Source organism: Falco peregrinus, chromosome 19 (genome assembly GCF_023634155.1).
Source record: "Falco peregrinus isolate bFalPer1 chromosome 19, bFalPer1.pri, whole genome shotgun sequence".
Classification (NCBI taxonomy): domain Eukaryota; kingdom Metazoa; phylum Chordata; class Aves; order Falconiformes; family Falconidae; genus Falco; species Falco peregrinus.
Window position 1 is genome coordinate 4,433,211 of NC_073740.1, and position 67,345 is coordinate 4,500,555.

The 67,345-nt window shown below is 44.2% G+C and overlaps 5 protein-coding genes across 5 annotated transcripts; 3 read left to right on the top strand and 2 right to left on the bottom strand.

Moving 5' to 3' along the window:
* The first annotated feature begins 2,337 nt into the window (after positions 1-2,337).
* On the top strand, positions 2,338-6,298 carry LOC106112213 (claw keratin-like). Its single transcript, XM_027780654.2, has 2 exons — positions 2,338-2,757; positions 5,303-6,298. The coding sequence occupies exon 2, from the start codon at positions 5,324-5,326 to the stop codon at positions 5,876-5,878; it is 555 nt and encodes a 184-aa protein (XP_027636455.1). The 5' UTR covers positions 2,338-2,757; positions 5,303-5,323; the 3' UTR covers positions 5,879-6,298.
* Positions 6,299-36,585: 30,287 nt separating this feature from the next.
* On the bottom strand, positions 36,586-36,948 carry LOC101910856 (scale keratin-like). Its single transcript, XM_005233175.2, has one exon. The coding sequence runs from the start codon at positions 36,946-36,948 to the stop codon at positions 36,586-36,588; it is 363 nt and encodes a 120-aa protein (XP_005233232.2).
* Positions 36,949-53,446: 16,498 nt separating this feature from the next.
* On the top strand, positions 53,447-53,776 carry LOC129782903 (feather keratin 4-like). Its single transcript, XM_055792414.1, has one exon. The coding sequence runs from the start codon at positions 53,447-53,449 to the stop codon at positions 53,774-53,776; it is 330 nt and encodes a 109-aa protein (XP_055648389.1).
* A 5,293-nt stretch (positions 53,777-59,069) lies between these two features.
* On the top strand, positions 59,070-59,707 carry LOC106112220 (feather keratin 4-like). The gene has a single exon (XM_013295718.2). It carries the CDS (start codon positions 59,083-59,085, stop codon positions 59,437-59,439), a length of 357 nt encoding a protein of 118 aa, XP_013151172.1. The 5' UTR covers positions 59,070-59,082; the 3' UTR covers positions 59,440-59,707.
* Positions 59,708-64,445: 4,738 nt separating this feature from the next.
* Positions 64,446-64,841, bottom strand: LOC101910687 (scale keratin-like). Its single transcript, XM_005233174.3, has one exon. It carries the CDS (start codon positions 64,839-64,841, stop codon positions 64,446-64,448), a length of 396 nt encoding a protein of 131 aa, XP_005233231.1.
* Between the last annotated feature and the right edge of the window lie 2,504 nt (positions 64,842-67,345).

Sequence of the window (67,345 nt, forward strand, 5' to 3'; positions counted from 1 at the left end):
TGAAAATTAGCTGCCAGCTTTTCTTGCTGAGATTAGCATGCTTAATTAGGTAATGAACCAGAATGAAGATTTAATTAACAGCTTTAGAATTAATATATTATTAAATTGGATATTAGCACCACACCTCTGTGAGCCATGAGGTGATACAGGAATACAAATCCACTTTGGCAGCATCAGCACATACTATGAGCACCAACAAAGTATTAAAAATGGATTATTTGCAAGGGTGGGACTTCCAGGGTGCTCCACTCCAAAACCCCAAAACTTGGACTCATGAGCACCCACTTTACTAAGAAACACACCTATCCACATCTCCACCACATATGCATTTTAAGAAGGCCCAGCTAACCCCACACCCCTTCATCCCCCTTGGTCAGGGGACAAAAGTGTTATTCTAGGCTGTCTTTGTCAAAATACACCATTACTACTCCAGCGAGCACACTAAGACCTTCTCACCTCTACAAACCTCTTGGGTCTTACTGAGGTCCTTCACCTCTTTGAAGCATCCCAGGCACAGAGAAGAAGGTTCAAGTCTCCTCCTCAGAGTCTGGGTCTGGTGGAGGGGTGTGAGGCAGGGCTGGGCTGATTGATGGAGCAACCCAGCAGCCTTATCAATGCTGCTGCATCAGCTCTTCCCACACCTGGGGACTGCAGGTGACCCAGTAGCCCTCAGAGTGCTACAGCTCTGTTGCTGGTCAAGTAAGGTGGCTCTGACCTGGAAAACAGGCTTGGGTGATGGGTACGTTGTGTACAGCTGGAGAGGTGTACATCGGTCAGCTCTTATACAAAACTAAAGCATACACAGACGCATAAGCTGTAGTTACACCTTGGGCTGCAATTTCACATCCCCTCGGGTTTTATTGAGGAAAGCAGCGCTCATATATTAAAGAGCATTAGTTCTGTTTTGTTTCTAAGATGAAAGATACCCGGTAAGATCGCAGTAGTATAATTATTCCTGAGCTCCAAACAAATCTCATTTAGTGGTGGGGAAGAATTCTTCAGCTTCAGAATTATTTGTATGTATAATTATTTAATCACTACCTTTTGTTGCACCTAGCTAGAAAATGTGATCCAACCTAGCCATACAAGAGGAAATCCACATAACAAGAGAGCTGCATTTTGCCATTAATACTTAAAGATGAGGTATTCATCTTTGCTAGAGCCTAGGTATTCAGGATGCAAATGGGAGATGAGTAGACTGAGGTCACTGACTCCAAATTCCCCCTGGGACCAGGGTGAATTTTGCTTCTGAAAGGGGATGAAGTATGGAAAAGACAAAAAACAGAAGGAAGTCATCGTAGTGCCAGTGGAAACTGGAACACACAATGGTGGCGGAATACGGGGTCTCCATATCTGTGGGGCTTCTACACTTCCAGGTCCCTCAAAGGACACAAAGGTGGTGCTTTGAAGAGGTGGCAGAACTGCTCAGTTGAAACACAAGCTCTTAGGGAAAGGGGAATGCATGGGTAGATCTCCAGGGTCCACCAAACATGTCTGCTGACTGTAAGAGAAACTCAGATATTTATTTTCAGACACCCAAGTGTAGCTGTCTCAGTCTGGAACTGGCTCTAACCCCTACGTCCTCCTTTCTCCTGTGGCAACCACGCAGTTACATAGCCAAGTCCAGCTTTCAGGCACAATGGCACCTTGTGCTTTACTGAGTGACTGACAGGGCAAGCAAGCAGTGGATCTCGGTTCTAAGAAATGGAGAAAATTGTTGTAAATAAAGCCTGAGATACGGAAGGCGGCTATGGGTGCAATTTTAAGAAGAAATGAAGTTCCTTTCGTTTTGGGAACCGGGGGAAGCATTAGTTTTTCTGGAAAACTATAAATTCCATCATCAATCTAAACTTTTTTCCTTATTGTTATCTGTTTTCTTGTGCTCTGCTCAGACCACGGGCATGAGGTTTCCTATACTTACAACAGTATAGTCTAAGTCATCTCCAACAGCTCTAAACACAGGGAAAGGAGTAGGTAGCCGACAAAAAAAGATTTATTTTTTTTTAAATAGGGATGAACAAAGGGAATCAAGTAAATGTAATGCACAACTTTAAATGAACATCAAAATACAAAACTGAGATACTGCTCTGGTCTGAGCAATATAATAGCATCAAATATGCAGATAATGAAAAAGCAGACAGTGGTGATCAAGTCCCTTAGTTCCTTATTTCATCTTCAGTCTTCCAATTAGGCAACGAAAAAGCACTCATTAATATTGACCCTTCACTTTGAGCAGTTTTGGAAATCGTTTTCCAGGTGACAGCTCTTAGACCACCCTGGAAACCTACGCCAAAATATGGACGTCCAGGATGCAAAGCAGCCTTACCTTTGGCCTCTTGCACAATGATTCCCAGTTTTAGCCTATTTACTTTGCTGCATGGTGTTGTTTGTTATTCCCTTAGGAGCGCTGGAATTGCTATGATAAAATCTGTGGAAAAATGAAGGTTAAGGATAATGTTTTGCTACAACCTGCGATAATAATATAGGCTCTTTCCTTTAAGACAAGCGAGTGTTCAGACCAATTTAGAAAATTATAGCATGGCACAGGTGAGAGCAATAGCAATTAAACCAGCTTCCTCTTTCAGATTTAATCTTCATATGCAAAGCAGCTGGGTAAGAATCAGAGCACAGTACTGGCATTTCTAAAACCAGAAAATCAAAAAAGTCTGCCGACAACAACAACAACAACAACAACATGCTAGGAAAAAACAAGATGAGGAATCTTTCAGATAATGCTTCAAAATTGCTTTATGTGGGGTGAGTTTATACCTAAAGCTGTAAGTCTGGGGTTCCTCAGGCTGCTGCTTTACGTGAGTTTGTTGCTCTGTATACGAAGCAACAAATTCTTCGTAGAGAAAAATACAGAATCCCTGATGGTTTTTTCCTTCATCTTTTCAGAAGCATTTAGCTTTCTAACCTGGTGAGGGAGGATATCTCTTTATCTTTAAAAGAATTCTTTGATGTAAGGCAGCTGGGGTTCAGGCATTGTGAAAGGGGATGTTGGCTTATTGCCAATTAACTTTTTTGCATGCTATATTTTTAAAAGGGTATCTGGAGAATATGAGGGCCGACTACAGTTTGAGCTTGAAAGTCTGATATCTGCTCTTCTGGCTTTCTAACTTCTGTAAAACAAGATTTCCCCTTACTTAAAGCTGCCAAGGGAAAAGCATCGGTTGTGGAAAGCAAACTGCATGGATGGTGAAGCCAGTGTGATTTTCTGTGGGGTGTGTTAAGAAGCTGTGTTTTGAACAAATTTTCTATACATTGGAAAAACCTCAAAAACAATGAGAACCTTATTAACTTTTATAAAATATTTGGTTTGGCAACTCCTTTGATTGCTTCAGCTGTCAATCGCTCTAATTATTAGTTGCTTCTCATTCCCACAAATTACGTGACTCATTATTCTGTGCAGCTTGCTGTCACATCTCTATTGGCTGCATACATGTACATTCCTCTGGTCATTATATTGATTTAATGGTCATGAAATGTAAATAAAATTATTTGGTTTGGGGTTTTAGTTTTTGTGGGGTTTTTTTAGCTTTAATTTTAATAATTTACCATAAAAATGTACTTAAGAGGGTTTTTTTGGTTTTTTTTTTTAGTTTGCGGTTGGTTTGGTTTTTTTTAATGTATAGGTGATTATGTGAATCACAGAATTGGCGTTTGTGAATATGTTCTGTGTTACACACCTGTACTTTAGGTAATGTTTCCTCTGGATCCTCTAGTCCCACAGGTAACATATTATTCCTCTCCTCATATTGGCCTTCAACAAGCATACACAGAAAGGAAAATTCAATTTATTCATAGTTATTAGTATTTTTTTGTTTTTATTCTGAAGGCACCTTGGAAGGGGATGATTCCTTGAGATGAGGAACTGATGATAAACCGTAAAAGCTTGGGCAGGTGCTGTCTTTGGCTGAACTGATAACTGGATTATTGTGCCTGACCCTAGTGCTCACAGGAGAATGCATGAACTGCTTTGGTATCTCTTACTTTCTACTTACCTGGGATGTGGCATAGTCATGTAGGAGAACATCTCTCCAAAGGACAGTCCCAAGCCATAAACTTCCTTCCCAAAGCCCCTGGAGCAAGTACACAAGGGCCATGGACGCTAGTGGCTATTTAATTTAAAAAACTTCCTAGCTTTAAAGAGGAAAAATCCAGAAGACCACTGATTATTATTGTCTGAGATGACAAATGATAAACTGGAATCCTGTGCTTACTAGCAGCATGTAGTTTATCCATCTCCGAGCTACCTTCAAGAGTATTAGCAAGTATTTAAGAGAAACCCAAACTCAATTTATTGTGATATTTTCAACAAAAAGACAAGGTGGGTGAAATGGACGCAGCATGTTGTGTGGGACTGTAAATCATCTAATAATCATGATCTAATATCATAAGCTGTTATCAAAACAGTTGCAACAAAGGAAGGCATCACCAGGGGAAAACATTTGTTTCACAAGATGCAGAGAACGGTTGCGTAAAGGTATCTCCCAATTTCTATAATCTATGACAGCATATAAAAGTGCTCGTAACTCAGGTCTCTGTAGCTGCCTCTGCTGACTTACTCTTCTTGGTGACTGGGTAAGTCCGATTTAACTGAATCAGTTTATAATTATAGACATGGATTTATAGGTAGTGTTAATACGAGGTTATATATCCTACCCTATTTTAGGGTAGGACCTTATTATCTATAAACATTGAGATATATGTATATATCTTGAAAACTGTAACTTGCAAATAGGGTGGATATAGGCATTGCCACATGTCGGCAAAAGAAAACAGATTGGGAGTTTCAAAAACGTGGATGGTAGCAATGCCTAGGAATTGAACATCTATCTGTGGAGACAGGACACTCCAAAAACATTATTGGGATGGGACTGACTCCCAGACAAAAAGACCAGCACAGGCAATGATGTGAGAAAAGGCCAGAGAGGCATTTTTCCAGAGGTCATTTTAGGAGTAGGCTACGGGGCAATGGAGCACTAGAGAGGAGTGGGAGTAGACTTCGAAGCCTCTACTCAGCAATTCATCTCACTTGGTTGGTGAGATCTGTAATGCACAACTCTATTTCAGAGTAGAAGGGATTGTTCCCTTAGAAATGGTGATTATTTTTATTTTTTTTTTTCTTTTAAATCACAAACTCTTAAGTTTAGTGTAGACAACTGGGACATGTGTATCTGCATCTGTTCAGGGGAATGCCACTCAACACACCTGCACAACCCACGTTCTGATAACACAGTTTGTTCTTTCACTCCTCTGGCTGTAATTTTACCGGGCTAGTGTACTCTCTGCCTTGCAGGTTGGCTTGCCTTCTGGAAAGATGTCTTCCTATGGACAGATGCTTAGCTCCCGCTGTGGTGCGCCGTGTGAACCGACATGCCCACAACCCTACGTCAACTGTTGGAATGAACCGTGTATCAGCTCATGCGGCGATTCAAGAGCAATCGTGTATGCGCCACCCGTTGTCGTGACATTCCCTGGACCCATTATCAGCTCTTGCCCTCAGGAAAGTTTTGTAGGAACTGCCATGCCTGAAATTGAGGGTGGGATGGGCTCTGGAGGTGGAGGAATGGGCTCTGGAGGTGGAGGAATGGGCTCCGGAGGTGGAGGAATGGGCTCCGGAGGTGGAGGAATGGGCTCTGGTGGTTCCTGTGGTGGAGGCAGCTCCTATGGGATGGGCTCCCATGGTTCAGGCGGTTCTTGTGGTGGCATGGGAGGGGGTTCAAGTGGTGGGGAGGGCTCATGTGGTGGTGGAATCTCCCGTTTGGGAAGCTTTTACCGAAACTCATTTTATTCAGGATATGGTAGAAATTATTTCCCCCTTTTTTCCAGAGGGTATTATAGGTATCGCTATGGAAACTATGGGCCATTTTAAATCTTTAGGAGAGAGTAATGACTGAAAGAACAATAAAATAAAAACTAGCAGTTGATATATAGACCTGAAAATCAGACTTGCCAAGCAGCCTCTGCTCCAGCCAATGTCGATAGGAGCTGGGGTTGCTTGGGATCTCTGCGCTTTATCTAAGGCTTACAACACCAATGTTGTCTCACTTTGTCGTTTGCTCATGTTATGTTTTGTTCTTCCTGAACCTGATGAGGCTAAAATAAGTAATGGGACTTGACTGTGAAAGTGTCCAGCTGAAAGAAGAACCTCTTGTGAGCCCTGTGCTCCCCTGAATGACTGATTGATTGTAGTCCTTGTTGAAATGGAAATTACATTCTTTGTTTCTGCATTGCCTCATTCTGCAAGAATGTATTCCACTTTTTGTTTGTATTAAAGCCCTGTTGCATCATAGCACCGTCTTCTGGCTTTCATTTCACTGCAGTTTCTAGTCTGAAAGAAGTTAACTTTGGGCATCAAGTCTTACACGTTAATTGAGGACTTTCATTAGAGAATTAATTCCTCTGTGTGGCCAACGTAATTTGTTAGAAATTTTTCAATAAAGTATTTTTTCCCTTTCTGATATTTACCACGGTATACATACTAATAAATAGAGCAGAAAAAGTTGTCTGGTACAACTCCAACTCAAACCCAAGATAACTCTGAAGTTAGGTCAGTTACTCAGGGTCATTACCACTCATTCTGTGACTATCCCTAAGGAAATTGTTCTAACGCTCAGCAGGGGCTGAAATGACTGCATGCTTCCTGACTCCATCAGAAGGCGGTGCCGTGCTCTGATTTATCTAGGCTTGATGCTAAAATAGTTTATCTGATTACAGACTGCAAAGGGAAGCAGGTTAGCCTGGATCGGGGTATTGTGGGGAGGCAGGGCCGAAGGGAATGGGCAGGAGTTGTTTGTATGCAGCTGAGAATCAGACCACAAGTCTTGTGCTTTGCCTTGAAGTAAGCCGAGGAATTCACCCCAGCAGCTGTATCAATATTTTTTCTTTAGGAACCATTTCCATTGTGCTGCTCTATGTGACAAGAGAGGGCTCCTGCGTAGGCTGAGCGAGCGCTGCTGTGCCAAGCATAACATTCATTTCCTTCCTTTGATTGTCTTAATCCTTGTGGTTTGTTAACTTAATTGAAGCATTTATGCAGTAAATGATCTGAGCTTGTTAAGCATCACCATGGGATCCCTCAGGCAACAGCTACATGGATGCCCTTGTGCTCTCTCAGAATTCAGGATCACAAAGTGCCTCATGTGCAAACATTGCCAGAACTGCCCAAGAAACAAATTCTTCCACCACAACTTTAATTTTTTTCCCCCCATTGATATCTATTACACAGCTCTCAAAGACAATATGCCTGCAAGCTTTTTGAGGGAAGAGGAATTTCAATCAGAAAATCTTAAGAGAAATATTCCAATAGCTCTGCTCATATTGTGGGCTGATGCATGCCATGTGTTGCACCATAACATTAACAGAATATTGCTTGAATTATATCACCCAGTGGTAATGGCATTCCTTTATGAGAAGCCTATCAAGCAAAGTAATGATGTTCTGCTAGCTGGCTCATAATCCACAGCCTTAAGTAATAATACATATTTCGATTGTTGAAAAAGCAGGATTGCTTTTATTTGGGTATAAAACCTTCCTCCTAGTGCAAATTTGGTATTCTCAGCTGCTTGAAGACAGGTGCAGAGATGTGTGTGTACACACTGGGGTCCCATGGTAATGAAGGAGGTACTCAGCTGTTGTAACTCCAGTTTTACTCTCAGCTCAGGAACATCTGACCTTGCTCTAATGTACGACAGATAAGGTTGTGGCAGCAATGCTCCAGAAATTTTCACTCTTGTTACTCAATGTTTCATTCCTCAGCCCTACTGAGTAAGAACTGTGTGGGGGTGTAATTCTCTTTTGTAAATTGTGAGGCATCACCTTCACTGAAGTCACGTGTACAGCAGTTTATACAGGCATTCCTGGCTCAGCCTCAAAATCGCTGACTCTGATCCTCTTAGTTCTGTGCAAGTGCAACTGCGTGAAGCTGAAAGTCGGTGCAATTACCACTCCTCCTCTGCAAAGCCCATTAGCAAATTACTCAAATTGAAATGAGTATTCGGGAATGATTCCTTCCAGGCTCAGCCACTAAAATGTGTAGAAATACTTCCCTACACAGAAAGAACAGCAAGATTGGTGCTTCTATGCACCCACTCATCAGGGTATTGAGTTCTATTTTCCTTTGCCTATGTGGAGCTCCACCTCTTATTTTGACTCTGTCTGAGTTCAGTTTCACTAAATTACTTTGTAAAGCAGAATGGAAGAAAAGAAACACCAGGAAGCAAGTAATATAATTCAACAAGACTTTTAATAGCACATGAAATAATTGTGACAGAATAGAATGGTGCAGTTCATGAATGGTCCGTTCTGTGGTCAAAAGGCAGCCAGACCAACTGTGCCAATGATGAAAGGCACTGCATGTTACAAGGTAAAACTAAAATCTTTGTAGCAGAGTCCCGTTTGCAAATTCTGAAGCATTTCCACTCCACCAGAAAGGACGTAGTAAAAAACTAATAAGAATTTAAGGAGAGAATCAATCATATGAAACTGCTATTGCTAGAAGATGAGGCATAACATGGAAGAAAGAGGTGTGGGCCCAGTTTTCAGAGGTGCTGAGCAAGGGTGTCTCCCGTTGATGCAATGGGTTTCACCATCTCTGAAAGCCAGCCCCAGCTGCGCGTCAGGATCTTGCCTCTTCACCTCCAAAGCTGTTGTGTGGCTCTTCGGGCTGCCTTAGAATGAGCCACAGTTTCCAAGGCGGGAGCCACGGCTGCTGCTGTAGGACCGCCTGCTGTAACAGCCCCCCATCCCTGAGGAGCCACCATACCCAAAGGAACCTCCAGATCCAAAGGAGCCCCCCATCCCTGACATGCCCCCAGATCCAAAGGAACCCCCAGATCCAAAGGAGCCTCCCGTCCCTGACATGCCCCCAGATCCAAAGGAACCCCCAGATCCAAAGGAGCCCTCCATCCTCGACATGCCCCCAGATCCAAAGGAGCCCCCCATCCCGTAAGAGTTCCCAGAGCTGTATGAGGTCAAGGCACCATACGGCTGGGCAAATGATGTTCCCACGATGCTCTCCTGAGAGCAGCTGCTAAGAGTTGGGCCTGGGAAAGTGAGGACAACTGGTGGGGCGTACACCACAGCTCTGGAGTCCCCACACGATACCACACAGGGCTCAAGGCTTCTGCTGTAGGCACATGGCTGTGTGCATGTCACCTCACCGGCAGGCAAGCAGTCAGAGCTAATGTCATTCAACATCACTCTTGGGGAGCGGAGATGAAGCTGGGAAAGACAATGTGCAGTCAGGAACCAAGAGGTTCCCAGTATGATCCAGGTGCTCCTCGTCCTTTTCCTCCAGCTGCTCATCAACCCCCAGTTCAACCCTCCCTCACACTCTCCATTTTCCCTGCTATTTCACTCCTGATTGACCCCTTTTAAGGCTTCTCAGTTCTTCTTTTGTGTACCATCCACATCTCTTATTCTTCTGAATCTCTCAAAAAATATTGCTCTTTTCTCTGGGACTAAATTACTTGTTCCTTATACAATTACTTGCTCAGAAAAGTCTCATTCATTCTCTTTTCAAAGTAGACCTCCAGGAAGATTTGCCTGTAACTTCAGATAGTTTCCAGAGGAAAGGAATAGAATCTTCTTACTCTATTCTTCCCTTTTCCCCAGCTTTTCTAAGAATTGTTGCTAAATATACTCTTCTCTGTACCTCAGCTTCTCTAAAATCGCTAGCATTTTGTAAGATAAAAAATAAAAAAGTTTTAAGTATTCTATAGCTGCAAAGAAGTGCAATGAAGTTAGACTTACCCTGTTGTCCTGGAGGAATAAGTCAGTGGAGCTGGAAGAATAGAAGATTTCTTGGATCTCTACCCTTTTATACGCTTTCTTAGACAATAGGAAGATCATGAGGTCATCCATTGTTCACTAATTTTTTGTCACTTACTAAGAAGAAGATACTCTTCTAAGCCTTGTAATTGTTCTCATTTCAAGTCATAATTAGCGATCCATTTACAGACTTACTTTGACTGATGTGTGCCCCAAACCCAGCAGTTTCCTTGTGTCTCAAACTTAATGGAAAAAATCCTTTTGGCATCATTCAGGTCCTAGCTGAAACAGGAGTTGATCTCTCCATTTGCTTCTCTTTAATGGCTTTAAGGAAGGTGGCTTACTGATGTGTCAGTCTCACAATTCATTTGTAGGCCTTAGATTTAGGTATAATGCCTCCCAAATGGAATTGTCCAACCCCACCTTGGATGTGGGGTCAGCATTCTTTGCAACCCCACCTGCATCTATTGACCAAATGGATGATACAGCATGATGACAGCTCACAAGCTCTTGAGCCCTGGGCAGGACAAGGCCCTGCAAAAAGTCTTTCAAAACACAGATAAATGGGGTTGAAGTCACACATGACATCCTCTTTAAGCTCTGAGCCTTCTGAGTAATTTTACCCAAGTACGTATCAAAATTCATTTTGCTATGTTATGCTTAGAGCCTTGTGCTGAGGATGCTGGTGGAGCCACTGAAAGGACATACCCAAAGATCACCAGGTCTTTTTGCTGCAAGGTGGATCTCAAACTTAAGAAGTGAGGTTGAACTTCAAAATTATGTCGCTCAGCAGCAGGGTCAGGCCATTCCTGAAAGCAGACTTGCAGACCTGATCTTTCTGGGGGCCCTTTCTTGGTAAATCATTAACAGCAGTCAATTGATTGCCATTGTAAAACCAGTGGAGTCACCAGAATGTTATTGCGTCGGCTGTGCAATTTCAACACAATAGAAAGCCCAAATTTATTTTATGAGAGTCATATTGTGTAGGTCTCTGGATAGTTTACTAATTGGAAACTATGAAAATAATTACAGGTATTAAAGGAGTCACCCAGAAAAGAAACCCAATAGTTTGGTGAGTGCTAGATATTTTATGGGATGTGAAGCATCCCTAGAGTTGCCTGCAAAAAGGTATAAAAGCAGGAACATCTTGGGAGTCTCCTGAAAACTTCTCCTGACTTACCTTTCGTGGTGCTCTAGGTGAGTTTGACTTAAGCTAATAATTTTATATCTGTCATGTCTCTGTAGTGATAGTTTAAAATGAGGAATCTTTCCTAGGTCTCTTCTGTGATATTAGCAAGGTAAGATGTCACAGTGAAATTGTATTTTTGACAGGAGACTCACTACAGTAACCTGTAGACAGTGGTAAGAATCATTTTTATGTTTAAAGACAGAATTTTAAGAATTACTTTATTTTTTCTTATGCCTTTCAAAACTTGAGATGTGACTATAAAGCTAAACCCTACTGAATAAACAAAGTCCTAGGCATCTCCACAGGGGCAAGAAGGGAGGAAGAAAAGGGATCACAGGAGAGAAAGGGTTGAGGGAGGACTAGAAAGCATGAACAAGGATCTAATTTGCCTACCTAACCCCATTGCTGTCATGTGTGTGATGGGCACCCATCAACACCGGCTGTGATGGTGTCCTGACTGCACGTTGTCTTTTCCAGCCTCAGCCCAAGCCCTGACAACAATGTACTGCAACGTCAGCTCCCGGTGCTTGCCCCCCAGTGAGGTGACAGCCCCGCAGCCATACGTCTACACCAGCAGCCTTGAGCCCTGTGTGGTATCGTGTGGGGACTCCAGAGCTGTGGTGTATGCCCCACCAGTTGTCCTCACATTACCGGGACCAAATCTCAACAGCTTCCCTCAGGAGAGCATCGTGGGAACATCATTTCCCCAGCCGTATGGTGCCTTGACCTCATACAGCTCTGGGAACTCCTACGGGATGGGGGGCTCCTTTGGATCTGGGGGTTCCTTTGGATCTGGGGGCATGTCAGGGACGGGAGGCTCCTTTGGATCTGGGGGTTCCTTTGGATCTGGGGGCATGTCAGGGATGGGGGGCTCCTTTGGATCTGGGGGTTCCTTTGGGTATGGTGGCTCCTCAGGGGTGGGGGGCTGTTACAGCAGGCGGTCCTACAGCAGCAGCCGTGGCTCCCGCCTTGGAAACTGTGGCTCATTCTAAGGCAGCCCGAAGAGCCACACAACAGCTTTGGAGGTGAAGAGGCAAGATCCTGACGCGTAGCTGGGGCTGGCTTTCAGAGATGGTGAAACCCATTGCATCAACGGGAGCCACCCTTGCTCAGCACCTCTGAAAACCGGGCCCACACCTCTCACATGTCTCTCTTTGTCTGTATTATTAGCGACAGCTTCTGTTAATCATCTCACAATGCTAGATCCCTATTTTCACTGTGCCAATGAAAGAAAAAAAAAGTAATTTGCAGGGCCTGACACCAAGATTGTCAACAAAGCTGTGGAGAAGAACAACTAGTGGGAAATGGACTCTTCACAGGCATTGAATGCTGTGCCCTTTTCTGGCACTGAGGAAGTGTCCTCTTTGTGTGTGCCACCTCATTCTGCAGTGTATCCTGTCTCCCATTTGTATTAAAATCCTCCTGCATCATCAAATTTTGTTCAGCTTTTCTTTCTCCACAAGATAGTTTTGGTCCTATCCTTTCCACTAGCTCATTAGGCTCCTTAGAGCTGGTTACACAGCCTGTGAGCGCCAGTGTGTTTTTAAGGTCATATAATAATAATTGCTTAAGTAATAAAGCTGCTGTGAGAAGGATGGTTGAATGAAACATTCAAAATTTAAGCACACAAGGTTCAGCATTGCTTCTCCATAGGGCACAGAGGTTTCCGAAGCTGATGACCCAGTACTTTGTGCTGGTGTATGAACAGGTAACAAACAGAAGTCACCTACCACAAACAATGCTCAGATCAGTCATTTTTCATCCGTGCAGCTGTTAGGTGTCAAATGAGGGTTGAGGTTTAAAATGTCATATATACAAGGCCTTTTCAGAAGAGGTCAGACTGAATATTATCTCTCCCTGCCTGATGGGGAAAAGTGTAGGAAAACCCCCAAAGTGTAAGGGATGAGGCATGGTCAGTTGAAGATTGGAAATTTATAAGGTTTATGAGGAATTATCATTGTTCCCTGGAGATGTCTGAGGTTTAGACAACTTAAATATGTTGGTGAGAGTGCCTGAAGAATGCAAACCAGCATAAAAATACAGTTCTCTGGGGACTGTGAATGGTAACCAAAGAAAATCATCCAAATAATCCCTACTTGATTCCTGAGATTTGTCACCTTGAACTTGCAGCATTAAATACCTGAAGATATTTAGAAAATGCTTTTGACTATGGCCCCATCAAAGGGCTGTGTTTATATGACAGCATAATGCGCTTTCCTATCGCAAGGGTGTGCAAGAGAGACTTTCATAACTTGTGAGTGACACCACACCAGAAATAACGTTTTGTGTTGCTGTTTTCCATAGTCAGTGCTGGGAGTAGGAATGCAGAGACTGATGGATGAGTCTCCAGAAGTCTCTTGAACGCTAAAGATGTATTAAAACCTGGCTTTGCTCCATTCGGTGTTGGAAAACATACGAGGGAGACCAGGAACCAAAGAAAGATTTGTAATTTTTTTTTTATATTTCATGTTGAACTACAGAATTGTTCATGTTTGGAAAGTCAATAAGGATGAACTGAACCACAGGGACTATTAGAAGAGCCAGCATACAGAATGTCCCTGTCATAGATTCCTGGTCCCATTTTGAAAAATCTAACTTTTATCTCTTTGCTAAAACTGAAGTGAAAATGGTAATAAGAAAAATTTTAATGGACAGCTTTTCTGGAGATAGACAAAAAATGCATTTAGAGGGTACTCACACAATCAAGTAATTACTTAAGTTTCCCATGTTTAAAGAAATTTGTCTTTAATGATTGCAGGCAAGAAACTCATCAGCTCCAAGCAAAATGTTAATATGACTGAAGAAACAGGCTCAATTTGAAAACAGTTAGCTAATTTGTTTGCAATTATTACATCGCTTCGCAGTTAGGAGCTAAGGTAATCATCACACATCATCAGGGAGCAGAATTCCAGTTCAGTAGCATGAATCCTGGAATATGTCACAGGGTAAAAAGTTTTGCACTGCCCAAATTCCTGCTCTTAGCTAAAGGAGCCTTTTAAAGGCTTAAGATGGAAGGTTTTCATCTGTCATCTGGCTTTATGGATGTGTTTCATAATCAAAGTGGTTTGCAGGTGAAAGGGTGAAGGAGAAAACATTGGGCAAACGTAATGATGCAGCGTAGCTTTAATGACAGGGAAGCACAGGGTACATTTGTTGAAGACAGTCCCGCAGAACACGGAGGATGTTTCCCAGGGCTTTGGGAAGCAATGCAGCTCCATGTGTGCCAGCAAAGTCAATCGCTTGGCCATCACCAGGTTGCAGCTTCCCCCGCGAGCTCAGCACACACCAGGGATGCTGGAACCGGACACGTTGCCCCTTCAGAAATAACCGGAGCTACAGCTTCCTCCACCAAACCTCCTGGAAGAAGAGTAGCTCCCACCGCTCAGGCAGCTCCCCCCACCAAAGGAACGGCCTCCTCCATAGGAGCCCCCACCATACGAGCTGCCTCCTCCACAGGAACCCCCAAAGCCACCGCCGTAGGAGCCGGAGCCAAAGGACCTTCCGCCTCTGTACGAGCTCCCAAATGACCTGCCTCCAGAGCCCCCAGAGCCAAACGAACTACCCCCTCCATACGAGCCCCCCATCCCCATGGAACTGCTGCCCCCATATGAGCCCCCCATCCCCATGGAACTGCTTCCTCCATAGGAACCCCCTGCACCAAACGAGCCCCCTGATTCAATAGAGCCCATTGGCCCTGAAGACCCCCCAATGGGTGATGGGAACGAGGTGCCCACGAAGCTCTCCTGCGGGCAGGAGGTGAGGATGGGGCCTGGGAAGGTGATGACCACAGGTGGTGCGTAGACCACGGCACGGGAGTCCCCGCAGGAGGTGACGCAGGGCTGGCTCCAGGCGTTGGCGCACGGCTCTGGGCAGGTCACCTCGCAGGGCGAGTAGCATCCACTGCTCATGAGCTGTCCTCCTGAAGACATCCTCTGTGGTGTAGGTAAACCTGCAGCAGGAGATAAAGTGAAGTACCATGCTCAAATCCAGGATGGAAAAAAGCTTGCTCTGCTATCTTTTGCAAGCATGAAAAAGGGCAGAAAAAGTGTTTAGGAAGATTCAGGTTTCTCTCTCTTAGGCATTTGTCTGAACGCATGTGTGCTAACACCTAGTACTTCCCAAAGCACTTTCTGCTGCTCTAGAAATACTGGTAATCACCAAGAGCAAAGCCAGACTCCATGTGTCTTTGGAATTAGTTCATTTTCAGGATTTTGTTGGATTATAACATACATATATATATATATAGTATAACATATATATAACAGCTTTGGAGCTAACTGACATTATTGAATTCTTCCAAGTGCCTGAGAAAATCCAGTCTCATAACTCATCAACCGTGTCTACAATGGCATACGTTTAAATGACTATAAAAATTAATGTAAGACAAAAGGCAAACAGCATTGCTTAACACCACACTTTCTGCAGAAGACTAAGTCCACAGTTAAATACTGAAAATATTTTCCTAATGGTTTGTATAGAGAATGAAGGAGATCCAACTCACCAGGTCTGGAGAAGTGCAGATGCAGAGCTGCCGCTGATGAAACTGAAGCGTTCAGAGCGCTTTTATATACCTCTTCAGACCACCAGTGGAATGTGAGCCGCGCTTTGTGCAAGAGCTTCCTACGTGTTGCCAAACTATGTTTTGCTGTATGGATTATTTCTTTAATTGTTCTAATTGTTCCCTTAAGTGATGTGATCACAACTTTATTCTTCATTCCAAATCACGTTACAAGCATTACACACCTTACATTTTATTTTATACTCCGACCCTGACAAAGTCACCTAACAGCTGATATTGTCCTTGGCCCTCTCTGGAGTTAAAACTGGAATGAGTATAGATGCATGTGAGGGTCATATTGAACTGATAAATGGATTTAGTACACAATATTCCACTTTTCTCCTTCAAAATCTGGATTGCAAATGACTGGGTGGTTAATAGAAGTACTATTGCTTGCCAGTCACGCTGAAATAGGAGAAACAGCAGCAGTGCCCAGGGTTCTTCATTTAAATTGATATTCCCCAACCCAACCGTAGGAAACCAAAAAGATTCACGTTACCTGAGGAGTTAACGAAGAATTGCTGACTAGCAAAATCGTCACATCAAAGGCTGCCCACTGATGCCTGACAGGACTCGTTCGCATTCTGATGCAAGATCTTAACCATCTAAGCTCCCTGTGCTCTGTTCTCTAATTGGGCTTGAAAACACCAGAAATCTGCTGATAGAAATGACATAAACATTAAGCATAAATGTTATAATGATATAAACATTAAGCATAAACGTTATAATGATACAAACTTTAAACGTAGAATGGTAAGCGGAACAGGATGAAACCCCAACCATTTAGATACAGATAGGCTGCAGCTGCTTTCCTCCCACAGCTATGACTGGGGGTCAAAATCTACAATTACTTTAGTTTACTTTGGTTCAAAACATTTAAGTTGGGTGTTTGATATTGCTGGCACTAATGCACATGATGTTTCTCTGTTATAACCCCACAAAAATACTGATCCCATCTAATGTTCTCACTGTATTTCTGGTTATTGATAAAGGAAATTTTACTTGCAAATATCTCTTCCTATTTATGCACTTGTATTTCTGTCTCCTAATGTATGAGATTTCTAAGCACTAGTCCAGGAATGCTGCTGTGGCTTTCTTGAAAAAAATAGTCTTTGCCATTCTTAAGATGCTTGTATTTTGGCTTATCACATGTTATCGCGCGGTACTTCCTTGTACTTGGACGACAGTGGCCATGTGATTAAGCACTTCTGTAAGCAGTTACTTGGGTGGATGTTAAACAGGCAGAAAAAATTACCCCTCCCACCTGAGGAGCTCTAAAGATTAAATTTGCAGTTTTCCCAACTCTGTGCAATTCTGAATTTAAATGGAGTCTTCTGCAGAACAGAAAATATTTCTCCCGACACAGCCAAACTGCTGTTTTTATCTTGCTTAAGGAAAAGACTGATGCCTTTACCTTGCTAAGCAAAAAGAGCTCAGTTCACCACCATTGCAATTCAAATGAGGTCAGGAGATGGCACTAGTCATAAAATGGATATAAAAACTATTTAAGGATTAAAATAAGATCAAGGGTGTGTTGCGGATATTGTATGATGTGCAGCTGATTTACTAATCATTATCAGTGATCAAAACAATTATTACAATTAGAAGTAGCTTATACAGCAGAATGTTTTGCTGGGTAACTATTATGCTCCGTGTACAAAAGTGCACTGCATGTTGTGGCAGCGGTCTGAAGGGGAATATAAAAGCCCTGCGTTCCTGCGGCTTCACCAACAACTTCTCTTCAGTCTAGTGTTCTCTGTGAGCCTGGTGAGTACCCTTTCTTTAAGTTCCTTTGCATTAACTGGGGTGTTGCCATCCATGTTAAATTCGGGAATGAATTCGATGCCAGTCCACCGCAATGGTCATCAATAAGAGTTTTGGTTTATTTCTTAGGCAGAGAAGATTTTTGTAGCATTCAGTGGTAACCATTGGTAGATGCAGGTCTTAGCATATGAGGCTGCGTTCTTCCAAACCACAAAGGGAAAGTGTCAATTAAATCCTGTTAATTTGATAAGGAGGTTACAACTTAATAACTTACAGCTAGGTATTTATTATTATTATTATTATTATTATTATTATTATACGCACAGAGAAACATGTATGCATATGGCAAGAACCACTGATGATTTCCATTTACAAATACAGGGTCTGTCAAACCTGTTGCCCAAAGAACCCAATATCTGAGAGAAATAAATTAGTGATTTGTCCTTGGTAGAACTAGAGGTTGTTGGTGGAAGACAATAAGATACACGCTCAGAAGGAAGGCAGGATAAAGATGCTTTAGAAAGGGATATGCCTTACTGGCAGCTACACTGGTCTGCAAGAGAAGCTGCATTTTTTTCTGAATTATTTAGCTTTAACCATGATATTTCAGTCTGGAGTAAAGCAAGATATCTCCACAAGATGACTACTCACATTTATAAGAAAATAATCCCTTCTGTCAGGAAAGAAACAGCTTGTATTGTTATGGTGATTGCGTAAAGGATCGGAGCTGCATGTATATTTTATTTTTACTCCTTAACCTGTGATGCAGGTTTACCTACACCACAGAGGATGTCTTCAGGAGGACAGCTCATGAGCAGTGGATGCTCCTCACCCTGCGAGGTGACCTGCCCAGAGCCGTGCGCCAACGCCTGGAGCCAGCCCTGCGTCACCTCCTGCGGGGACTCCCGTGCCGTGGTCTACCCGCCGCCCGTGGTCATCACCTTCCCAGGCCCCATCCTCACCTCCTGCCCGCAGGAGAGCTTCGTGGGCACCTCGTTCCCATCACCCATTGGGGGGTCTTCAGGGCCAATGGGCTCTATTGAATCAGGGGGCTCGTTTGGTGCAGGGGGTTCCTATGGAGGAAGCAGTTCCATGGGGATGGGGGGCTCATATGGGGGCAGCAGTTCCATGGGGATGGGGGGCTCGTATGGAGGGGGTAGTTCGTTTGGCTCTGGGGGCTCTGGAGGCAGGTCATTTGGGAGCTCGTACAGAGGTGGAAGGTCCTTTGGCTCCGGCTCCTACGGCGGTGGCTTTGGGGGTTCCTGTGGAGGAGGCAGCTCGTATGGTGGGGGCTCCTATGGAGGAGGCCGTTCCTTTGGTGGGGGGAGCTGCCTGAGCGGTGGGAGCTACTCTTCTTCCAGGAGGTTTGGTGGAGGAAGCTGTAGCTCCGGTTATTTCTGAAGGGGCAACGTGTCCGGTTCCAGCATCCCTGGTGTGTGCTGAGCTCGCGGGGGAAGCTGCAACCTGGTGATGGCCAAGCGATTGACTTTGCTGGCACACATGGAGCTGCATTGCTTCCCAAAGCCCTGGGAAACATCCTCCGTGTTCTGCGGGACTGTCTTCAACAAATGTACCCTGTGCTTCCCTGTCATTAAAGCTATGCTGCATTCATACTTAACCTATGTTTTGGTTTTTTTTTTTTTTTCATTTTAACTCACGTTTTCAAGTGATCTTTTGGGTAATTCTGCAATAACCTTGAGAAACCTGTGAGTGTCCTGGGGAAGAATCAGGCCCCTTTACTGCACTGTAACATTGTGTGTAATGGGGGGGACATAAATTTTTCCCCACGTCCTTTAGCTTTTGTTTGTGCTGTCACGTAGCATAGCACCAAACTAGTAAATCCGCTGATGCCTTCCTAGAAATACAACCTAGTGGCGGACATGCTCCTCTTGAAAGCAGGAGCATACATTATCAGTTTTAAGTAATTGTAATGTAATAAATCTTTCACGTGAAGGGCTCTGGTTTTTAGATTTTTCTTTAAAGAAACACTGAGTATTTAGATCTGCGTGTACACACGTCCTTTAGCTCTCTCTTGACTTAGTGCTCCCCGCTCCTTTTAATTTTTATGAAGATACTATGCTGTAAGGAAATGACTCATCCTTAAGAATCTGGTTGGACGGCTCTGCTGACTAACGTGAAGGACACAGATATGTGTGCCTATGAGACCCAAATGTGAATAATAGAAAAGACAAAACCAGAGATACAGAAATAATAAATATGATTTGCTGCTGTCTCATCCATGTCTCCAAAGGTCTGGAAAAGCAACGGAGAGGAAGGCAAAAGCACTGAGTCCCACAGGCTTCACTTGCCCAGTGAAAGCAACAGTGGAAAATGAATCACAGGTCTCTACCCAGATTTTATGATCATGGGAAGAAACTCTTTTGTTGCCAGAAGTAGCTACACTAGCTAAGTTGAAGCTAGGTCTACTGCATTTATATGAACTGTAGGCAGCTTTAATGTCAATACAGACATAACTGTACAATTTATTATGTAATTGTATAGCTCTATTATTTTTTTTAAAATCTAACCAGAAATCTTGCAAAACCTTATTTTCTTCTGGCATGTGTCCGTATGGGTTTTCCTTCTCCGCTATTTGTGCTGTTCTATCAATTGGAAGAAAAACAGGGAAGCGACAGGTTTTGAGGCTAGGTGCTGGTTCTGTACCATACCTTAAGGCACAACAGATATTTTGTATTCTTGTGCCTACAGATTTTTTGGCCAGGAGGGATATTCTGGACAATACAAACCAGAAAATATTACTCAGTTCTTTTTCTCTATTCAATAATTTCTCTTTAAACTCTCGTACGCCTTTTGACTGAACGCCGACTTGATTTAAAGTCAGTACGGAATCACTCATCTCAGCCAAATTATTCCAATGCTTAATTATACTTATAATTAAATGCTTGCATGTTCTTCCTTCTCTAATTACTGTCTTTCCTAATTAGAGAAATCTCCCCCTCCCTTGCAGTTACTTGCATTTGTTTAATTCTCTTCTTGGTCTTATTTCACAGAACCTCTCCAGCACATTTGATTTATTTATTTTAGAGAGGCTCATAAGAAGGGATGTAAAATAGTAAAGCATTACTTCAAGAAGAAAAGCAATAAAATCCTCATTATTCAGTGGAAAACAGGAGATGAAGTCATTTTATATTACAACAAAGAAGACAGATTACTTTTAGGGGAAAAAACCCCCAAACACTCCACTTTCCAGCTGCTGGAGCAGCTAGGTGTTGACAGATTTACAAGTGAGGTGATGGAATCCCGGTACTGAAAATTTTTAGCAGCTTAGACAAAGCTTTTCCAGCAATAATTCAGGAGGGCTTTGGGCAACCTCACCAGTTCTCTTCCACAATGATTTCCCATAATTCTGTTTTTACTCAAATGATTTTTAAATTGCATTTTTAAATGCAAAAATGCCTTGGCATTGCTCAGCACTATTTTAGAAGAATGCTCACCTCCTCAAGCAATTCTTATTCATTTAATTTACCTGTTCACAACAGTATTTGCTGCTTCAGCAGTTTGGAGTCTGAAATCCTTTTACCAACAGTGATTGTACAATTACTTCCTTATCACTGATTTTATACGTGTGAATAAATAGATGTATGTAAGAGAATAAATGCATGTATGCATGGGAAAGTTGGGCTCCCTCAAAAGCTCCCTCTGGAGCTGCTTTGGGTGAGTGAACTCCTGCCAGAAAGGTGAGCGTAGATATTCCTGCAGCCCTGCTCTTGCTATGGGGCTTGGTGGGAAACGCCTGCATCAGAAACATAGCGAAGGATGAACCTCTGAGGCTGGAAATGCCAAATACAAGGCAAAAGCTACGGGAGGCTGCTGCCACGTGAGCTGAGCGTTAGCCAGAGTGCAGGAGGAGTCGCAGCAAAAATTGCCTGGCAGGGTCAGCATTGATCAGTGGAGCTGGGGATGAATGCCAGTCACTCCATGATTTTCCAAAGCTCCCAGAAGCTGATGCGTTAGGGTTGCATCTGGAAGAACAGCTCCTGAGAGATGCTATTCAAATCCCCTGCGTACCTCCAGAGCAGTGGGTAAAAGTTAGTTGTGTCACGCCAGCCAGGGAGCGGTTCGCTTGTCACCATGATCCTGGGACCTGCCAGCCCAGGCAAAGTGTACATACACACATTGAACAGTTTCTGGGTTCTTTCCCCCTCCCTCATTTCTGTGCATATACAACATTTTTGCTTATTATTGTCGCAACATCCATGCTATCAATTATCTCTTGGAAGCAGAGTGATTTTGGAGGATCCTCTAGGCAAGAACATTTACTGGAAATGTTCCGAGGAAATGCTTTCAGATAGTTTTGCAAACAGCCACTAATGTTTTATATATGCAAAGTACTGTGGTGCTATGATGTTAATAACAGGCTGCCAGTATTAAACTCCACAGTATTGAATCATAGCGTCACTTTAAAATATATATGTCAGGGCCACCCACGTGATTCTCTGAATCAGGCAATGAGGAATTTGGAGCCCTTTGTTTTTTGGTTTTTTTTTTTGATTAAAAGCCAGCTATGCATTTGTTATCCTAATCATACTATTTAAAATAAGTTGGCCAAATATTCACCTTTCCAAATCAGGGTATATTTGCTGATTTAAATAGTATTATATTTGTATCACCTGAGGGGGCTGGGTCTGTGTTTCAAACATGGCATGAATTGCTGCTTCATCACAGCAGGTCAAGTTGGGCACAAAGCGATGCTGTAACTCATGGTCCTCTGTATCACTGAACCCCTCCAGAGCAATCTTATGGAAATCAGTTGCTCCTCTTTTCCTTGGCCCACCTGCATGGGGAATGTTGAGCTTCATTTGTTCTGCCAGACGTTGCTCACTTACCTGGAGTTCCCTGCAGCACCTTCTTCACACTCAAAAGCATTTTTTGGATGCAGCTGTGACCATAACCACTGGGAAAGGAACTGGGGGTAGAGTGATTTATTCCAAACCAGACTGAGCAATGCCTACATCCCTCTCACCATCCCACTTTAACCAAAATGAGCTTTCTCTTCTTTTGTTTCTTCCTGGGCTTGGCTAGGAAACGTATTCCAGAGGAGGAGACCTCTCATGCTAAACTGGAGCTACGACTGCTGCATATATGTTTGCTCTGTTCTAAGTTCTTGCCATGGAAAAGGCTCAAACATCAAATGAGGAGCCACCATGGGCAATGCTGCACTCTGCTAGGAGTGTCTCTCCGAGACAGTTCTGACACTACAGTCATGCCATGACTACAGTTTCTGTAAACACGTCCTAACAAGCTTTAAACTAGCAAGCACATTTACTACTAATACTAGGTTAGGCTCTTATGTGTTCTTGGAGGTTATGATGTTAGGCAAGGAAAACAAAGCCCTGTTTTCTAAGGACCTGCGAGGATATGTCCTGCAGAGCCTCTGGCCAGCTGCAGCAGTGTCAGGGCTCTGGTGGCCAGAGCTCCATCCTGCCAGCTGCTTTCACACCGTCACAGCTGCAAGAACAAGTTTGGTGCTTAAAATCATGAAATGAAAGGAATCCGGGAATGGGACTGTGCAAGTCACGTGCTGGTGAGAATAGGATAATCAACACAAACAGTAAGCAAAACAATTACTGTAATTACACGTCAAATTTTGTTTGGGGAGTAATGGAACCTAATGCACAAATATGACGTTATTTTCTTGCATCAGCCTGGTGGTCCAGGAAGGTATATAAAACCATTCATGATTCAGAAACCTTTCAGCAGGTTCGCTTGGCTTCTCCTCGGTGAACTGAGTAAGTTGGATTCTGATATAACTTCTTCCTAGGAAAAAAAAAAAAAAGTATCACTTTTGAAATTTTGCATTTACTTCAGGGATGAGTTTTGGATTAATATTCTGCAATTCCGTACAATGTTCAGGAGTTTATTTTCATGAAAGACTCATTTGCTAACTATTCATTCAGAGGCACTAATGGATTGAGGTTTAAAAATACATTTGAAATCTAGATGGTATTAAAGATGTCTACTTCCATTACATTATGGAATTTAGCACATATAGGCTTTAAGTAGCCTTGAAATATCTTAGCTGGGAGTATACATCTGGCACTGTTGTTCTGACCTTGTGGCTTCCAATTTTTATCTAATTTTGGGACATCTTGGGCACTCATTCTCAGTCTGAACGGCCAGGGCTTTGCTAAATCATCTGTCCGTACAGCTATGCAGAAGAAATGGGAACCCAGAAAATGTCTACTTAAGGTGCATATTCCTTGGGAAGTTGCTTTGGGTGTTTTCATTCTGTTTATGCAAAGCAGTAATCTTAGGCCAGCATTCAACAGGCTGTGTAAGAATATATTATCCACTATAAAAGTTTTGTATTATGTGTTTGGGTCTGTTTTACAGCTATTTTCTCTGGCTTGCTTTCTGCTGAGGGATTTGCAGGTCAAGTCAAGAACACAGAGTTAATAGATGTAGTAGAATGAAGGGGTGGGAACCTGAAGAGAGTGTCTGGATTAGGGTTTAAGGTCAGGAGAAGTTTAGGTGAGTAATGGGTATTTTGTCATTGTGTCTAAAACAACAAAAGAAAAAAAAAAACTGGAAAAAAATTGCTTGAGTCAAACTGTGGCCCCACCCAGGCTTTTCTAATATGCCGCTCAGACAGAAAATAAGTAATTGCCTTGGCTGAAACCAAAATATTCCATTTAATCTGAAACAACAGATTAACTAGTTCCTTCATTTGGTGCTTTGGTTTGGAATGTGGATAAGTTTGAAATGACATCCCGAAATGGAGTTTTGTTTTTTCAAATTACCTCCCCGCCCTTCACTTTTTTTCAAAAGAAAGAAAGAAAGAAGGTGTAGAATTCAGTCCAGGTTTGTGAACAGTTTTATTCTCTCTGAAATTTAAATTCAGGAGACCTGGTTTCAGCTTTTTCCTTGCAACCTTGCAAAAGGCTCTTTGATTTTCCAAGCAAGTTTGGTACTAAATATGCTGTATCAAAGCCACCTGTTACAAATTCACTGCACTAAAAACATTGTACTTGGTGCCCTTGTGGGATTGCCTCATCACGTATAATATAGGGATTATATACCTCTCTCTGCTTTTTGTCTGCTTAGCCCAGAGAATATGTAAATTTGCTACAGTAGAACCTCTCACGTATTTTCCATTTCTGCAATGCTTGGTGATGTGTTACCCTAATTTTACTGAACTCCACCTCTGGAGCCCAAATTACATAGAAGAAAGCAGTTGTTATTGAATCAGCAGCCCCAAAGAGGTTGTTTGCTGTCTGCAGGAAGGAACTGGGCTCTGAAAGGCCACGGAGAAGATCAGAGCAATGGGTACCAACCTATCTGCCAACTTGTGTCTCTTCAGGGCTCATCTTAGTTTAGCTCAAGCGTTGACCCTGTTCTTCTGGGTCCTTTGGGTTTATATTTGCTCCTTCCCATACCTTGCAGGTCTACAGCACAGCTAAAAGATGTCCTGCGAGAAAACTCTGTGCACCGAGCCATGCTCTGTCCCATGCGATGCAAAATGCCCTGAGCCCCGTGCCGCTGCCTGCAACGAGCCCTGCGTCATCGCCTGCCCGGACTCCCGCGTGATTATATTCCCACCTCCTGTGGTCGTGACCCTCCCAGGACCCATCCTCACCACCTACCCACAGGAAACTATCGTGGGCTCCACGGAGTCAGCTGAGCTGGCCGGCACTTTGGAGTCGGCTGTGGGGATCGCTTCAGGGCAGAAGGGCATCGAGTGCTTGGAGCCTTGCATCGATCGGTGTGCCCCACAGTTAGCTACGAAGTGTGAGCCCCAGTGCATTACTCAGTGTGCTCCTCCATGTGCTCCTCCATGCGCTGCCCCGTGCGCTCCCACATGCGCCCCCACATGCGCTCCCCAGTGCGTTGCTCAGTGTGCTCCTCCATGCGCTCCTCCATGCGCTCCCCCGTGCGCTCCCCAGTGCACTCCCCAGTGCGTGCCCGAGCGCTCCTACACCTATTCCACCCGCTGGAAGCATCCTTGCCAGAGGGGCTTTTGCAAGAAGGTCTAATCAGCTTAAAACAAAGAACAGGCACGGAAAAAGAACAAGCAAAGAAGTGAAAGAATATGGCACGTGATTTACAGGCATGGCTACTGGAAAGGGAACCACCCCTGAAACCCAGGACCCTTATGTTTAATTCCTATAGAGTGCTTTAGCTTGGATTAATGCTTTCTTTATTCTTGTGGCTTTGCATCTTATGTCTGCGCTTTTAACTTTCTCTACCCAATTTGACATTGACCACGGTTATAAAACAAAGCACACATAGGGATTTGAATGTCAGACTCAGCAAGAATAAGGAAAGTGAACACCTTGATGAAGTGCATCACACTGGAGTGGGTGATTGGTTTTAGCTTTTCTTGTCTCTAGAAATATACTCTTTCTAGTCTGCATTATTCTTTCTGCAAATGTTTACTCCACTTTGCGTTTACATTAAAATGCTTCTGCATCAAACCGTTGGCCTTCTGAATCCTCTTTTTCCTCTGCTACTTATTTGCCATGCTCTCTTGGTGACACTCAGCCTTGTATAGAGGAACAGAAGAGACTCTTGCTGGACCACTCATAACTTGATGTCCAGGTAAAATGAAGGATTTGGTTTTGCTCTCCAGGCCCCTGTGCAAAAATGAGATGTCAGTTGTATAATGCAGGCTGCCGTCTGGAAACCAGTGAGCAGAAGTCCTATTCATAGAGAAATGTGGTTCTGCACTTTCTAAGTATACACTTCTAGATTATACCAAAATGTATATATTTAAAATGTCCTGTTGTAACTTGTAACCAGTTCTATTTGGAAGCCTTCTTTTCCATAAACAAACCGAACTGAGCAAGATTCAAGATACTCTTCGTATTCCTGCATCAAAACTTTCGCAGCTTGCTTTTGCAAAGAATTCTTTTTCACATGTAAGTGTTAACAGCCACGTGTGGAGCTGGAGTACCAGTTCCTTACGTGCTCCTGGATGCTCTGGTCAAAGCCCCAGGTATCTACATCTGCCTGGCTGGTGCCAGCAGTGAATCCCTTTAGGCAGACGCCGTTTAGGACATCACGTATGTCCTGCTCATGACAAGCAATTTGAGATGCTGTTTTTATACTAAAGATTACGTTAATTTCATTCTTCCATAATGGCTACGTACATGTGTTTGCTTATTTAAGTCACGGTCTTTTGGTGCCTAGGAAATACCATGTCATTCTTGCAATTATACCCACCCAGAAATAACCCAAGACTTCCACAGAACAAAGGGAGTCGGGGTGCTTCACAAACACATTCTGATGTATTACACATGTAAAGTGGTATGTTAATAGAATGTTAATAGTATATTACTTGGGTTACATTCCCCAAGACTCTGTAATAACTGATTTGGAAAAAAAAGGTCATGATTTCACACGTGTTTATCTCCATATCTTCTCAGGATATTTTTTTTTCTAGTAAACTGATGATTTTCACTATGAAGTTGCTTTTCTTTTGTTTCATGATGATACCTTTCATGTAAATGATCAAAACATAGGGCTGTTTCCACTCAGCCCAAGTTTAAGAGAGGGGCTGACAAAATACTTTTGGACCCCTCAGTTCACTGTCCAGGTGATCACATTTTAAAACAATCAGGTTTTTTTAACATTAAAAAAAAAAAAAGAAGCAGTTTTAATCCCTCCATTGAGTAGTTTGTTAGTTCAAAGGGCTACTTTGGCCCAGCAGCCTAAGTGTTTTTATCATGCAAAGCACTAAATAGCAACCCTGTCAAGCCCCAGGCTATCAGGCTAGAAAAATCGTAATGCTGCACATTCACAGCTAGCAACATTGTCCCCCCAGCTCCCCAACACAATCCCAACTAATCCTAGAGGTTAAACAAAAAATCAGATGTATGAGAAGAGATGGAAACACAGGAAAACAGGGAAACCTGAGCAATAAAGCAGCTCCAGATAAACCACCCAAGCTACCATTGCAAAGATGCTGGGCAACAGCCAGGAATCTGTCTTCCCAAGGCTGGCAAGGTCTGATGGGGCAATTAATGCATGTCACCATCACAGGATCTGAAGATTCTCTTTATTCCCAGTTCCCTTCCCAGCCGGGGAAATGTGCTCTGGGGGAGGCTGGTCCCTCCTGAGGGGACAAGGTGAGGTTGATGGGGCTGCAGGGTGCATCAGGGATGCAGGTGCGGTTGCCCAGCTCCATGCTGCTGCCCTCCTGTGGAACCAGCTTGGGCTGACTCAGACCGTGATGGGAAGGCAGCTCAGCAGGGACCGCAAAACCTATGGACGGGTCTAGGTGGGTGCTCCAGGCAGGTCTAGGTGGGTGCTCCAGGCAAGTCTAGGTGGGTGCTCCAGGCAGGTCTAGGTGGGTGCTCCAGGCAGGTCTAGGTGGGTGCTCCAGGCAAGTCTAGGTGGGTGCTCCAGGCAGGTCTAGGTGGGTGCTCCAGGCAGGTCTAGGTGGGTGCTCCAGGCAAGTCTAGGTGGGTGCTCCAGGCAGGTCTAGGTGGGTGCTCCAGGCAGGTCTAGGTGGGTGCTCCAGGCAGGGCTAAGTGCATGGGCCCAGACAGGGTTATCATGAACCAGCCATGCAAGTGACCTGGGTTGGTCTCCAGAGCCCTTGCTGCTGATCACATGCCCAGGAGAGCTGCTGTTATGCCACGGCCTCTGCAAAGTCTTCATCAATGCCTGTCAATGAAGATCAGCCCAGTGATAAGCCTGCCCCAGTCCATTCCCTTAATCTCTTTTTCTGTTTACACTGTGAGACAGCTCCGAGTCTGCTGCCTGTCACTTTCCCAGCTGCTCTGCTTTTCATCACTTTTTGCCATCGCTAATTTTTTATAGGATGTAGGTAGTTATGATGTCACTTTTTATAAAAAAGATAATCACTGCCCTAAAGCTAAATGACTTGCTTCCACAGAGAAGCTTGGATTAGGCTCAGCTATTGCTATCTTTTGAAAGATCTAACATGAATTATAGTATTTCCTAAACACTACAGCTAAGTTTTAATGTTTGGCAACCCTGATATAAATGAAATACCAGACAGTTTTGGCCTGGTAGCTAGAAAAAAATAGAGAAGGAAATAAAAAAATATCATTGGGAGGAGAATTGATTTGTATTTACAGTTGAGGGACACTCAGTAAGGAGCAAACTTTCAAACCAGCTTATTCAGTATGAAATCTTTGGAAAGTCTGGGCCCCGTGGATCTGTGTGGGGCCCCACAAAAACCCCATGGGGTGAGGGCAGAAGTCTTCATCTTCCTGTCACTCCTCTTCAGGGTTACCTTGCTCTGAGCAATGCATCTGGTCACCCATGCCTATGGTTATTCTTTAGAACAACTGTAATAAAATGCAATACAAAGGCAAATACTCTGAAGGTATTAAAAAAACTGACAAGTATCAACAATTATTCCATTCTGAGCAAGCAACATTTTCAAAGCAGTTAGGAATGTTTCACCACACATTTGGGCAAGCATAGTATTCACAGTGCTGTAACCCTCATCAAGATTTAATCTTTGCCCATGAATCAGCCCTGCAAATCTTCCAGGCAATACCCTTCAGTTTCCAAAACCTGAGTCAGTAAGACATGCTAATATACCACAAGATATTATTTTGCAAAGGTAATGCAGAAGAGGTAGATCCTCCCATGGTGCAAGTCACCATTCCCTCCCTGTAACAATTCTGTGCCAGACTACAACAATCGGCAGGCGCCGAAGCGGCATAAGCAATAGATGCCGAATAAGCAAGCCAGACAGACCTAACTTGAAAATACTCTTTTGAACATACAGATCTGGAGCTCAACACCGTCCAAAAGCATAGATAACCACAACACATCCCATACATGCAGATCATATGGACAGAGAAAAAGGCATGGTGTCCTTTATATGGAGAAGCCAGGATGGTGACAAAGCTTGTGGTGATGGTGGCTGCGCTTCATCAGAAAAGGTTAGAATGGAGCTCTGTGCCCTGGAATTACTCATCACTCCTCACCGTAAAAAATATTTGTGTTTCTGCCCTTAATCTGCTCATGTTTTTCTCTTTGTTGACCAGCTTGATGCCAGTGTGTCAAAATGATTGGTAGATTATGGTGAGTCACTATGGAAATCCCTGGAGCAACAGCCTGGGAAAGTCTTGCTTGCTCAGAACAGGCATTTTGGGAGATGTTAACAGCGATGGTTCTCTGACTGCAGTGGTGTGCGGGGTTATTACCATCCTAGTAATTGTTGGAGTGAGACGCCCCAGTGTTGACTAATCGTTCCTCTCTAAAACATAACTCTGGTGATGTTTCCCCAAGGAGGTCATGACTGAAAGCCTTAGAATTGATGGTCACGTTGTTAATTAAACCAAAATGTTTTTACTTTTGGTTTTTTTTGAGGGCTTTTTTTCATCACCATGGGCCAAGCCCTCACCTGGGGATGCAGCTGAGCGTGTGGCACCAGCTAGTGCTGGTGTGAAAGAAGCTGCCCTGTGGATAGCTGCTACCTGTGAGATGCTCCAATATCATACTTGGTTTTGGTCTGGCACGTGTGGGAGGGTTGTGCCAGGGTGTTTGCTTCTCTGATGCCGTGGTGTTCCTAAAGGTGGGCTGGGAAACCCATTTGGCTTCCCAGGAATGGAATGAGGAATGGGAAAGAGGCTGAGAGACAGTCAGAGGCTGAAGGCTCCCCATAACGACAGCTTGGGTGACTCGATTCGATTCTAATTGATGGGTGTTTGGAGGCCAAAAAATATCTTATTACACAGTTCATTGGTTCTGGCTCTGGCTTTCTTTAGAAACTTTTGATTCCACACGCAATTGCAATGTCTAACTTGAGCTATGAGCATGTGCCAGGACACTCCTGAGGTCCTGAGCTAGGGCCTGAGCACCAGTGTGCCCATCCTGTCCTTTCCAAAGGCACGCAGGGAGTCAAGGAGGGGCAGCTGGCTTGGTCTGACTGGCAGGACAATGCACATGTTCCCCATTATAAAACCAACATGTTTCCCCTGGCAGCAGCCAGCAAACTGTCATCAAAGCTACTGGAAGCTCATCCCTAAAGTTGTATTTTCATGCTATAAATCGTTCATTTGTTATTGCTGCTGACTCACAAGTTCTTGAGACCAAAAAACTGACCAGAGGAAGCAGGACTGTTGAAGGTAAATGTTAGTAAAGGCACTGCTAATGCTAAAGTCAGCTTTAAAAGGATTAGTCTGGGCATCTTTTCTTAGCAGCCACTGCTGTTCTTGCACTCATTGATTGTTAAATATAACTACCACTACTAGTTCTATAAATCCATCTCCTGCAATTTTGCACGCTATTATTTTCTGCTTATATGGTAAGACCCTCAGGGGAGGCAACGTCTCATGGCCTGCGCTTGTGCAGTATCTGTCCCTTTAGGGTGTCCAATATAACTGGAGCATCTAACAATTACTGGAATTTACAGGCTACGTAACAAGATAATGAGCCCATAAGCACTAATCTGGAATTTTCTGCTGATTCCCCAGAAGGATATCAGCCACGTTGAAGAGCGGCCAGGGATTCACTCTCTCCTGTCCATTGCTTTTACTGATTTATCGTTACAGCTCCTTGCTGCATGTTTCAGGCTTGCAGCGACTCAACTCACCCTCCCCCAGAGAAGCCTTTCTGTGCAAAATGAGACAAAATGTAGGAGGGATTTGCTTTAGGTACCCACCCTGGGGATAAGCCAACCAGCTAGATTCCCTCTGTTGTCCATAGAAAAGGAGATTTTGAAACCTCCAGTCTCTGGCTCCTCTTCTGCATTTTTGGAGGAATGTCCCACTCTCCCCACTGACTACAATGCCCAGTTTTTAACCAGCTTTGCAGGTTTTAGGTCAACATGTCACAGGACCCTCAAAGCTTATGCCCTTGGGAAGATCTCTGCCTGCTGTGGTAGATGATTTGTTTACTTTTCTTTTAATTTCTCAGGTGATCACCATAGGAATGAGCCCAGGGCAGCAGCTCAGGTGCTTGTAATTGGGAATGTAATTGATGATGTTACACTCCTGGTGTGGCACATGGTACCTCACCATCCTCCTCTGCTGTGGGGCTGGCTGAAGGCAACATCCCCATGAGGTAAGGATAAAGAGTGACAACAAACACACAGTTGTCTTGGTTTGCAAAAATGGTGCTTACAGAGGCTTTGGTTGTGCTAACCGTGGTTATGAAGGTCTGGGCAGAGACTTTCCATTCTCCAGGCACAAACTCTCCTGTCTGTTTCTCCCAGCCTTTGGATAAGGTCCATTGCTGTGGTGGCTGCGAGCTGCACTGCTGACCCCGATGGGTGGGATAATGCAGCTTTCTGCGTTGGCATTTTGCTGTTTGGCTTGGCAGGATGAAACGGAGTGCCGCTTGTGTAGGCTGGGCAGCAGAAGCATGCCTTGCTGCATTTCATTCCTCTCTCGTGCTTGTTTACATCCTTCAAAATTCAAGCCCTGTCCTTTACGGTATAGATTATACTTAGGTTATGTGGGATCGTTATGAGGAAGCTCTAGGCAGCACTTATCTGGGTTGTTCTAATGTTTTTCTACGGAATAAAGGACTTCAAAGCACCTCTGTGTGATTAACACATTGTAGATATGGAGTTCTACTGTAATAAAATTAATGACATGTTGTTGCAGTTTTAGGTCTTGATAATGAGTAATAGTTTCACTTTAGAACATGATCTCATCCTTCTCCTAAGGAGACCCTTCATAGCTCTGCAGGTCAAGGTTATTTTCTTTGCCACAGAAGACAATTTTTCCTCTGCTGTACTAAAACCTCAGCTTTAAATTTAGGAACCTTCTGGTCTTTGTATGGTATAAATTTGCCCTATCAATTGCAAAGATACCTAAAAGGATTACTCTACATAAAATCTGGGCTTATGCTGTTTAAAAAACGTTTGAAAACTGGCCTTTACAGTGTGCTAAATTAAACTCTCCTGATTAAGCGTATGCAGCACAAACGACAGAAGCCCTCCTTCTCCAGTGATGACTTTGCTTGCTATTTCATTGTGTAAAGAAATTATAATTCTCCATGGAAATGGAGAGTCCACAGGTTTATTTAGTTTCCAGCTCTGCTTCCAACTGGAAGATTTGGATTTCTTCAGCACACTGACCAGGGAATTGAAGCCAATTTTTTCAAAATCTAATGAGGAATTTCACAGGCTTTCTTTGCAAATAAAGGTTTTGTGTTCTCAGCTACTACTGGTGATGGTGACAGAAGCCTCCCGCCTCTTCCCCGCGCTCCGCCCCCCCCCCCCCCCCCCCCCGTTGTCAGATGGGCATCACACAGCATGGGGCTCAGAAGGAACAGCTAGCCCTAAGAAAGATAATTACAGCAGCTGAAGCAATGATCTGAGCAACAACATCTGATTTGCAAGTAAATGAGATAATCACCAACAAACAGGTCTTCTAGCCTCCAGGCAGTTGGAGAAATTGTATAAAAGCACTTGCAGCTCAAGGCTGTTTACCTGCTACTCTTTCTTTAGTGGATCAAGTAAGTCTGATCTGGCTTATTCTTTTGACTGTTACATCTTTAATTTTAGTGTTAAGCTTTGTTACTCTCAGAATGGTTATAGCTGTCTGCTAGAAACAAGTCTCCTACTGCAAGTCATCTGTGGTGGCTTTGATGACACAGGTTTGGGGAGCTAATGTGGGACTTAGAGACCCACGTGAGCTTTAGATACTTTCCACTAAGTATGTAGGGGTCTAAATTCTCTCTTTTGCTTTATACAATTTCACTATAGAAATACTCTGATATGGGAGATTATTTTTTAGGATAGTTATTTAGCCAGGCTCTCATTTAATCAAATGTTTGTGCTTTCATACGCAACTGTGGAAACTTAAAATTTTAACCTTTCTTTTTTTTTTTTTTTTTTTTTTTTTCTTTTTTCATGCATACACAAATTCACATCTCCTGGCCACGTGGAAACATATAGAAAGACTCAGGTTTCGGGGTAGGGCGCAACTTTCTCCTACAGAAATAACTCCATAATCAAATACTAAATATTTCTTACAGAAAACTAAAAGAAACTAGAATATCTGTGAGAAACAGTAGGCTAGGCTGAGCTCAGGTCTAACCTCAAACAGTAGCTCTCTCCTTTCCAGAACAAGCCTTTTTAGCTCCAGACCCTGTCTGATGCCATTTACCATCATGTTTGTGCTAAGTTTTGCTGTAGCAGGCTCCTTGACTGTAAATATTTCTGTGAAAGGAGCTTCTTATTCTTAATTTTGTCTATGCCTGGAGGCAAGAGGATGCTGCAGTCAGTGCCCTAAGGGATACAGGAACTCGTCTAATGCCTACAGGGCATCCCATTAGAGAGCTGCTGCTTTGGCGCTGGCTCCAGGTGTCACCACGGGAATGTCATACAGTTGTGCTCAGTTAATGCTTCTGCCCAACTCTGAAGTAACCAGGGTTTCTAACAATGCTTTAAAATGAAAAGAATCAGGTCTAGCTTGGAATTGGGATGCAACTTGCCGTTTTGTGTTCGGGTTTTTTTTTGGAGGGGAGCTGGCTACTTACTGAAAGCAGTCTAGGCACAAGCCTTGGAGCACCCGGCTGCCCTCCAAGCTTCTCTGTCACTCATGTCATGTTCATCCCAGGTGTAGAAGGGGACTGGTGGGCGACTTCACTGCAAGGAGCTGCGCACCAGTTGCAAGGGATCAAAGCATTATTCTGCTCTCTCTGTGTTTCAGGTTCACTGGCTTCCCTGCATGATGCCTTTCTGCAGAGACCTGTGCATCCCCTACAGCAGCCCATGTGGGGTGCCCTGCCCTCAGCCCTAGGCCAACACCTGCAACAAGCTGTGCACGACATCCTGTGATGGCTCCAGAGCTGTCGTTCACCCACCACCCATTGTCCTGACTTTTCCAGGACTGGTTCTCAGCTCTTGCCCACAACGCTTTCCTGTGGGCAGCTCTGGACCACTTGGCTTTGACCACCCATTTGGTGCTGGGTGCTGTCATGGCTAAAGGGGCTTTGGAGATGTTGTTGGCTTAAGGGGCTTCACCCTTCTTGGGGGCTCCAGTGGTTATGGGGGTGTATGCAATGACAGCAGGTCTTACAATTCTGGATGCTCATCATAGGGAAGGGGAAATTGTAGCCCATACTCCTAACACCAGGACAGCACCTACAGCCAAGGAAGCTGTGGGCCATGTTAAATATTCCTGAGACCTCATTGCACGGAGCAATCAGGGTGTGAAAAACGTGGCAGCAAATAATGGATGGGAAACTGAGTCTGAACATGAGCGGAGCTGGGAGCTCACAGCTCTGGCTGAAACCTGCAGGAGCTGGGAGCTCTCAGCAGTGCCCAGAAAAACAGGTACATAGGTAGAGCTGGGCAAACTGTATAAATACACACACAGATGGGGGTTGAAAAAATCTAGTCAAGGTCCAGTAAAGAAAATCTTTCAAGGAAGAAGAAAAAAAAAAATCCACATTAGAAAACAGTTTTTGAAAGAAACTTTAACTTTTAAAATTAAAAGCAGAAGGTGTTTGTCCAAATTAGTTCAGAATGTTTTTAACCACTTTTCAAAAGTCTTATTTTCTACCCATTTAGGTTGAAGATTTTCATTGCCCTAAAGCTCCATCTTGGAGAAAACTTGTTATTTATTTGAAAAATATAAGGAGCTCAACCTATAAGCATATTTTACACTTTAGGCTTTTGGCATCTTCTGTTTATACATTCCTGCCTCTGCATTTATTGCACTGTTTCTGGGGGAGAGGTTTGGTGCTCAGTTACAAAACAAAAAAATATCTGCACTGCAAATATTGAGGGATCCTCCATACTCCTGAGGTTAAACAATGATCAGTATAATGTGTTGTAAGAGTTTGTACATTGTTTTGTGGCTTTCCACAGGTACAAGAGCACTGGGAAACTTATTTCTTGGTATGTCTGCTTTAAAATGAATATATTGCGAAGGGGTAAAATAGGAGACACAACTCAAGTTTTACAGCTGTAATGAGGAAAGCAGCAATTCTCTTACCAAATGCTTGACTTGATATCACAAAGTTTGTGGTAGAAAGAGTCCTGAAGTGTTTCTCTTTATTCCCTGTGTCATTGCAACTGTTAGCCCTGCTTCTCACGCCTATTAAAAGCCATATTACATAGCACTGACCTGGTGTTCATTCCACTTCAGTTTTCCACTTACCTCTGCGTCAATGAAAAGACTTTTTGTCCTTCTTTTTGTTTCCAGTAGTCGCCAAAAGGCAGTTTTCTTCCTGTCACAAGTACGTGGTGACTTTGGAAACAAGGGCTTTGGCCCTTCAGTTTTAGCAGAAAGAGATGCTCTTAGTAGCCAGAGAAAATCAGGCTGCATGTGTCCCCGCTGCTTCTGTGCTGTTTGGGTCCAGATGTAGCCAGGGCTTCCCCAGGATAAAAATGGAAATCTGTTCCTTGCATGGCATTTGCAATTAGCAGAAGACTTTAACCAGCAAATACATTTTTAAATTTAGTGGAGATACTGAGGGCAACTCCTCTCTCTCTCTCTCTGTGAGCTGGTGGGAGGATGAAGATATCCTCTGACCAAACAGGCTGGTGCAATTGTTTAATCACACGCCTTTGACCACAAATCCTTACAAAAGATTTTGGGGATGGCCATGTCTTATGGATGAGTGGACAATATACAAGCAACAGCCAAGACCTTGTCCTTTCTGTTGGTGAACACCCAGAGGAGCCTGGGCCTCAAATGAGGCACCATTTTAGCATCATTGTCCAATAGTTTTAAGCTGAGGAGAAAAGGAAACCAGAAGGCAAATTCTGTCATGCAATATAAACTTTAATTGAATTGGGACAAGGACTTCATAACAGCAGAACATGGCAATCCGGAGAGTACAGAATATATTTGCAGGGTTTGGTGAGGAAGGATGTGTCTTCTTTTGGGGCTGCAGTTTGTAAGAGGATCTTCTTTGTTGCATTTGCAGCATTTGAGAGTAGAGTTTGGTTTTCACTTTTTGTTTTTTTTTTGAATCCCAGACTATGTGAAACAGGGTAGCTCCCAAACTGGAAATTTGAGAAGATTTTCCACTATACCTCAAAAAGCCATGAAACGTCAGTCCATGAGAGAGGCCAGAATATACAGGATCTAATTTGCGGTGATGTTTAGTCTTCAATAAACCACTTGAATTTAAACTAAAGTCTTTCCTATATTTCTCAAGTAAACAGCCCCTCAACCACAGAGTTGGGATCTTGTTTCCAGGTACCTAATCCAACAGGAAGGGAAAGACAGTGTCTGGGCTTGTTTCTTAGGGTGGCTGAGCGTGCCCAGCTCCTGAGGACCCCCACTGCATCCCCGTGTGCTGCCCCTCTGAAAGCCATGTCCCTCTGCTCCCTCATGGACTGGGACTTTACTCTGGTCCCTGCTGGGGATGGCTGCTGTGGGGCTTAGCAGGGCCCACAGCTCCCACGACTGTAAGTCGTGTATCTGCGGGAATAGCAGGGGTAGGAGTACCTGCCACCCAGGGAGGCACCCGACCCAAAGGAGCTCTGGGCATCCCAGGAGCCCCCGTAGCCAAAGGAGCTGCCCAGCTCCACTGGGGCTGAGGTGCCCACAAAGCTCTCCTGTGGGCAGGAGCTGAGGATGGGGCCTGGGAAGGTGATGGTCACGGGTGGTGGGTAGACCACGGCACGGGAGTCCCCACAGGAGGTGACGCAGGGCTGGCTCCAGGCGTTGGCATATGGCGCAGGGCAGCTCACGTCGCAGGGCGAGTAGCTGCTGGAGTTGCAGACCTGCCTGTAGGAAGACATCCTTCTGGCTGGAAGCAAGCCTGGAACACACACGGGGGGAGAGCATGGGTCAGGGGCGACAGTGCAGGTGCGTTAGCAAAAGGGAGCCCTCATTTATTCACACCACACAACGTCCAGAAAGTTACCCTTCCATACCTAAGTGTAACGTGTGATTGCAATTCATACGCAGAAATAACAAAGATTAGATAACATTAGAAGTCCTCAAAGCTTCATTAAAGAAAGACGAGGATTAATCTAGCAATATTTATTTAAAACTGTTCCTGAACCTATTCTCTTCATTTGCAAAGCATTCCCAGGCATAGTTAAAATCATTAAGCTTTCTTTCACTGAAACACCAAGCCCCATGCTTTCCACATAAATCCCATCCCTCCAAAGCTGGCCAAGCTGAAAGTTGTCACAGGATCTTTTTTAATGAAAAGAACATCCTTCCAATAATAGACAAAGACATATTAAGTGCTCAGACATAAGTACATTAAAACTCTTATTTAAGTGGCTCTTAAACTCATAGAACAGTACATTAAAACTCTTATTTAAGTGGCTCTTAAACTCATAGAACAGAATTAATTGAAGTCAGACTTACTCAGTTCGCCACCGAGGAGAAGCCAAGAAGCAAGCCCGGAGGAGCAGGTTGAAGAGCCATGTGCTCCAAGGACTTTTATACGGTTCCTCAGAGCAGCTCCAGGGTCTGAGCCACGCTTTGGGCATGCGGTCCTTCCCAGTTACAAAACAAACTTTCCTGCATTTGTCACGTCAACGGGTGGAGGAATCTTTGCATATTGTTTGCTGTTAAGCAATTATTAGTCGAATGGTATCACAGCCACAGTGCAGCCTGTAGAAATCTTTCGTCTCAAAATAGGGATAGTATTCACCCTTAGTTCCTTTCTACTCATTGCAGATGTTAACTTCCTTCTTCCACTTGTCCGAGCTTCAAAGAACATAACTCAGAAGAACAGAGGACTGCTGATTTCACAAAATAGACTTTATTTTTTTAAACAATGTATTGATTTTGTCAGGCTTGGTGTGAAGGTTTTCAAACCTTTTAGTTGCAAAGGGAGATGAAACTTAGAGACCTTTATACCACCTTCGCAGGGTACCTTGCTGCTCCCTTTCTATCCCCACTCCCTTCTGCCTCAAGGGGTGGGAAAAAAAAAGAAATAAATCTATACCCCACAGCCCTCTGGTGCTTCCGGTCTAGTGATCAGCCTGCTGACAGCTGCAGAGAAGCAGCTCTGTGAGACAAAGGCCTTTTTTACAGCCTATTTTAAAGTTTTTTTACAGCCTGTTTTGAAGGGGTCGGGGTGGTGGAGAGAGGGGAAACGGGACTTAGGTGCTGCACGTGCCTTCTGATCCCACACCATTCCTGGGGAGTATAATTATATATTGCCCTAATTGAAAACAATATTAAAAAGGGCAAGGAAACCCTTGCTTCGAAATGCTAGGAAGGGAGTAGCCTCACACATGAGTCACTCCAAAATGTGCTGCTTTGAGCAACTTTGTTCTAAAAAACGACATTTGGACCCTTTCAGACAGGTCTAGCTGCATACAGGAGTTTGCAATAAATAAATTTACAACTGGAAAATTGTATCCAGCTCCTCCCCCGATGTAACAGGCCACAGGTGAAAGTGAGCACTCAGATGTTGGGGTCCTCCTGCACCTAGGTGTAAATTTGATGATCCTCAAGGATTTATATGTCATAAGTATCACTTGTACCATTCAGTACTTGGAGAGCTGAATTAGATTATGGATGATGATTCCCTCTGGGCAGCAAAACTCATTTAAGGAACCATGTCCCTGCCCTACTCTGAGTTGTAATCTATGCTCCTCTGGATTTATGAAGCGGGATGGAAATTGTTTTCTTTGCTATTTATAATAAACAGAGATTTTACTCTGGTCTTGCTCCTGAACCTACTAGGGAAACTCCAACATGGAAAATAGAAAATAGCATCAAGTCCAGACCCAAGGCAAGGTAAAGATCTCCCAGTTAAGACCCAGTGGTCTGGGGCAGATTTCCAACGTAACCTTCGCCAAGGGTCTGGGGAGAGGTTTTTAGATGCCCTCATTGTCCTGCATGCATCGGGGCGAGGAGAAGCTGCCCTCTGTGCTCACTGCAGGAAGCTCTCACCAGCAGGGATGGTAATCCTTCCTTTCACCATGCCTAAAACTAGTTGGTTTCGTTTATTGATTCCTGACAGCAGTGACTGAGCTCTCTATTTTCATGGTATCTGGGCGCCAACCTCGTTTACATAAGCTAAGAGATGATAGAATGATAATTATAAATAATAACACTAACAAGTACAAGACATGCCCGAGATCTCCTCCCAGAGGCTCGCTTAATTGCCAAGAGACGTTTGGTAAATTATTTGCTCTCTGTCTTAGTCATCTCTTCTAGAAATCATCAGTAGTGATTCCCCATTTCACGTGGGTGTTACACAGGCTGGCACAGAGCAGTATTTTACCTGCTAGGAAAAAATGCATCATATAGCACAAAACTGCAAGAGGAAAAGGTTAACTTGGAGGCAGAAGAAATCAGATGAAAATTTGGCTGTGGTGTGCACCCAAAGCATGCAGTGATCCATGAGATGGGTTTAAATGAAATTAGTTTCCTGGGCAAAACCCCAAACCTGGGGATCTGTCAGACCTGGAAGGCAGGGTGTCCTCACACCGGACTCTTCAAGTCTTGTGACACATTCCCCTTGGTTCTGTGAAAAAGCCTTGGAATGAAATCCTTAAAAAGCCAGATGAGAATGTAAAATCTCGTTTTTTCACCGCTTTCTACACAACCACTCACTTGTACAACACCCAGCTGAATTGGCTAAATTTTATTGCTGATTTCTTGATGGGATTATTAAGGCTGAGGCTAACCAGCGCTCTCAGCCACACTTGGGGATTACTGGGAGAGCTGGGAGGAGCGCTCAGCACATCAAGTCCTCATTCTTTCATCTCCTGCTCTGTCACGCCAAGTCAGGGACCACCATTTGGAGAACTGCAGGAAAAAAAAGAGGACATTGTCCACCTCCAAGACATAAGGGGAAGAAAAATTCCTGTCTGCACAACACAGAAGAAAAGCTCATTTATGGGAAATCAAGGCTGTACAATCAGTACCCTCAACAGAACCGACACAGACTTTCTGGCATGTCTCAGTCCAAGAAAATAATAGGACGAGGACATGGTGGCTAATACAAGTTGCTGAGATTTAATCACGCACTTCTGTTTCCAAATACAGTAAGCAATGCATGTTGATGTATGAAATTGTTAGGATTAGCGAAGGGTATTCCCTAAATCAAGGCTAAGCATCGTGACGATGCTTCTGCCTCAGTTCTAAGCCCAGTTACATCCGTGGAGAGCTGGATATTAATTTCTGTGTCTCATACGTAAAAGTTAAGACCTGTCATTAAACAGGGCACAATCTACAATCTACTACATTGTTTTGCAGGGCTCACTTCTGAGTGTTGCAAAAGTCTGTCCCATGATGACAACTTGTAGCTAACAGTTCAATGCTGAAGATGGATTTTGAGTTTAAAAAGAAGGATTTACGATTAGTGCTTCCAAAACTCAACTTCTCTTTCTCTCTAAATGAATTGCTAGCAAAAGCAAAAAAGTTAAGCTGAAATAGTAACAGAAGGATCAAACAGACTACTGTGGCTTTGGACAAAGGTCTGAGATCTCCATCTCTGACACAGTATTTATAACACTGTGAAAAATAAGCAAACACCAATATGTGGCCAACTCAGACAGAAATATTGGTTAAGTTGTAAGACAGCAAATTAATCTGAAAAATTAATTTGCAGATTCATAGATTCACATTTGACATGCAAGAAGTCTGCAGGCTATGATGTAGATGTAAAACCATCTACGGTGGATTCAGTTAGGAGAAACAATTAAGCCCAACAATTACCTTGAGTGACACAAGCAAAAAAGTGTATTTGAGGGACAATGAGGACACATGAGGACAAGAGTGGTTCACTTCCCCCAGGCAAACTGAGAAACTGTATAAAAGCACCTGTAGCCCAGAGTCTTCAAACTGCTTCTCTGGAAGACTCAGTTCTCTTCTGCTGCTCAACCAAGTAAGTCGTGTTCTTTGCGGGGCAGGGGAAGCTTTGAGCTAAAGGTCAGTTCAATTCTAAGAAATTCAGATGGGTATTGCAAGAACTACTTCCAGAGTAATAGGAAATAGAGTAAAATGCATTTTGTCATTCTCACCTTTAATTTGAAACAGATTTGCTCACTGAATGTATTCCTTCACTGTCTCTGGTGTGAATAAATGAGGGCTCCCTTTTGCTAACGCACTTGCACCGTTGCCCCTGACCCACGCTCTCCCCCCGTGTGTGTTCCAGGCTTGCTTCCAGCCAGAAGGATGTCTTCCTACAGGCAGGTCTGCAACTCCAGCAGCTACTCGCCCTGCGACGTGAGCTGCCCTGCACCATATGCCAACGCCTGGAGCCAGCCCTGCGTCACCTCCTGTGGGGACTCCCGTGCCGTGGTCTACCCACCACCCGTGACCATCACCTTCCCAGGCCCCATCCTCAGCTCCTGCCCGCAGGAGAGCTTCGTGGGCACCTCAGCCCCAGTGGAGCTGGGCAGCTCCTTTGGCTACGGGGGCTCCTGGGATGCCCAGAGCTCCTTTGGGTCGGGTGCCTCCCTGGGTGGCAGGTACTCCTACCCCTGCTATTCCCGCAGCTGTGGGATATACCGCCCTGCTAAGCCCTGCAAGGATTCCCTGGATGGCAAAACCCAGAAGAAACAAAAGCAAACTGAAAATCTGTGAGTGATGGGAGGAGCACGGCTTTCAGAGGGGCAGTGGAGTCCTCACTAGGCAGGCACGCTCATACATCCTGGGAAACAAGCCCAGATACTGTATTTCACACTTGTATCAGATCTCTGCTCACAACATTCTGTCTCTGCGCTCAACCCCTTCATGCAAATTTAACTTAATTCCTCTGGATTGTTCCCTGTAGTATTGCTGTAGTCTGATCAATCCCATTTGTCAGTTCCAATAAAATCCTTTCTGCATTGCAATACCATGTTTTCTGCTTTTATTTGTATGGTTTCAAAATCTGCAACCTACTGATGCTAAAATAATCCCTGATGACTAGTCTTTTGCATTACTTAAGCTGTTAAAAAGAAATCCCAGACCTTGACGTAGATCCTAGATGTTTCACAGCCAGGGACTTGACACAAGTACTATGGTTTTGCTGTGTTTGGCAGCCTTGGAATCCAAAGGAAAAATCTGATGCAGGCACATTCACGGTGAACACTACCTCCACCCCTTATTTCCTGCATTCCGGTGGTGTAAATGCTACTGTCCCTGTGAGCATGGTGAGCCCCAATACCTTACAAACCAGTGAGGTACCTGTGGAGCTCTTCCTTAGACTTCCTTGCAACAATTACATCCAAGCCACCGTACCATTCCTCCCAGCACATCCCAATAGGACATTGGAAAGAGAAAGAAATGAAGGTCAGGCACCACTACTGAAAAATTAAGGGTGAGGGGAGCCTGGAAGGTACGGGCATACTTCAGGATTCAGTGTACGGCAAAAGGATGTCTATTCACTCTTTGCCACAAGATCACAGAGGCATTTCCCCCTGAACTGAGAAATAAATGCATCCTGGGACAATAAGCCTGGTGAGGTTTACTAGCTTCTTCCTCTCCCAAAACAACAGTCAAAATCACTGATGGTCTGACTTGTGCAGCCTTGAAAACGTTGTTTTCCACCTGCTGAAGTGCCTGAACTCCTGGTGTAGCTGGACTTAACTAACCACATTGTGGCCGTGCTTATGAACGAAGACAAAACCATAAGCTGCAGCCTTGTTTTGAGGGGTCAGAGACCCAGGGCAGCAATGCCAAGCACAGTGCACTGCACAGATCATGGATACAGGGCTGCAATTCCAGCACCTTCTCCAACCTCTCCAACAGGTTTGTCAGACCTGCTCTGTTCCCTCTACATCCTAGCCCATGGGTGATGTTTGGTGATGTCCTAAAAGTCCTGGAGGCCCAAACACACCCAGGGCACCCTCCTGGGGTATCCGTGCCATGGCAATGGGTAGCCAAACACATGCAGGTGACATTCACATCTGCCTGCCTTTTGGACACCAGCCATGGAACAAATCCCACTGGGAAGTGCTGGGAGCACAGCCCCGCGGGGACCTCGCCCTGCACAAAGCCGGCTGCTGGGCGGGTGCAGGTGTGTCTTGCCGGCCGGGGACTATGCGGTTAGGAATGCAGCCCTCGCTTGAAAAGACGGCGTTTTCACAACACCCCTGTGGTCTGTGCGGTTGTAACAGGAAAGGCAATTGAGACATCAGGGCGAAGTGTTTGTCTTCACATCAGTTTCTGATTCAGAGGGAGAGCTGGGAAGGAAATTACAGGTGTGCCAATTCCTGCCAGCGCTACAGTTAGAATTTGGGTGGGTTTGATTTTCTACAGCAGGTCCTGCCCTCCCAGGCCAGAAGAAAGGCAGAAAACCCATCTCCATCCTGAAGACATAAAATAAACATGGAAGGAAAAATAGTGGGTCATACAATTTTACAGAAGGGTCACAAAGGGCAAGGAGAAGCTACTGATGCAGCCAAGCATTGCATGCACCAGACCTCCCTCAGGGGAGATGATCTGTCACCATTAAGTCCTCAAGGATCACTTAAGAGAGCAAGAAATTCTGTCAGGATGAAGCCAGAAGTAAGAAAAAAACAAATCAGACCATTCAGAATCCCAACAGCCTGCACCTGCATCATCTTCCTGCCTTGTGCTAATTCTGTTTATGTTTTCTTATTCATGGTTTATTTTTCTACCTCGCTTCTCCTTCAAATATTTTGATGAAATCAGCGAGAAAAAAAATAAACACACTGGGATTAAGAAAAATAAACAGAAAACATGGGGTATTTGTGCAAGGATATCCATTTTTCTTCACAAAACTACAGCTCAGTAGAGGGCAGGGACAGGACTGTGGCCACTGGCTCCCTGCTTAGATTTCCCCACCACCAGCCAACCATCTCAGCACTTTGAAGATGTAAAGAATATTTCCTGCTGTGTAATCCTTAGCTGTCTTTCCATGAAACCTCTGTAGAAATAGCGCTTAGATGCACATTTTGATACAGTTTTCCCTTGCTCATCTCTCAGCATCAGTTAAAGATCTGCAAGTGGAGCTGTTACAAGTCCATGGTGTGGGTCAAACAACTCATCTCTGCGATTTTCTTCGTTACCTAGACAAAGCCTGAATGGTTACAAACTGCTTACACCCACCTCACACCCCTGAATTGCCTCAGATGACCGGAGTATGGATTTTAAATTCAAGTTTAAACAAAAAGTCTGGTGATACACTCCAAAATGGCTGTACAGAAACCTTCCATCCCCACACACGTAGAAAATTCTGGGATGCTGTGAGTTGTCAGCCAACTGGGAAAGTCTTGCTGAGGATACTCACAACTTCATAGCGAAGCTGAATGTACAAAACAAAAGTTGCTTACAGCAAAATATTTTCAGATTAAGGAATTAGAAAACTATTTTAAAATTATGTGTAAAGATTAACCCATGTGAAAATCAGAGCAACAGGGGACCCTAAACAACCTTCTGCTGTCCTAGAAGTCCTTGACCAATAATTTACAAACAACTTTTCAGACTGTCTTAAGTCAAAAAGGCTTCCTCGGAGATAGATTCATGCCAAACTCTTACAAGAATCATGGTTTTAACAGAATATATAGTTAGCAAGTAAAGCTGCCCTTCTGTCTGCATTTCAATACTCGGGAAACCAGTGACTAAATTTAATCTTTGCCAGGTTACAGGGATCATATAGCAAGAGGAGTGTCCAGAAAAGATTTGACAATTGAACACTATTTTCCACTTTCTTAAACTCCTTGTTTTCCACTGTCTTAAACTCCACGAGGACCTGCTGCTTTACCAACTGATATCTGTTGCGTATTCAGCAAACTTTGATGATGCAAAAATTTTTCTGGCTTATCCTAATTACTGTGGTGTTCCCTGCTTCATCATGTTGTTGCACAACGCTACATCTCATGGTTCGTTTCCTTTAAAATCTTCAATGACCAGGTCCTTCCTGGTATCAGTCCACTCCCTTTGTTCATTTTGGGTGGGAATGAATCAAGCTCCTTTTTTGCGATTAACTTTTATATCCTCCTCCATCTTATATAAAGTTAGGCACATGGATTCACCTGAGTCTGGGATGCCACCATAATATCCAATGGAATTTACTTCTGGAATTCATTACTTGCTGAGAGTCTGCGAGCTGAATCCTTTGCATCCCCCAGATAACTGACCACTGTCAATCTGACTGATTGTTGTGTCAATCAAGGGGTCGAGCCTTGATGGCCATCGGGTCGCTGCTGCCTAAAGTCTTGCCCTGAAGAATCCTGTTAGAGGGCAGTGATAATAAAAAAAAACCCCCAACAAACAGATGGAGTTTCCCCTCTCTGTGTGTCTCTCCTGTACGGTGTAGGGGTACAGGGAAAGTTGAGGGCTAAAGCATTTATTGGTTTCTCAGGATGGCTGAGATCCTTCTTAAAAACATCTTCTAGAATGATCATTGATTTTTCTCATTCAATTTGAACAAATTCTGATTCCCTCCTGAAAAGTGCTCTGTGCCACTGGCTCCTGTAAACAACGCTGCCTGTGGCCAAGAATACAGGTATTACCCAGTTTGGAAAATATTGAATCTTGGAGTGAAGACGTGCACTGGAGAGAGAGCTAGACACAAAGTTACTGAGCTGGACTGTTTTAAGAAAACATTGATGAAATTATTAAGGAGCATAATACAAACTGGGACCAGCTAAATTCAGTTGGGTCATGGGGAGACCTTGTAGCAGCCTTCCAGTACCTAAAGGGGGTAACAAGAAAGCTGGAGAGGGGCTTTTTGCAAGGGCATGGAGTGATGGGACAAGGGGCAATGGCTTTGTACTGAAAAAGGGGAGATTCAGATGAGATATTGGGAAGAAATGCTTCCCCGTGAGGGCAGCGAGGTGCTGGCACAGGCTCTCAGAGCAGCTGTGGGTGCCCCAGCCCTGGAAACATCCCAGGCCGGGTTGGATGGGGCTGGGGGCAACCTGGGCTGGTGGGAGGTGGCCCTGCCCATGGTGGGGTGGTGGTGGTGGAACTGGATGGTCTTTAAGATCCTTGTTCTATGATTCTACGAATTGGAGCAGGTGAGGATCTGCCACCGAAGTTTGGAAAGAAGTTTATCCCAGAGTACACACAGAACTAACTGTAAAGAAAAATTGAGGGGAGGGGGAAATAAAAAAAAAAAAAAAAGGAGAATAAACTGCAGCATTTATCAGTGTGAGCAAAGCCTCTCTTCAGACCATAAATCGCCTTTTGCTTTGGTTGTTGGGGTGACGAGATCTGTACAAGAAGTGCATACAAGTCCGGAGTGCGGTTTAAAGGCAGCAGCATTGCTATTATGCATTAACTAAATGCTCATTTTCTGCCTTACAGTGGATCGCAGAGATGTGCCAGCACATCTGACCCTGACTGAGCCACTCAAATGGGGACATGAAGCAGGCAAAATAAGTAGACCTGCACGCTGGAGTTTCAAGATTAATATTTACAGTCTGTCCCCCATCTCTCAGTAGAATTTAAAATATAAAAGATACAAAATATAATACAGTTGCCAGCCAGATGGTGTTAACGTAAATGAACTACCTCTCATTACTTCAGAAGGGTAAAGCCTGGGGATTGTTTCAGAGAGGCTGAAATCTGATGAACGTGAATGTGATCAAATAGTTTAGAGAGGGATGACGTAGTAAGGTGTAAAGGAAAGCTAGGAATTGCCTAATAACTGCAAACAGTGAGCAAAATGATTATATGCTGTGAGGCACGATGTGTAATCGCTTCTGTTTCGGATCTAATCAAACATCATGTGCAAAGGGTGTCTCAGATCCTCCAGACTACCTGAGCAGAGTATAAAAGCACACGCTGCTCACGTATCTCCCAACAGCTTCTCCTGACTTCTCCTCCGGGACTTGAGTAAGTTTTTAATTCTTTGTGCCTCTTTCATATGCTCTTTTAATGATAACTCTAGCTGAATCCTACAGAAGTGTCTGCTATGACAGTGTCAAGGCTAGCCTTGCTGCAAAAGCAACTGCATTGCTCCTCAGAGAGCTTGGAGCTGGCATTATCCAGCTTCCTGAGGGAATTCTGCTGTCCTTGCTAAGTGCTTCAAGGTTTTGCAACTTTTAGTTCCTAAAGCTGGTATAGAAATGAGCTCCAGCCTTATCTTGGCTTTACTAGAAGGTGAAGCTCAGTTTTGAAGCCCTGTGGAGCAGGTGGTCCTGTAAATCCTGTCCTGTAGGGTGACTGCTGCGCAAAGGGGGCTGGGTGAGATGGCCATGGGTCTCATGAAGTACAGAAATGTCAGTGCTCCTGTACAAAAGAACACAACTGAATCAAGCACTGCTTATGGATGTAGCCCTTTGGGATATGTGCTGACACCTTATGTACAGATATGTCAAAAAGCGTAGGTTGTTTGATGTACACAGGAAGGTTAGGAAGAGCTGAGAGTCTGGCAAGGACAGAAGATAGATGGAACTCAAGTAGTGTGACTAAAAGGTGGAAGAGAGAGCAAGGACCGATGAAGCCACATCATCTCTATTCAGGAAGCTACTCAAGCGGGTGGCTTCCTCATCAAACGTGCTCGAGTGCCTGAACATAAACCTCTGATCTACCATTGAATTGCTTTACATGTAGTCTGCCTTTCAGATCCACTTCCACTACAGAACAATGTCCTACAGACAGCTCTGCAGCTACCAGTACTCCACGCCATGCGAGGTGGCCTGCCCACAGCCCATCGCCAACGCCTGGAATGAGCCCTGTGTCACATCATGTGGTGACTCCCGCGCTGTGGTCTACCCACCCCCTGTTGTCATCACTTTTCCTGGGCCAATTCTCAGCTCCTGCCCTCAGGAAAGTGTGGTGGGATCCTCAGCACCAGCTGCCATCGGCACTTCCCTTGGCTATGGGGGGTCTTATGGCTACAGAGGCTCTTTTGTTTATGGGGCATCACAGGAAAGCAAGTTCTCATACCCTTATTATTCTCAGAGGTTCAGTGGTTATCGCTCCAGAAGGTGTGAGCCCTGCCAAACCCAGCAGGAATACACTTGCACCAAGACCAGTCAGGATTCTGAATGCAAGATCCAAACTCAGGAGTGAGATGGGTTTTTAAGATGCTGATATAAAAAAACAACAACAACCAGATTCTTGCTCACACTTAACCATGGATTTGTGCTTGTACCTACTTAAGTAATTTTCCTTTCTTAGCTATAACTGTGTTCTTCTATTCTTCTCATGGTCCAAATTTTCAGATGCATTAATACTCCTTCTATGTTCAACCTGATAACTTTATACTAGAAGCATAGTGGGAAAGTTTGTATACTGTGATTTCTCCCACTTGATAATTGCCTGATGCCAATCAAGAATTACGTTGATGGATGAGAACTGGACTGCACTGTCAAACTTACAGCTACAAAAGAAGAAAAGAACACTGTGAAGCAAAGCTTCATGCAACAAGAAACCTCATTTGTAAAAGCCTCAAAATCCTCATTTTCTGTATGATCGTGTTTTACTTCTGTAAACTTTCCTCGTCTATCACCCATTAAAAAACATAAGCATGCTGCATCATAGTTTTAGTATTCTGGTTTTGCTTTCTGCTTGTTATGAAATAACACAACTGAGAGAATCTCTTGTGTGGAATGTTGGTGCTTCCATCCTAGTTAAGCTCTGTAGTGAGAGGGGGGGTGAAGACCTCACCTGATCACCCCACCCCATTAGCTCTCTGCTCAGCAATGAGCTTTCCCATGTTGCATGCCTGCTTTAGACCTCATACTGCACCAGTTTGCATTGCTAGGAAATGACTGGAAACAAAAAAACGATACAAAGATCAGAAGGGAGGCTTACCATTATTTTTGTGCCCAGACACACACGTGCAGGAAGCGTAACAAGAGCGTAGGACACTCACTGGGAAGTCGCAGCCAGTCAAGCCCACCGGCTGCAGCACATGGGACAAGTAACATTTAGCTGTCTATAGGGAAACATAGCTGGCTACATCTTCACCGCAAATTCAGTCTTCTCCCTTTCCTTATTCATAAAACACCATTCAATAGTCCCAACCTGAAATTCCAGTGAGATGCTGAGAAAAAAACGTAGGTGCCATGCAATACTTTATTGAATAGGGTTAATGTAAGTCAGCAACAGCTGAGGGGCTACCTGGATAATTGCTCTATTTACCTCAAAGCCACTTTTATTGCTTCCAGCTGTTCCCTGAGTGTGGCTGTATCACTGCTCCCTGTTTATCAGGGGCTACCTACTTTATTTTATTGCAGTCTTCTTTTGGTCATCTAAGTTGCTTTTTGAAACGTCCCTCTGCTGACCTTCTCTGGGATCCCATTTCTGCCCCTCTGTTTCTTTGATTCTGCCAGTAGGCTCCCTTAATTTGCACAGTAATAAGAAGTGAAGGTAGCAAAAGATCCCTAATCTTTGGCATTTGTGCTCCCAGCTGAGGCAATTTGATGATCTCAGAAAGCTAGATATGAAAGTACAGAGTAGGGAAGCAAATTAAAATTTCCTATATCTGAGACTGGGGTTGCATCAGTTCTGCTTTGCATCACTGGAGACAGCCAGTTTTCTGTCTCTAAACATTTCTGGGAAGTTCCCTGTGCTGCTATGCACTGTCCAATATTCTCTCTTTACTTCTTTATGTTATATAAAATTACAGTATAATCTAATATTCCCCTTTTAATTTTCTTATGGTGTACAGAATTACAATAGTTCTGATAAAAACCATTGGAAAAGTAGGGGAAGTAGGGATGAGCTATTGAAATGCTTCTGGAGTGGCTATTTAGCACTTCACACTGGCCTTGAAAATTTTATCTAAGGGTTGGGCAGTTCTCTCACACCTGGTTCCTTGTACAGATTAAATCTGGCACACAGGCAAGCTCTGCGTGTTGAAAGCAGAGTTCCCTGACGAATGAATCCATAGGCATTATATAAACACTGTCTGTGAGAGCATAACACTCCCCTACAGATCTCTAAGATAAGGGGGTGGTTTAGTTCAATCGGTTTGCAGAGGCTGTGTTACCCCAACACTGAGAAGGAAGCAAACAGATGAATCTTATATAGATGCAATCATAAGATTTTATTTGGACCAGAAAGTACACATCTTAAGCAAAGTAAAGCAAAAATACAAGATGGACTTCAGTGTTTTGAAACAGGGCCAGCATAACAGTGTGCATCAAACTCATTTTTGACATTTCGCTCATCTGTCTTGGTTCAAGTTTCCAGTGGACTGGAAAAATTGCAGTGCAAGGTGACATCGACGGATCTTTCCTATTAGACATACAGACATCAAAGAAGAATTACCAAAGAAAAAAAAGCACGGTCCCAAAGAACTAAAAACATACATGGACCAGTTTCCAGTGATACTAGTGCTTTTGTGCTGTAACAGTGAGAAACAGATTTTGCATAATCAGTAATTCGGTTTCTAAGAATGGAAAAGAGACATTTTGAGAAAACTGACATTAAAAGCAAATAGAGCATAAGAAGGAAAAGCAGAAGAGCAGCGCCCATGGGTGTTGATCAGCACCCATAGGTCCCCACTGCTTCAGAGAGCTCCTCAGCTCAGCTGCACATCCAGGTCTTGCCGTCAGTTCCCCCGCTGTTTCTCCTGCCATCCACACCTTCTGCCGCGCTTAGCATGGCCCACAGCCCCCGTAGCGCTGCCTCCAGAGCTGGCTGGTGGAGGAGGAGGAGAAGGAGCTCCCATAGATAAGAGAGCCCTGCAGACCCCTGGGGCGGCCCAGCTCCACTGGGGCTGAGGTGCCCACGAAGCTCTCCTGTGGGCAGGAGCTGAGGATGGGGCCTGGGAAGGTGATGACCACGGGCGGCGGGTAGACCACGGCACGGGAGTCCCCGCAGGAGGTGACGCAGGGCTGGCTGCAGGCGCTGGCGAGGGGCTGTGGGCAGGCTATCTCGCAGGGTAGGGAGCAGCGGGAGCTGAGCTGCTGGCTGCAGGAGGACATCCTTCAGGCACGGAGGGGAACCTGCAATGCACCGGGCAGCCTGCGTCAACCCACTGCTCATGAGCCGCTGTGCAGAGACCACCCTGCTCTGCCTCGCCAGCAGCAGGGAGGGCTCAGCACATGCTGGATGCAGGTGCTCTGCCAAGGCTCGGCTGCTTTTCCTCTCTCTTCCCCTTCCCTGCCCTCCTGCCTCCCTCCCAGGCTCTCCACAGGCTAAGCACTGCCAAAGGCAGCTGGGACGCTCTGCCCAGGCTCACCAGCCCGTTCACCCTGATCTCACGGGTAAAAGCTCCTGGACTGAGCCCCACCGTGGCTGAGCCCCGCTGACCGCTGCCGTGCAGCTCGGACAGCCAGGCAGCTGCCAGTTCAGAGTAGCCAGGAGAAAGGTCTGCATGCAACGCTATGTACTGACACCATTGCGGTTCAGACTGCGCATGCAGGTCCCTTTGCGGTTCAGACTGTGCGTGCAGGTCGTTAAAAATAACACACCGCCTTGTACCTAAGACCAAAAGGGATAACAAAGGGGTCAGACTTACTCGGATCAATGAAGAGGAGAAGCAAGGACCTGGGATGTGAATACTTCTGAGCCAGAGGCCCTTATATACCATCTCCTGGATTGCCTGGGGGTGTTGAGACACACTTTGTGTTTCAGGTTTATTTTGTAACAAAACACGACTGCACATCACTCCCCAGCCTCCTGTGATTATTTTATTCATCTTTGGATGATTATCAGTTTCTTCCAACACCCTCTTCTTGCTTCCTTAAACTTTTGGAAGCAGTTTCGCTTCCTGCAGCATTTTGCTGATTTTACCCATGTGACAAAAATGTTGGAAAACTGCCTTATTTATGCAATTGCTCCACATAGCCAGGATTTTTCGAGCACTCCTCCATGTCACAAGTGGTGCAATGCACTGTGTGCTGAATTTCTTTACTAAATCCCTGCTGATGTTGAGCTGAAGCACTGTAGGGCTTTATACTTGGAATAAGGGTGGGAGATTTACTCTGTCTGCCCTGTTGCCTGTCCCAGCTGCGTGCTGCAGGTCTGATACAGCACAGTAAAGCATAGAGGCGATTTGTTTTGTGAACTCTTGCAGATCTTCTGTATTTTTATTTTGACTCTGAACAGAAAACAACGACTACACATTCTCTCCCGTGTTCCCTGAAGCCTTCACACCACGGCCCTGATTTATACCAGCTAGCACATTCATCCGGTTGCAGAGATTTTATGACCCTCTGTCTGCTGTGAGCAAAATCCTTCAATTACTATTAAAATAATCAGGTGGGTTTTTTACTTGGATGTGAATAGAATCAAGCAAGAAAATCCTTTAAAGCCACACAGGGGAGCGGGATGTTTTATCCTGTGTTATGGGACATCTGAGGCTGGGGTCCAGCCCCGTGTGTTTCCTTTTATCCCCAAGCAGGGACCCTTGGGGCTGTGGTTGAGAGCAGAGGGAGCTGAACACAAACCCCCTAACTCATACAGGAGAGGGCTGCAACGCCGCGCCTCGCTTGGGTGTTTGCAGTGTCCTCAGTGACTCAGCATCTCAACACTGACCTGCACAAGGACAGGGGAGGGATTGTCTTGCATATTCCTTGATATTCCCAGAGAAAATTTAATAATGGGCCCCAAGAAGGTAACAATTTATCTGGAGTTAAAACACTGTAATGAACACAGAGTATGAAAACAACTTCAGAAACTTCCCAATCTGCAGGAAAAATAAAGTAAATCAACATACTGCACCACCTGGGGAGGTCACCTGCGTGATTTCTAAGAAGGAAGAACCTGGGAGACACTGAGGAAAAGCTGGGCTGGGTAACACTTGCTCACTGTTATGAGGAAACTGTTTGCATGAATGAGGAGTTGAGGAGTGATGCGTAATCTGTGTGTTTGGGAGCTAATTAAGATCTTGTTCATGAGGTGTCATAGACCAGCAGGCAGCCCAAGAAAGGGTATAAAAAGGGCTCGCAGAGCCGACAGCCTCAGAGAGCTGCTATTTACTTCTCCTCTTTTGGTGTCTTGAGTAAGTTTGACTTAAACTCTGACTTAAAGCATCGTGCTTGAGTAGGTTTAACTGATTCTTTCAGAAATACTCTGCTTGTCTTGCTTATGCCTCTTTTTCCTTGAAAATGCACACCTTTTGCAGGCTTTGGTACGTGAGGTGGGTTTTGATGCAAAACCTGGTGATGGGTGGTCTCCAGCTTGATTGCTCCAGGTCACTTTGGGGATGGCCAGCTTGGGCAATGCTTAGCAGGAGAGCCTGGGAAAGTGCAGAGGAGCTGCCTGGGAGGGAGGCAGGAGGGCAGGGAAGGGGAAGAGAGAGGAAAAGCAGCCGAGCCTTGGCAGAGCACCTGCATCCAGCATGTGCTGAGCCCTCCCTGCTGCTGGCGAGGCAGAGCAGGGTGGTCTCTGCACAGCGGCTCATGAGCAGTGGGTTGACGCAGGCTGCCCGGTGCATTGCAGGTTCCCCTCCGTGCCTGAAGGATGTCCTCCTGCAGCCAGCAGCTCAGCTCCCGCTGCTCCCCACCCTGCGAGATAGCCTGCCCACAGCCCCTCGCCAGCGCCTGCAGCCAGCCCTGCGTCACCTCCTGCGGGGACTCCCGTGCCGTGGTCTACCCGCCGCCCGTGGTCATCACCTTCCCAGGCCCCATCCTCAGCTCCTGCCCACAGGAGAGCTTCGTGGGCACCTCAGCCCCAGTGGAGCTGGGCCGCCCCAGGGGTCTGCAGGGCTCTCTTATCTATGGGAGCTCCTTCTCCTCCTCCTCCACCAGCCAGCTCTGGAGGCAGCGCTACGGGGGCTGTGGGCCATGCTAAGCGCGGCAGAAGGTGTGGATGGCAGGAGAAACAGCGGGGGAACTGACGGCAAGACCTGGATGTGCAGCTGAGCTGAGGAGCTCTCCATAGCCTTGGGCACCCATTACTCCTGGCTAATGCGTTGGGACCTATGGGTGCTGCTCAGCACCCATGGGAACCGCTCTTCTGCTTGTCTTTTTATGTTCTATTTGCTTTAATATTGTTGCTGTAAACCCGCACTGGTTTCTCAAAATGTGTGTGTTCCATTCTGACAGTACGGGTGAGAAATTTGGTCATTTTGTGCTTTAGCCTCTCTGTGAAGACATGTACTGGTTTTCTGGTTTTATGTTCAGCCAAGAAGATGTAACAAAACTTCTACCAGGGTAGTTGCTTTGCTCTCCCACGGGGTTAAGCTTTTGTGCTCAACAAAACCTTCCTGCATTCTGCAAAGCAGATCGTGGTTGACAAAGTTAGTTTTGCCATGGGGTAGAAAGAGCACCTTTTGTGAAACATTCATTCCTTGTTGGAGAATTTCTTGTAATCAGGTCTGAGAAACTGGAAACATGCCTTCAATATTTTTTTTTGATTGTTAGTAAATGCCATTTCTTGTTCCTAATAAAAATCATGCTGCATTCTACTATTAGCATTCTCTTTTTGTTTTAATCCAGTGTCTCTTCACACCTCTCTCCCTTACATCCCTTTATTAGCTGATGATTATAGATGCACTTATGTGCATAGGGCCAGGATATGTCCCATGCAATGCATAATTCCTTCTTCCCAGCATCTGGAACCAGAATCAGCATCTTACATAGTAAATGCCATCATAAAAAAGCCTTTGCATCAGGAGGTACGTGCACTTCAGGACTCGGTCAAAGAATACATGTGCAGAGTGTTGTTATTAAGGTTAGAATATGCCAATATTTAGTGTAGATAGATTTTTATATTCAGGTAAATATGTGCATTTTACTTTTGTCCTCACTTTATATCCTTGTCATCACTGTGCTCAAGGAGCTGGCTGAACTTTGCGTGCTGTGTTTTGAAGAAAACACCAAAATCATGGACACACGAGACATATGGGAATATTGCCTAGAAGTACTTTAATAGCAGACTGCATTAAGGTGGCATCCTGTGCCTGGTGGGCCTTTTAGGGTTGCATTCTACTTCGACAGAAGAGGCTGTTTTTACACAGTCATATAATCAGAATTATACAAGCAGCTCTGATATTTAAGGAAGATTTTTTTTTAAATCAAAGCCTCTAAGAAAGGAACTGCTGGAAACCGGAGAACCTCTTTGCTCCCAAGGAAGCAGGGGACAGTTTGGTGTCATCTCAGAAAAAAATCAGCCCCCTCCAAAAAAAAGACGCTTGAATCTTGACAGCAATGTTATCTCAGGAGGTCCCAGATGGGCGCCAGTAATTCTAATCTCAAAATGACACCACAGTTTCAAGGCAAGTTGAGGATATGCCAACACTTCAGCTCAGAGACATGAATTCACCTCGTCTAGAGGTGTCCGAGATAACTGATTTACTCAGCTTGAGTCACACTCTCAGCTAAGCCACAAGAGCGCAGTGCTGAGTCTTGCATTATCCCTATGAATATTTATTTCATGGTCCCAGTTAGGTTTTATGGCCACTGCAGCAACAGAGTTTAATGTGTCCACATCAGCAGCAGCCACGCTTTTTGGCTTGAACTAGTCAAACCAGGACATAAACATTACTTTTCAAGTACCTAGAAATACTGGTCTTCAAACAGAAAGTGCTGCTCGACGCCTCCTTGTTGGCAGTTACTCCTTTTTCATGGCATTCTCCCTCTCCCCGACGTCTCATCCACTCCTGTGTTGTCGTTTGACTCCTCCTAGGGTGTAGCAGACATGCCAGTGCAACCTGCGTGTGCTGTGTTACCAGACAAGACAAATTCCACCCACACTGTATGAGATGCACTCTTGGATGGATGACTCCAAAGCCGTCCGCCATGGACTTGGAAGAACTGCACAGAAACATCTGGGCATCCTGAGCAGAGCCTGGATTTCAATTACAAACTGATACAAAGGATGTCCCTTTGCTATTCTTGTGATGTTCATCCAAGCTAGCCAGGAAGAGTTTTTAGGCATGCTTGTAAAGAAATAATCCAAAATCGATTTATAGAAGGTTTTGCAGATACATTTCAAAGTCTTTTTTGTTGGTGTTACAATAAAATTATGTACTTGATATAGGTAAAATATTCTGTGCTAGTTTAGTAAATGGGTGTGATGATTGTTCTTGTACAATGGATCCATATGTGCCACAGCGTGTGATTTATCATACAAGGAATCCATGCAAAGGTAGTCCACATTGCACACTAACTTTTATTTTCATAGAGCTATGTGTCTCTGAGTATTTCACTACACCGTATTTGCACTGGCAAAGATGGCTGTGAATGGTTTAAGTCGGTAAAGCACACAAAGCTTCCATTATATGGGAAAAAACCATTAAGATGTAACGCAGGTGCCACTTCGTGGGTCCGCAAAGTTACAAAAGCCAACACGTGGCTGTAACCCTGAGTGAACATCATTGGCCAAAAGAAGCAGTTTGGGGCGTCAGCAGAACCGACGCTAGTATGTAGCTCCCTTTGCCCTTTCAGGAGGGCAGGATGGTTTGAAGAGGGATGCATCTCCAAGAATTATGTGATTCATTGGTAAGTATCTGTAGGTATCTGTCATCACTGTCATCCCTTCCATACAAAGTGAAACCAGGTGTGGTTTGGGCAGGAGGAGCAGACCGTATGGGTTGTTTCCCCACAACACCTTCTTCCCTTTGTTTCTATTCCTGTTTTGAGTTTATGTGAATCCTCTACCGTAGACTATCAGTGGCTTTAAAGGGAGGCATTGCTAGGAAACAACACTGAGGGAAATCCCAACGTGGCCCCAGAAAAAAAGGCTTCCTCTACCTTCTCGATGGGTCACCTGTACGGCATTACACTGCAGTACTGGCAACAGTTACCAAACGCTAGATGACCAAACTTAAACAAATTTAAGATTTTAGAACAGAAGTCTCAAGGTTGCTCAAAACCAGGCATTTGACTTTAAATTCTATAGAAAGGGCTGGATTTTAGAGGGGAGGGACTCATCTTCTAGAGGTTAAAAAAGGGTTTGTAAGTTGTGTCAACCTGGGTACGTGGAATGGATAAACATCATTGGAAATAGTTTTATCATTAAATAGCTGAAGAACTGAGGACAGGGTGTTGGATCTGAGGGAGAAATCTGCTGAAATAAGCAGCCCATCTTCTGCATCAGCTGAAACTGCACTATAAGATGCCAGCCCAAGGTTTTCCTAGGGTGATGCATGACTTCACTCCCTGACCTGTTTCATCCCAAACCATGAATCGTTCATCACTCAGGAGCACTGAGGTCTTCAGCAATGATCCCATGGGGTGCCTGACAATGAAATCTGGGCATGAACTTCTCATTGTCTGAGGTTCCTGTCCCCCCATGCCAGGGCTGGAAAACAGCAGCTCCCTGCTTATAGGTTCCTCCACCTGTACTTTTAAAGCTTGAAGTGGGACATGTGTTTCGTGTTTGTTTCTTAGCCAGGAGGATGGGAACAAATGCTTCCCATTTCCAGACTCAGTAGGAAGGTGTCTGTGGAGTCTAATGTGCCTCATATCAGAGTCATAGGAATGAACGCGCGTGGGCACGATGGGATAAATTGCACAATGCCCCCTTCCTGGAGCATGACTTGGAAAAGTGGGGTAGTATCTCAGGCATGTCAGCATATTGTGTTTATGGATAAACTTCTGAGCAATCTTTGTTCCATGAGGCAATCAGAGAAATAGGAAAAAGCAATAAAAAAAAATATTACTCTGCCAGAGTAATGAGAAGAACGCAATAGTAATCACCATCACTGAGCAAAATAATTGCATTATCTGGGGCAGTTGCAGGTGGAGTGGATTTTTGTTTGATAATGCATTAGGACATCATACATGAAGAATGTTTCACATCCTCCTGATTGCCCAAGAAAAGGCATAAAAGCGCTCACGGTTCTGGGCTGCTCTAACCATTTCTCCTGACTTGCTTTTGCTGTGAAGGGGTAAGTCTGAGCTTGACACTGTTGCTATTAGGATGTTGCTGTAATTGGGACATGCAAACTTATTGAGAGTAGGATTTAGTGAATCGCGATTTCCTCCAACCTAACCATCTTGCCTTTATGAATTTGCCTTATTTTGTTCGTGTTGACTTGCAGAGGTGACTACCAAGAAAACTAACTCTGAGTCTCAGAGTGAACTAGGAAGCCACCATTAGCAATAATGTTTTGTCCTGTTCTTTGCAATTATTTCTGCATTAATTTGGGGACTGTCATGCATTAGTACTTGTTATTGTCAGGACTTTATTCCTTTTTTTTATTCCCAGGCTTTCATTTTATGGGTTTTAGTAAGGCAGGACAGAGATCAAGAGGAGCTGCAAATCGATTTTATGAGTGAGCAAGTGATCTTATGTTTCACACAGCTCCTAGTTCTGCCACACTCATCTGTCAACTCAGCCATCTTTGGCAGGACAGCTGGGACCACATTCACAGGGGTCCTAAATATACTGGAAACCTCACTGATACTGCATTCCCACCCCAAGGTGGGATATCCTGCCAAGCAAACTTTTTATGAGCTCTTCAGGGATGTGGCTGCTGCTCATTTTATCTGTGTAAAGCACGTGCAAGGGAACCTTGGTGCCAGCTGTGGCATCTGAAAGCCTGGGGAATAACACTGTCATTAACCACCAGGCTTGTCTGAATTTTGCCTCATGAAATGGCTCTGGGCAAGACGTTCACTTCTCAGCCTCAGTTACCTCTTCCTTAAAGCTGGAATAACAATGACTTGCCTCATACAGTTGTATTGATTACAGGTGGTTCAGAACCAGCACAGGGTGCTACTATGTAAGTGCTAGCCAGTGTTTCTGTTCTTTTTTGCCATTGTTTATAAGAGAAATGGTTGAGTGTCACAGTTAAGTCAGATTCAAAAAGCAAATGGTAGAAAAGAGAAATGGTAAAGGATGGGGCATAGCTTGAGTTCAAATATGCGATTTCTTTTATTGTTAATGATGATTTTGTGTATCAAATTGGCTCCGTAATTAGGAGTCAAAAGAAACAGAGTTTGTTCCAGGGAAGAGGAGGAGGAGGGCATGAGAAGCTGAGAAAAGACACATGGCTGCTGAGACAAATCAGAAACCTTCAGCCTTCTTCTGGTCTTGCTGTCTTTTATTCTTTCTCTGCCAAGCTCAATCTCCATTATATTAGTATCTGAGCTTTCACCCTTGTGTTGCCTCGGTGCTGTGTGTTCCAGATTTCCCTCCATTCCCAGAAGATGTCTTCCTACCGAGGGATGATCAGCTCCCGCTGCCTTGTGCCCTGCGAGGTGACCTGTATGCAGCCAGTGGCGAATGCCTGGAGCCAGCCCTGTGTTACGTCCTGCGGTGATTCGAGGGCCGTAATCTACCCACCACCTGTGGTCATGACCTTCCCAGGACCCATTCTCAGCTCCTGCCCTCAGGAGAGCATAGTGGGCAGCTCAGCACCATCCAGCATTGGGAGCTTGTTTGGATCCATGAGCTCTCTGGGTACCAGGGGCTCCTATGGTTCCAGGAGCTTGTACAGTTATGGGAGGTCATATTCTTCCTATGGATCCAGTGGTTATGGTTTTGGGAGCTGCAGACCATGTTAAACATGCAATGAATAAGGAGCAATCACCCAACATGGAGGAAGATATACCTCCACAAACCCTGTTGCTGACACCTCTTCCCTGGAGCGTGAATTGTGCATCTCTTGCATATAATTCTCAAGCTAATGGTTTAATTTAGTTTTCTGACAGTTATTTCCAGTGGCTCCTGGTAATACTGGCCTCAAATTAGTTATATCAATGATCTTTGGCTGGAGGAAAGTGGGACAAGATTGTGTAAGTCTTCCCATGCCATGAAAAAGCAAGAGTAATGTATGTGGAATGCATAGCCCTGGAGCAGTTCTTTGCTTGCAGCCTTGAGACCCTGGCAACATTTTCCCATGTTTTTCATTCTCAATAAGATCTTTGGCTTCTTACTTTCTCATTAAATTACTGTGCATCAAAATCCTGAGCTTTTTTGTCTTTATTGTCCACCAACAAATTTGTTTAAATACAATTCTGGGTGAACATCAATCTCTGTAGCGAAACACGACAGCGTTTGCTTTCTCAATGCCTAAGGTTGAAAGATGACCAGGACCATTAAGCAGGAGTAAGCATCATGACTGCCTTTTTTCACAAAAGTAATTTTATGCTGGATAAACATGTTTTGTAACCCTTACAACTAAATTTGAAATTTCCTCCAGGACAGGTGTGGTTACAATGTGTATTTGCTACATGCTAGCAAAGAAAGTTAAACACCCGAGTAACTTTGAAGAGCTTCCCTGAGTCTCACTACTTGCCTGAGGCTCCAACTTAATTACATCCCTGTATACTGGTTTTATAATATTCTTCATTGTTTAAAAATAGCATGTAAAAATCTGTGGGTAGAACTTTCCTTTGAGTAGCCAACAGGAATTCTCAACTGAATGGCAAATCTTTGCTGAAATTCTGTGAGATTGTTAAACTTTCCCATTAATACCTCTAAATTCTAGTAAATCCCAGTTAAAATAAAGAAAAGAATAATGCTTAAGTCTTCCCTGCAGAGCATCACATATAATTCAGACAAAATAATATTTCCATGTCATGAATTTTACACCCAAATTTCAGGCTACTCACAGGTGATTGGGGGTACTGGACATGTTCAGCACATCTTTGTTCAACAGCAACAAGGTTCCGGGCTTCTCAGCATGTCCTGTAGAGCTGTTTTTCTAGTGATGCAATTTGCATACAATTAGTACAGCTATTAAGTGGCATTCACCCCATCCTGTGTTTGCAATGCCAACCAGGACTCTGATAGAGCAGACGTCAGACACCGCTCAGCACTTCTGCTCTTCCCTGCGTGAAGGTGCTGTTCCAAGGAGTACCAGCAATACACTGACAAGCTCCGCAACACTTGGCAGGCTAATTCCAGGCAAACCCCTGTCTCACGCTGCAGAAATTTGTTTGGACAGGAGCAAGTATGTGGTAATAACTTTAAAGGGTTGGGAGGTGTGGCTTCGCTTGTAAAACTATCTGAAATGAGGTGAGGCTACAGTGAGGTAGGCAGCCAACACCTCTTTCTTGTCAGGATGTGTCTGAAGTCTTTGTCTTATTTTCATGCTTTCTCGGTCTGCAATGCACTGTGTCATTATTTTTGGAGTCGCTAGGATGCTGGCAAAAAAACCCTGTACTGATTTGTGCAGGTATGTAGAGTACTAAAGCAACCAGATCAGGTATTTTCAAGACGTGTCACTCTGGTGTCGATCACTACACGAAGTCCTCATTCCAAGATCTTTGATTTTATCCCACACAGAAAAACAGAATTACACCAATCCTTTTCTCAGCCTGTCTTGCAGCACCTCTGCACTGGACTTGCAATAGCAGCCAGTTTCTCACTGTGGGGGGAAAAGGTGCAGCCAGGCATCCTTTGGTGTGGATGCTGTCAGCATACCTGGATGAAGCTGCTCTGCCTACGTATTTGTTCTACTACAAAAAAGGCACACGTGGGAGCTAGAAGTTAGAGCCCGGACTATAAATAGATCACAATAGCATGTTGTGATTGATTGATGGATGCTACTGACTTTGAATGGTGTTTGAAGGCGTAGCGCTCCATTATTTTGTAAAGTAACCTGCAGAGGCGTCCCTTGGAGAGCAGGGAAGGGCAAAATTTGCATTGCCGATTCTCAGCTGCCAGCCTGAGTTTGCATGTTATGGCTATAGACCAGAGCAAACGCCAAAGGACTGTCCTTTAACTGCCTCCCATTGCTCTGTACTGAGGCGGACCACCAGCAGCCTGCCACTTCCCAAAGGCACTGGGTTACACTGTCATGCAAGCGTTTTCACGGATGAGCACGGTAGAAGAGAACCAGTTTCACTGGCAGCCCCAGTGCCTCTCGGGTCACTTCACGTGCAGATATGAGATGGGAGGAACACCAACTGCTGTTTATCATGATAATTTGGAAGCGGTGCTTCTTGACATTTTCCTGGGCATGGCATCGTGGGGACCACATCTGGCTGTGAGGTCTCTGCAGTTCGGGGTCAGCCATGGGATGTCCAACCTGTTGACAGCACCAGCAACTCAGACTCCTGTTCCTCCTGCCATGAAACAAGTAATTACCCACAATAGGAAGCAACAATAAATGAAATCACTCTGTCTCATCTTGAACTACAGAGGTCACTACACTCTCCTCTGTCTTGTCTAAATGTGCTCTGAGCATGTTTTTAAATCCTAGTACAAGGTAACACTATTGTTAAATGAGATGCAATCAGAAGCTGATTCATAAAAGTGATGTAAACACAGCCTGAAGTGTATGTCCTCCCCACGCACTAAATCACAGTTTGAGACAGATATGTGTGGGTGTTAAGCCTTTCATGTTTGATTTAAATAGGTGGATTTGCTAAATATGTAGTCACTGCTAAAGCCTAATGGTTTTTTATGTGGTTCAGACTCACACCACTGGTAAATAGCCTGCAGGCACATGGCTCAACATAACAGAACCAGAAATAAGCCCTGATGAATTCCAGCTTCCTTCCAGGGCTTGATTCTGGAGGAATTAGTAAAGTCACTACTTGCACTCTACCTTTTATCACTTTTGTAATTGGAGAATCTGAACTTGAATGTTTCGGATGTTTTAAATAAAATACTCTATCAGAGAAACCCGAGGAAAGGAAACTTTTTTTTTTTGTTTTTGTTCATTCTCCTCTTTTAGAAAGACATTATATAATAAGCCATGTCTGGAATCCTTAGGTTACATTTGGAAATGTTCAAAGCCAGGTTTGAGGGGGCTTTGAGCAACCTGATCTAGTGAAAGATGTCCCTGCCCATGGCAAAGGGATTGGGATAGATGATCTTTAAAGGTCTTTTCCAAGCCAAATCATTCCTTGATTCCACTATTCTATGATTTTATTTATTTTGTTTTATTTAAATTCTGTTAAATTTCCTTTGCCCTGTGTACTACCGGCCATGCCACATACCATCTTTCAGCCAAAACAAGCAGAATTCAATGAAAACATGTCAGTTGGATGGATTATCTCATTTTCAGAGTTCTATCTTAAAAGTATTCAGGACATTTTCATTTTCAGCATTATTGACTCACTCAAAGCAGTCAGAGTACTGACCTAGATTACAGGCAAATTTGAATATTAATATGGAGATTGACATCATTGAAATTCTCCCTGTTCCAATATATGCCAGTGCTCTTGATGCCACAGCAAAGAGACAGACAGGAATATTCCATGCTGTGCTCCTTATCTGGAGTTATTTTCCTCTTTTCCTGAAGGAGATGAGCGTAACAATGAAAAGCAAACCTGAAGCTAACTGCTGGAATAGAAAACCAGGAACAGAGACCATATGTCAGTGGTTAAATGGGGATATTGGAGAGTTCAGTTCTAGGCTTTGCCAAGAGATTCTTTTGTCACCTGGGGAAGATATTTACTAATGTTTTTATCAGTATGGAAAACATGGCCTCTAAACTGTATAAAAGATGCCTATCTGCAAAAAAGGGGAAAAGAGCAATGATGTTCATGCTTTGCTTGTCTATTTACTCTGGAAGCACTTGAGGACAGGGATTGGGTTTATTCTTTGCACAGCACTGAACATGCCGCACCTGTAGCTTCATTACAATTTGCGTTGTTGCTGCTCCTGATACTGCACTACAGCTATTTCTTGGAGGAAACAGGGATTAGTCCTCTTTCTTGTTGGGGTGGAAAAGCTGACAGCTGCAAGGAGGAATAACTATTAGCTGCTTGGGATGTCTGGAGTTTAAGTACCACTGAGCAAGTTGATGCTGTAAGTTGAGCATCTATAGGTGCAAATTTACATCTGGAAAGTACTCTGCTGGGCACCCACTTTGGTGGCATCTGTGGCCATGCTGAGCTCAACATGGAAACCCACAATTCTCTGGCTGCTCATAGAAAGGCCCCACTGAAGTCATGTCTAAATAACAGGAGTTAAAATGCTATGTTATTTTAAACTTTTCATATCTTCAAAAGGTGGAAAGCTGCTACTCAGGAGCATCATTACAGAAAGAGTTGTGACGCTGTAAATTCAGTCTGTGCTCAAATGTTCTGCAGTATTACTGCTCAGTTAGCAGCTTGGTCCTGCCCGTGGGAAGATATTGCCCAGGATGGGCTGTGGATGAAGGGAGGAAGGGAAACCAGAAGGCTGCTGTGAGATGCAACAAAATTTTAATGAGCAAGAAATGCCCGTGTTTGCAAAGCGAGACTTCACAGAGTACGAAAAATCTGTTTCCAAACAATTTCAGAGGATGTTCAATAAATGTCCTGTTCAGAGATATTGCTCAGCTGGATTTCTTCTGTCTGCTGTGCAACTACTGAAGAAGACACTTGTCATTATGAGCGATGTCCATACACAACAGGCCGCCCCACGTTGGTTAAAAAAAATGGGAAAGCTGGAACAGGCAACAATAGCAAAAAAAAAATTAGAAATTGAAGGGCAAACAAAAATCAGAAAAAAGACTGGGAAGGGTAAGTGGCAGTAGCTCCATCGCAGGGCTGCAGGAACACTGAACCCCTGTCCTCATTGCTCTGCATATGGATCTTCATGTGGCTCTTCTGGGACCTCTCTGCTGCCTTTAGCAAGGCCCACAGGTGCTGCGGAGGAACCGGCTGTACTGGCGGGAGGAGTATGGGCTGCAGTACCCGCTGCTGAGTGTGGAGAGGGCTGAACTCCCATAGCCATACTGGGCCCCATATCCCAGAGAGCCCCCATAACTGTAGGGGCTCCCAGTGCCGTAGAGGCCCCCCAGCCCCAGGGAGCCCCCAAAGGCGGGTGCTCCGGAGGAGCCCACCACGGCTTGCTGGGGGAAGGAGCTGAGGATGGGGCCGGGGAAGGTGACGACCACGGGGGGCGGCTGGATCAAGGCCGTAGAGTCGGGGCACTGGCGGGCGCACAGCTCGTTGCAGCTGTTAGCAATGGGCTGGGGGCAGGCGATGCTGCTGGTGGTGGGGCACAGGTCGTAGCAAGACATTTCTTTGTGAGGATGAAGGTGATCCTGAAACAGAGAGCACAGAGCTGCATAAATACAAAGCACAAGATTGACTGGAGCAACAGGTCAAGGTTTGGTGATGGGTTGTTGGGGAACAGGCACAATGATCACCAGATGCATGAGCAAAAATGTTGACCCTATTCACAAACTTTCCTGTCAATCAGCATTGCTCTGATCTTCCCCATCCAGCAATCCCTGCACTTGTGACATCCACCAAGCCTTCTGAAATTGCTTCTGCTTTTTTTCTTCTTTTAATTTGCCTTCACAGAGTGTTGGTGGCACATTTTTTACTAAAACACCAGCACTCCTTCCTGGTGAATGTAGGTAGAAAGCCAGGAGCTGCAGGAGGCTACACCAGAGTTGACCTTCTCATTACATTGAATGGGACAGAAGCAGATTTTGTACTGGGAGCAATGGGATGGAGTCAAGAACCCAGCACTGCTTTAGCCACACATTTCTGCAGCTTTTCCTGGTCCTTGTTTCTTTTCAGGCTCTTTGAGGTACTATACTTTGAGTTGTCCCCTTTCAGTTCTAGGCTCTCTTAATCTCTGTAATCCCTCTGGTAAAACCCCCAAAGCATTTGAGCCTTCATATAGATTCAGATACCTGATGTAATAAGTAAATATTCCCTATAAAATATTTATATCCAAATATTTCTTGGCATAGCAGTGTAATTTCATATGGAGCGTGGAGCAGATTGGTAAAATGTAAGGAGCTGATTTCCTTCATCAGATAAAAATTCAGTTTTCAAACTACCATTTCAGCTACGTCTGGTCCCAAAAGCTTGTGGCTTAGCACTTTTCCCAGTAAAAATAGGGAATATTATTTTGTTCACTTGATCAGGCCACCGGTCTACTTCCCTTATTATTGTGCCTGGTGAAAATAACCAGGCTTTAAAATAAGCAGGATTTAATTTTTACCTATCCATAAGAACTAAATACAGGCTAGGATTATTTTGCAATAATATTCCTATGTAGATAATGCTCTTTCTTCAGCTGGGTTATCAAACAGCTTAGGATATGGCCATGTCTCTCCAATTCAATCATTTACTGAAATGGTGCAGGAGAATTCTGCATTTTAAATTTAACGGCTTCCTACATTTTCACTCTGCTAACAGTACAAGAATGCCCAAATATGAATTGTAGTGATATAAATGCCTCAAGCCCTGATCTTGACTTCTAAAGACTACCATACTTGCCAACATACTGAAAAAAAAAAAAAAGAGAGAAAAAGAGAACAAATCAAAAAAAAGTCCTAAACCCCCAAATGTAATAGTGAGCAGTATTCTAAGCTGCAGTGCAAAGGCATTCTGGCATTAGGAAAGAGATGTAATGGCATCAGACTTACCTGATGTAGAAGAGAGTGCGCAGGAGATGGAACAGGTCTGCGTACCTGCTCCTTTTATACCATCCTGCAGATTGCCTGGGGGATCTGTGGCACATGGTACACATGAAGTCATAATCACCAACCAGCCCAAATTTGAAGCACATATAACTTCCCAAAGTGATGAAACTGGTTTTGCTTGCAGTTTGCAAAATCACCCTAAATCTCTGAAGAGCATGACATGCACATTCCAGCTCCCAGTTCTCTTTCATCTTGAAGCTTAATTGACCAGCTTCATTGCTGGTATCATTCCACCCTCCTCATTGGCATCGCAGGAGGAATTAAACTGGTTCTATTTATTTAGCACTTCCTTTATTAACTTCCCATAATGATTTTAATCAGAGCTATAACCTGCTGGCATACACAGGTTTGTATTTAAGTGCTTTAGATCTAGGCTGTAATCTAATCTACTCACACATTTTGCAATGAAATGTTCAGTGAGGTGGAAGACACCTTCGGATGCTTTTTCCACCCACAACCACAAAACATGAGAGAGGTGCTGGACCTGTGACAATCATGGCCATTGTTTAATGGTCTTTGATTTAGAAATTCTGGATTTTCCTTGCTGCTTGGCAAGACCAGCAAAAAAAGTATTTTAGTATCTGAAATGGTGTTTAAACTAAAAGCTGAAGTTTCCTCTGAAGGGTTATATGTATTTTTTTTTTCCTTATTTTTCACCTGGAATCTGCAAATCCAATCTGCAAATCACAGAGATTATCTGGCAGGTTCAGCAATGCAGAAGGGCTGCAAATGCAAAGGGATTAGCAGGGAATAGCTGCTCTGTGTCAACACTACACAGCTCTGAAGGAGAAAGTAACACAAGGCAGTGGTGAAAAAGGTGCAAATTTCTTGGTTTCTTTTTGGCATTATACATTTCTGTCCACCACTGCATTCAGTTAGTCTTTATCTTTTCCTTCTTTTTGTTCATATGATGAAGATCTAGTTTGCCCTTAGATCTACTCTTCCATCTTACAAAGGAATTGAACCAAAGTTTTGCTGAAGGATGTCACAGAAACAATTTTTGAGTGCTTCCTTCCCAGAATAAGTGGCAGAAAAAGCAATAGAATTATCCAAGGAATAGTTATTGCAATGATAGATATTTC

Excerpts from the sequence above, each read along its gene's own strand:
- LOC101910687 (XM_005233174.3), bottom strand. The coding sequence starts at position 64,841 with ATGTCTTGCTACGACCTGTGCCCCACCACCAGCAGCATCGCCTGCCCC.
- LOC101910856 (XM_005233175.2), bottom strand. The coding sequence starts at position 36,948 with ATGTCTTCCTACAGGCAGGTCTGCAACTCCAGCAGCTACTCGCCCTGC.
- LOC129782903 (XM_055792414.1), top strand. The coding sequence starts at position 53,447 with ATGTCCTCCTGCAGCCAGCAGCTCAGCTCCCGCTGCTCCCCACCCTGC.
- LOC106112220 (XM_013295718.2), top strand. The coding sequence starts at position 59,083 with ATGTCTTCCTACCGAGGGATGATCAGCTCCCGCTGCCTTGTGCCCTGC.
- LOC106112213 (XM_027780654.2), top strand. The coding sequence starts at position 5,324 with ATGTCTTCCTATGGACAGATGCTTAGCTCCCGCTGTGGTGCGCCGTGT.